Raw genomic sequence first — 72,089 nt, 5'->3', positions numbered from 1 at the left:
AATATAGTGATTCAATAATTCCATACAACACCTAATGCTCATCCCAGCAAGTGCACTCCTTAGTCCCTATCACCTATTTAAACCATTCCCCTACCAACTACCTTCTGGTAACCATCAGTTCATTCTCTGTGGTTAAGAGTCTGTTTCTTGACTTGTCTCTCTTTTCTCTCTTTTTTTAACTTGAGTTTTGTTGTTGTTGTTTCTTAAATTTCACATAAGAGTGAAGCCATATGATATTTGTCTTTCTCTGATCTATTTCACTTAGCATAATACCTTCTACCTCCATCCATATCATTGCAAATGGCAAGATTGCATTCTTTTTCTTATGATTGAATAATATTCCATTGTGTGTGTGTGTGTGTGTGTATGTATATACATATATACCACATCTCTATCCATTTATCAGTCAGTGGACACACATGCTATATTTATAGTTTGGCTATTATAGATAATGCTGCTATAAGCATTGAGGTTTATGTATCCCTCTGAATTGGTATTTTTATATTCTTTGAGTAAATATCTAGTTGTGCAATTGCTGGATCATAGGATAGTTTTATTTTTAACTCTTTGAGGAACCTCCATACTGTTTTTAAGAGTGGCTGCACCAGTTTGCATTTCCACCAATAGTGCAGTACTGTTTCTCTTTATCTACATCCTTGCCAACACTTGTCATTTCTTGTGTTTTTTATTTTAGCCATTCTGACAGGTATGAGGTGATATCTTATTGTAGTTTTGATTTGCATTTCCCTGAGGATCAGTCATGTTGTACATCATTTCATGTGCCTGTTGACCATAGGATTGTTATTTCTTTTTGATGATTTGATGCTGTTACTGTGTAATGCCCCTTTTCTCTATTAATTTTGTTTTCTCTATTAATCTTTATTTTATTTTAATCTTATATTAATGTAGCTATTCTAATCTGCTTTTAGTTAATTTTTATATGGCATCTTTCTTTTTATTCTTTTGATTTTTTAACCTATCTCCATCATTATATTTGAAATAAGTTTCTCATAGAGAAAACTGATTCTTTTATATACATTCTGACAATCTTTGACTTTCAGCTGTTGTGCTTAGACCATTTAAATTTACTATAATATTGACATTTTTAGATTTAGGTTTAAGATTTCACTATTTGTTTTCTGTTCTTTCTCTCTTCTGTTTTCTGGTTTCTCTCTTCTGTCTTCTCTGTCCCTCCCCCCAACCCCCAGTGTTATTTAAACCAGAGTAAAGATGGTTACTACTTTAAATTATTTACCATGTGGTAGAGCATTTGACTGCAAATTATTTACCATGTTTTTTAACTTTATCTCATCCTATAATTTGGTAGTGGTTTCTTTGGGGATTACAATACAAATAATCAACTTTTCTGTAGAATCAATGTTTTACATTACATAAGCAAAGTGTTGATACCTTTCCACCCATGTAGAATTCTCTTCCCACCCTCTTTATGTCACAGTTTTCTTACACATAGATATATCTTGAAAACCCCTCTAGCCAATGTTAAATTTTTAACTTTTTTAAAAAAGATTTTATTTATTTATTTGACAGACAGATCACAAGTAGGCAGAGAGGCAGGCAGAAAAAGAGAGGGGGAAACAGGCTCCCCGCTGAGCAGAGAGCCCAATGCAGGGCTCGATCCCAGGACCCTGGGATCATGACCTGAGCCAAAGGCAGAGACTTTAACCCACTGAGCCACCCAGGTGCCCCCAATTTTTAACTTTTAACAGTCAAATATATATTTAAAGAATAGAGACATGGTATTAGATATTTATCACATATTAATTTACTATTTTTGTTGCTCTTTATTTATTCTTAATATTCTAAGTTTTCTTTTTGTGTAATTTTCCTTCTGCCTGAAATCTTGCATTAGCAACTGTTTTAAAGTAATAGTTTTTCTTAGTTTTCTTTCATCTGAGAATATCTTTACTTTCTTTCAGGGAGAGAGAAAAAGAGAAAGTACTTGTTAAAAGGTGCTTAAGGTTACTAAAAATAATACTCAAAATTTATTTCCTAAGAAGAAACTGCTAAAAGGCCTCCATAGGACCCTTCTGTCATTAGAATTGCTTTAAATGTTTCAACCACATAATCTGATCTTGAAAAGCCCTATTGGTAGATGACTAATTAATGGAATTGACTGAGAAACTTCAGAACTACTTTTATTTATTTAAGAAATACCAAACTCTTCTACTACACAGTACTTTTGAAAGGTGATGGGATACAAAAGGGAATAAGAAACAGTTAATTTCCTCTAAGTTGACATACTTTTCTTGCAAAGGGCCAGATTAGTAAATATTTTAGACTTTTCAGACCATATGGTCTCTGCTACAACCATTCAACTGTGCCATGGTAGTATAGAAGCACATAGACAGTATGTATATGAATGGACATGGCTCTCTTCCAATAAAACTTTACTTACTGAAACAGGTGGCAGACTGAATTTGGGCTCCAGTTTTTCTGTTCCTTCTCTAAAACTTGGATTGTAGTGGAGGGAAAAAAGACAAAATCTTATAATGCAAATTATAATAAAATTTGTCAGAATAGTGATGGAATCATGTAGTGGGTATTATGGAAGTACAGAATATGAGTCATTTAACCTAATCTGTCAATAATAATGCTTACCAAAGTCTTCCAAGAGGAGTTGATGTCTGAGATAAGTTGTAAAATGAAAGTGAAGTTAGGTAAAGAATTATCATAGAGAAAAGGGGAGAGTTAAGGAGCATTTAATTAGGGGGAAATTACGTAAACAGAAGTATATAGGCAAATACAGAGAATTATACATAGTTTTGGATTTTTTCCAGCTTAAAAGTTTTAAGAGTGAGTTTTTCTAAGCAGGTATAGTGCTCAAGTGGAAGACAGGGTTGGAAAAGTAGGTCAGTAGGTATAGAGTGAAGGGTTTTAGGTAAAGTATCAGTGTGTTTAGATTTTCATTTTATATAAATACTTCTGGGCAGCAGGTAGAAAAAGGCTTAAAAAGAAACAAAACAAAACACTGTAGGCCATCACATCAGTAGAAGGCTGTGGAGAAATAATATCCAGAAATAAAGCAGATCAGATTCAAGAAATATTTAGAAGCCAAAATCAGTAGGATTCTTAAAGATTGAGTAGATAAGTGATTGTATTGCTTGTGAAGGTGAGAGAAAGAATTGGAAGTTAGGGGTGACCCGCAGGTTTACAACTTCATGGTACCAACAAATGACATCAAGAATACTCATAGGAAAAAATAATGTGGGGAAAATGGGAGTTTAGACAGTTTTTATTTCAGACATCTGTGGGATATCCAGATGAAGTCATTTTAGCCTGCACTTGAATATATGTAAACAGAGAGTTGAAAAGGGCATGTGAACCTAAGAGTAGCTTCTGGAGGGAAACCACAGTGTGTTATTTTCAAAGACTAGAGTAATAAAGGTAAGGATTGGTATCGATATAGGCAAGTTAATGGTTGGGGTAGAGTAGGAAGCTGATGCAAATCACATTTGGTGGCCTCCATTCTTTTATGAAATAGGAGACACAGCCATGTAAGGAGAGAGGTGAAGACTGAGCATTGGGCTTAAAGAGAGTAAAGGAGACTTGGAAAATCCCCAAAAAGGATGGGGGAAGTGAGCTGCCCTCCCAAAGCATGAACTTTGTATGTAGGTCCAGCTCATGAAGTTGTAGAGATGCTAATTTACCCAGTGAAATTAATTTCTCCAGTGATGCTGGGCCACCTGATCAGATGAGCAGGAGAGAAGATCATAGAATTGATCCAAGATCATGGAATTTCTAAGTCTATGTGGAGCCCAGGTGAAGTGGAAAACCAAGCAGAAAGCAAAAAAATAATGTGCCGCAGTCTCTGAACATTTCATTTCTCCTGTGAATTCCTGGAATTTTTCTGCTTTAGTAGCTTGTCTACAATGACAATGGACTTTATCCTGTAACTTAAGACAACCTTCAGATGATTCTTTTTTCCCTTTTGTGATTCTGAGGCAAAGCATTGCTCTGGTATTATCTTGGTGATAAATTTGTTTTTCAACCTTGACTGAGTACTAATGGACCAATATAGTTGTATATATTTAAAGTATACAATATGAAAATTAAATACACCCACACATACATTGTGGAATGATTGTCAGGATCAAGATAATTAACACATCCATCACCTCACATAGTTAACTGTGTGTGTGTGTGTGTGTGTGTGTGTGTGTGTGTATCTGTATAGTGAGATGCTTAATATTGACTGTTGTTAACATTCAAGTATAAAATAGTGTATTTTTAACTATAGTCACCATGCTGTGCATCAGATCCTCAGAACTTAGTCTTATAACTGAAAGTTTGTACCCTTTGACCTACATCTTTGCACTTCTCCCTTTTCCCCAGCCCCTGGAAACCACCATTCTATTCTGTTTCTATGAAATCATTTTTTTAAAGATTCCACATGTAATTGATACCATATAATTATCTTTCTTTAGCTTATTTCACTTAGCATAATGTCTTCTAGGTTCATTCAAGTTGTTGGAAATGACAAGATTTCCTTCTTTTTTATGACTGAATAATATTCCTGTGTGTGTGTGCATGTGTATATGCATATATATGTATACATCTCACATATATTGCATTATATGTAATAAATATTGTATATGTGTATGCACACATTTAAATACACACATACTTATCTCATATTTTTATTCATTCATTGTGGAAAGACATTTAGATTATTTCCATATCTTGGCTCTTGTGAATAATGCTATAATGAACATAGATGTGCAGATATCTCTTTAATATACTGATTTCACTTCCTTCAAATATATACCTAGGAGTTAGATTTATGGATTGTGAGATAGTTTTATTTTAAATTTATTGAGGAATTGCCATACTGATTTCCATAATGGTTGTACCAATTTGCAATCCCACCAATGGTGTGTAAGTGTTCCCTTTTTTCCACATTCTCACGAACGTTCATTATATCTTTTCTTTGAACCTTGTACATAGGTCCAGCTCATGAAGTAACTGGTCATTCTTAAAGTAGAATAGGCATTCTAACAGGTGTTAAGGTGATAGCTCATTGTGGTTTTGATTTGCATTTCCTTAATGGTTTGTGATGCTGAAAACATTTTCATAAACCTGTTGGCCATTTAAATGGGAAAATATCTGTTCAGGTCCTTTGCCTATTTTTAAATTGGATTGCTTGGGTTTTTCTATTGAATTATATGAGTTCTTTCTTTTGTTTGGATATTAACCACTTACTGGATATATGGATTGCAAATATTTTCTCTCATTCTGTAGGTTGCCTTTCCAATTTTTTGTTTCCTTTGCTGCTCAGAGGCTTTTTAGTTTATGGTAGTCCTACTTATTTTGGCTCTTGTTGCCTGTACTTTTGGTGACTTAACCAAGAAATCATTGCCAAGACCAATGTCAAGGAACTTTGTTGTTTTCTTCTAGGAGTTTTTATGCTTTCAGGTGTTATATTTAAGTCATTGAACTTTTTTGAGTTAATTTTTATGGATGGTAGAGGTAAATGTATAGTTGTATTATTTTACATGTGACTGTCCAGTTTTCTTAACACCATTTATTGAAGAGACCATTATTTCCCCCTTGTGTGTTCTTGACACCATTGTCAAAGATCATTAGTTGACTGTATATGTGTGCTTATGTCTAAACTCTTTAAAATGATCCACTAGCCTATGTTCCTGTTATTATGCCAGTACCATATTGTTTTGATTACAACAGCTTTGTAATACATTTTAAAATTAGGAAGTGTCTACATTGAAACATGTATCCTCATAAATAGAGATGACATTTTTAAATGTAGACTTCAAGTAGTTTTATTGTTATTTGGCTGAAAATTGCCATAATATCTCAACAAATCCATAGTAATTAGGAATGTAAGTGATGTCTTCTAATGTTTCTGAAACTGAAAATGTACACAACAATAATCAATGGTCCTGGCAAAATACATCACAGGATCTTCCCTCCACATGAACAAAATGAAACATAAAGAAGAAAACCAAACTCCTGATGTAGTTATACTACTATCTTCCAGTTTGACTAATTTTTCCTACCCCATCCTCTCTAATTCTTAATCCAGAAGACCAGCATCTCCTGAATGAATAGATGGAATCCCTTTTGTTCATTATACTTCAATTTAGGGTAGATCTCAGTTCCCAAATGTCATCAGGGACTGTTTCTGCATAGTTAATATATTGCATTCTAAGGAGATCATACTTAACCACAAACTATCACAAGAAAAACCAGACATAAAAGGGGGAATCTCATTTTTCTCCAAATTTTCTATATTTGTGCTTAAGGGACAAATTTATTTTGACTTTAAGGAAAATCACATAATTAGCAGTCATTTTCCTGGAGTCATCCTAAATGATGTCTGAGTTTTAGTAATGTTGGATTCAGGTTTAAATCCAAACTCCTACACTTTATTGCACACAATGTCTAAATAGAGATAATGAGATGTTTAAGTTCACTTTCCTTTTCCTTATATGTGGATAAGGTCACATAAACTCAAAGGATTATTGTCAAGATCAAATTAAATTTTGTAGGTGTTACTAGACTCCCTGCACAAATGAAGAAACCAATGTTTAAGAAACTTAAATATGCTGAACAATTATGTTCTGTAATAGCAAGTAACATTTTACCCTCAGAAAATGTATGTTTTTTGATATACTTTGATTTATAGATTTGATTTATAGGTACTTTAAAAATTGTTCATCTACCTAAACTGTTGAGTCAGGTCAGGGTAAAATTGGCATATTATCTGCCCTATAAGAATTTTTATTTGAGTTTATCACCTAGTCTCCTATTTGAGAAGTCTAATGTCTGTGAGTACTCACATACTTAGCAGAGATGATCAGTCCAGTGAGAAACCAGGAGAAATCCCAAGACTCTACTCAGTGCCACTTCTAAATTCAGTTGCTCTGAGATGACTTAAATCCATCTTTCTTCTTCTGGGCAGAGTCTCTGTAGAGACATGGTAGCTATGAGTCTATGGCCTCATCTGGTAGAAAACCATTTTCTAATGAAAGGCCTAGAGCCAAAGACCTCATTTCATTTCCCCCGAGCCTTCACAGATGGAACTTAGGATTTCTATTTCACAAAGCAAAAGGGCATGCTATCGGAACTACAGTCTCTGCTTCTCTACTCAATAAAGCAAATTCAAAATCTAATGTCCCCTGCTGCTGACCTTGTTACGGTGGCTGTGTTTTTTCATTGTGGTTGTGTCTCCCTTTGGCTGTGTTTAACTCACTGCAGGGCCAGACACTTGCATGCGTGGGAATGATGCTGACAAAGCCTAGCTCTGTTGAATGTCACAGGAGAAAAGGAATCTGCAGAGGTGCTGGGAGAGATGTTTGGCTGCCAGAGTAAGGATTTACAGACTACTATTGACCATTATGGATATTCTTTTTATGCACTGTACAGGAATAGCCATTAGAAATCTGTAGGTCTACCTTCTTTATTTCTTTTTTAAATTTTTTATTATGTAATGTTAGTTCCCATACATCATTAGTTTTTGATGTAGTGTCCCAAGATTCACTGTGTATAACACCCAGTGCTCCATGCACTACGTGCCCTCCTTAACCATCATCAGGCCACCATCAGAAAGGATGAATACTCAGCTTTGCATCAACATGGATAGGACTGGAGGAGATTATACCTTCTTTTTTTTTATATATGAGGAATCTGAGGCCCATCCGATAATGTCCTTAATTTTATACCATAACTGTCAGAGTTAGAACCAAAATCTAGATCTTACCCAAACACCTTGTTATAGACTCATTTTATTTTTTATTTACTCACATAATCCTCATTTGATTATGGGTCTGTGTTTTTTATGCAGATCTGAGTTTCTCCAACTAAAGATTCCTAGGAAATCTACATCAGGATCTCCTTATGTGCCTGTTGACAGACTTCTGAGTCTTGCTCCAGGACTATCATTTCCTTGTCTCTGAAATTGGAATGCATTTTCAGCATGCCCTCAGTGTGATTTCTGTGGAATATAGTAGTTTTTTTTTAATCTTGAAATAATTTTAGACTTATAGAAAAGTTACTGAGATAGTACAGAGTACCCATGGACACTTCATCCACCTTGCCTTAATGTTAACATCCTATTTAACCATATGGTACAACTATCAAAACCAAGAAATTAACACTGGAACACTACTGTTAGCTAACCATACATTTTATTCATATTGCATCAGTTTTTTAAATTACATTTTTAAAAATCGTAACTATACAACTTCTCCTCTATCACTTTTTTTTAAATTTTTTATTTTTTATAAACATATATCTTTAGTCCCCAGGGGTACAGGTCTGTGAATCACCAGGTTTACACACTCCTCTATCACTTTTAATTATTAAATTGTTGTATGGATTTTTAAAATTCAATTATCCAACATACAGTACATCATTAGTTTCAGATGTAGAGTTCAGTTATTCATGAGTTGCATATAATTCCAAGTACTCATCACATCAAATGCCATCCTTAATGCCCATCACCCAGTTACCCCATTCCCCTTCCAACCTCCCCTCCAGCAACCCTCAGTTTGTTCCCTATGGTTAAATCTTCCGTGGTTTGTCACCCTCTCTGATTTCTTTCCATTCCATTTTCCCTCCCTTTCCCTATGATCTTCTGCACTGTTTCTTATATTCCACATATGAATGAAACTTTATGATAATTGTCTTTCTCTGATTGACTTACTTTGCTCAGCCCAATACCTTCCAGTTCCATCTTTGTCAATATAAATGGTAAGATTTCATCCTTTCTGAGGGCTGGGTAATATTATATTGTATATATGAACCACATCTTCTTTATTCATTCATCTGTTGAAGGACATCTGGTCTCTTTCCATAGTTTGGCTATTGTGGACATTGCTGCTATAAGAATTGGGGCACAGGTGCCTCTCACTTCATTTGTATCTTTGGGGTAAATCTCTAGTAATGCAATTATTAGGTTATAAGGTAGCTTTATTTTTTTGCTTTTGGAGGAACCTCCATTCTGTTTTCCAAAGTGGCCATATCAGCTTGCATTCTCATCAACAATACAAGAAGGTTCCCTTTTCTCCACATCCTCACCAACATTTGTTGTTTCCTGACTGTTAATTTTAGCCATTCTGACTGGTGTGAGGTGGTATCTCATTGTAGTTTTGATTTGATTTGATTAGTTAGTATTTCCCTGATGTCAAGTGATGTTGAGCATTTTTGATGTCTCTGTTGGCCAATTGTAAGTCTTTTTTGGAGAAATGGCTATTCATGTCTTCTGTCCATTTCTCAACTGCATTATTTGTTTTGGGGTTGTTGAGTTTGAGAAGTTTTTTGTAGGTCTTGGATGCTAGCCCTTTATCTGACATGTCATTTGCAAATATCTTCTTCCATTGCATAAGCTGCCTTTTAGTTTTGTTGACTATTTCCTTTCCTGTGCAGTACATTAAAAAGATGGTTCACCACAGCCAAGTGGGATTTATTCCTGGTCTGCAAGGGTGGTTCAACATCCATTTATCAATCAGTATGATAGATCACATTAATTAAGAAAGAAAGGACAAGAGCCATATGTTTCTCTCTCTTGATGCAGAAAAAGCATTTGACATAATGCACCATTCTTTCTTTATTGAAACTCTCTACAGTATACGGATAGAAAAAATATATCTCCATCATAATAGCCATATACAAAAAGCTCAAAGGAAATGTCATACTCAACAGGGAAAAACTGAGAACTTTTCCCTAAGGTCAGGAACATGGCAGGGATGTCCATTCTTACAGCTGTTGTTCAACACAGTACTAGAAGTCCTAGCCTCAACAATCAGGCAACGAAAAGTTACAAAGATTATCTGAGTGAAATAAGTCAAGCAGAGAGAGTCAATTATCATATAGTTTCACTTATTTGTGGAGCATAACACATAACATGGAGGACATGGGGAGATGGAGAGGAGAAGGGAGTTGAGGGAAATTGGAAGGGGAGGTGAACCATGAGAGACTATGGACTCTGAAAAACAACCTGAGGGTCTTGAAGGGGCGGGGGGTGGGAGGTTGGGGGAACAAGGTGGTGGGTATTTAGGAGGGCATATATTGCATGGAGCCCTGGGTGTGGTGCAAAAACAATGAATACTGTTAAGCTGAAAAGAAATGAAAAAAAAAAAGGCATTTAAATTGTCAAAGAAGGAATCAAACTCTTACTCTTTGCAGATGACATGATACTTTATCTGGAAAACCCAAAGACCCCATCCCAAAATTGGTAGAACTCATACAGGAATTCAGCAACATGGCTGAATATAAAATCAATATGCAGAAACCATTGTGCATAGTTGCATTTGTATACAGTAACAATGAGACAAAAGAAAGAGAAATTAAGGAATCAATCCCATTTACAGTTGCCCAAAAACTATAAGATACCTAGGAATAAACCTAACCAAAGAGGTAAAGGATCTATAATTTAGATTCTATAGAACACTTACGAGGGAAATTGAAGAAGACACAGAAAGATGGAAAAACATTCCATGCTCATGGATTGGAAGAATAAAAATTGTTAAAATGTCTATGCTACCCAGAGCAATCTACATATTCAAGGCAATCCCTATCAAAATATCATCGACATTTTTCACAGAGCTGGAACAAATAATCCTAAAATTTATATGGAACCAGATAAGACCCTCAATAGAAGAATATTGAAAAGAAAAACCAAAGCTGTGGTGTCACAATGCCAGACTTCAAGCTCTATTACAAAGCTGTCATCATCAAGACAGTATAGTACTGGCACAAAAACAGACACATGGATGAATGGAACAGAATAGAGAACACAGGAATTGAACTCGACTTTGTGTCAACTAATCAAAAAGCAGAAAAGAATATCCACTGGAGAAAAGACCGTCTCCTTAAAAAATTGTGTTGGAAAAATTGGACAGCCACATGCAGAAGAATGAAACTGGACCATTTCCTTACACCATACACATTTATAGACTCAGAATGGATGAAGGACCTCAATGTGAGACAGGAATCCATCAAAATCCTTGAGGAGAAGACAAGAAGCAACCTCTTTGACCTTAGCCACAGCAACTTCTTCCTAGACACATTGCCAAAGGCAAGGGAAGCAAGGGCAAAAATGAATTATTGGGACTTCATCAAGATCAAAAGCTTTTGTACAGCAAAGGAAACTACATTTTATTGTTGTTCTAGGACACAATTTAGGATTTTACATTGCTTTTTATTTATTATGTATCCCAAATTATTTTGTTCCAGATTATAATCCTATCCTTCACACTATAGTAGCTGAATCCTGACTCATACGAGTCTCCCATCCATGAAAGGAAAATGAAAAATCTCATTTCCCCATCCTCAGGATCAGGAAGCATCTTCAGAGAAGGAAACCAATGTGTCCAACCAAGGTCCTGTAACGAACATACAGCTGAACCATATCCACACCTCCACAAGCTGACTCCTGACTCAGTGCTATTCTTCCCTACACCACACACCTCCATCCTTGAATTTATGCACTCTGTGCTGAAATGAATATTTTTTGTATTTAAATAGAACAGTCGGAGGAGTGAATATTTATATACAGATTCAAATAGGGCACCCAAATGGGGAGATGTGAACCTGGCATATTTAGTGGTGATAAATGGGAGACATAGTTGTGGGAAGGGAATGGACACGAATTTGTGTGAAATTCTGCACTTGGCAGAAAGGACTAGATAATTCTAAGGTTTTTTATTTATTTTATTTATTCATTTATTTATTTTTAAGATTTTATTTATTTATTTGTCAGAGACAGAGGGAGAGAGAGCGAGCGAGCACAGACAGACAAAGAGGCAGGCAGAGGCAGAGGGAGAAGCAGGCTCCCTGCCGAGCAAGGAGCCCGATGTGGGACTCGATCCCAGGACCCTGGGATCATGACCTGAGCCGAAGGCAGCTGCTTAACCAACTGAGGCACCCAGGTGTCCCAGGTTTTTTGTTTTGTTTTACAATTTAGACACTTAAGTCCTTGTCTGTCCTGAGAATGAACTGAGTAATTCTTAGGAATTTTGTTACTGCCCAGAGCCTGACATGGTTCTGGAAAAAAGAATTGTTCATGGGAGAATGAATATAATTTAAGACCCTGTTATAAACAAAGCCACCAGCTAAGTTGTATACAGGTAAGATCAAGTTTGTAGGGGAGGAAAACTTTCTTTGTTTCTAGGTTCTTTGGCCGGTCTAAAAATTAAATTGCCAAAAGATAGATAAACAAGAGAACATCAAATAAATTTAAGTTTATATGTATGAGAACCTCAAAGATATGAGGCTCAAAGAGAGTCAGGCAATTGAGGTTTATAATCGATCCTTAGCTAAAGAGAAGGGGTTATGGGCCTCGGTCTCCAAAGGGAAGGAAGGAAGACAACAGGAAGATGGGAGGAGGAAATATTTGGTAAACAAATGTTTGTCATGCCATCATGTCATTTTTTTTTCAGCTTTAAAAATAGTTTGTTTCCTCCTTTACAAACACTTGAGCCTTCTGATTATGCAAGGCACCACAAATTAAATAAAAGCGTATATTAGAATATATTTGTCTCACATGATTGAAGATAAATGGGACTGTAAAAGTGAAGAGGTGCCAACTTAGGGGGGGGGTTGGAAGGGCATGAAAGCAGGCACCAGTCCCGTGGGCACGTGCTTCCCACAGAGTCTACTGCAATAGGCAGCGACCAGCATGTGTCATCAGATGGGCTATGACCCAAAATTAGCATGTCCCAGAGAGGTGCTTTATCCGCCACTGCCCCCCCCCCCCCCCCCCCCCGCTGGGGTTTTCCATCTATGGGCACAATAGTATAGGCACAAAGCACATGCAGAGACAATGGAACAAACAGGCCTCCCTGGAACTCCCCCTCTCCACCTACCACACCCACCGCATATTCTTTGCCCTTGTCTCTGGTGATACTCTTTCTGAGCCAGGTCCCCTTTCTATATTCTTTTAGGCACCAAAGGGAGGGATAAAAAGCTCTTCCTGAGTCTCTTGGGCCTTGGTTATCTTCAGCTTGAAATAGGCCATATGCCAAAATGGCTCATTCTTGAGCAGCCTGTCCTGAACCCTAGGAGCTTCTATTCTTGTTTTAACCACTAAAACTAGATTTTTGTTCAGTAGCAAATAGTTTTTTCTTGTTACTATGCCTCAGTCACCCCTCAAATGTGAATGGGGGAGTTAGGTGATTTCTTGTGCAAAGCCATAGGTAGGATCAGCCATGGAAGGAGCTGGTGAGTTGAGCCCTATCTGTATTGTTGTACAGACTGTACAGTCTGTACTCCCCTGTCTGTTGTGTGGGTTGATAGAGGTGTGTTGGCATGAAAAAGTTACCACACTTTTCCTGTATTGTCTATGATTCCCAAGTTCTGGCTTTATCTTATATCCTTTCATCAGAATCTTAACAAAAGCCATTTCCATGGTTTTTTTTAATTCATTTATATAAAAGCATAAGTGGTAATAGAAAGTGCCCCCTGCCCCTCTTCCAGCTCTGCCTCTACTCTAGGGTTCTCTTATGAATTCCTGTGATTCTTAGGTTTCCAGGACTGGTCCTCTCTCTTAGCAGATAGAATGAAGAGGCTTCAGAAGACAAAAATTTGGCAGAATGGGCAGTCTTTTGATGAAGCCATATGAAATATTAATCTAGAGGCCAAAGTGTAAAAGTCTACATTGGCAAGTTATGGAATAAGGGGAATGGGGCTTTCATGCCCAGCAACTAACTTTGTATTTCTATACCTTGCTCCTGTATAACAAACACAGGCTTAAGAGGCTGCCCTGCAAATAGGATTTGCCTTCTAATAGGGGAAGAGACCCATCAGCTCAGATAAATACATATTTAAAGTAAAATTTCTAAAGAATATTTGGGGTTGTGCAAGGTATTGTTAATTGACCTGGACATACTCTAAATCGAACCATATGGGCCTTTATTTGTCATGATATACTTAAGTTAGACCCAGGAGTTATCTCAGAAATTTTAATTATACTTGAAATAAATGACAAATACAAATGGGTTATTGCTGTCTGGTATTACCCTCCATCTTTTCAAACCAGACTATGGTTGCGGATATTGGTAGCACCACAGTTTTCCTCCTGGAGAGTCTTTTTTTTTAAGTTTTTTTTTTTCTTTTTGAAGATTTTATTTATTTATTTGACAGAGAGAGATCACAAGTAGGCAGAGAGGCAGGCAGAGAGAGGAGGAAGCAGGCTCCCTGCTGAGCAGACAGCCCGATGTAGGGCTCGATCCCAGGACCCTGGGATCATGACCTGAGCCAAAGGCAGAGGCCTCAACCCACTGAGCCACCCAGGCGCCCCTCCTACTGGAAAGTCCTAAAACCTTGTCTTGATATTGACATACTGTTTTGTTTTGTTTTGTTTTTTTTCACTTAAATACTTATTTGGGTTATCTGGAGTAGAAAGTTGCCTTGCTAAGGATGGAGAGAACCATATGTATCTCTTCTTTTGACCTTTCCTTAAAGTGATGAGGATATTAAGTTCAAAGATGGGGAATAAATTTTTGAAGGTCACAACAGAAGTCAGTAAAAGGGCTTAAAAACCAAATCTCAGGTTCTCATGAAAATATCTTTTTCCATAAAGCAATTAATTAAACTCAGTTTCAATAGGAGACAATTTCCATTTTCTAAGGTGAGGACCCCTTTACAAGGACCAGTTCAATACTGAGTATATTGCAGCCATACTGATTTTACAGAACACTGTATGCAGTTCTCTAAGGAGAGTGTGTGTGTGTGTGTATGTGTGTGTGAATTTTTTTGTTTTGTTTTGAAGTTCTTAGACCACAGTATTTTAGAAGTATTCTGAAGGAAAGGGGAGTTTCTGTTCAGACTCAAACATATTTTGTGAGTCAGAAGAAAAAAAATTGAAGGAAAATTCTCTTCTAAAATTATAGAATGTCAAGGGGTTAAGTAAAAGGAAAGTTTATTAGAATTAGTGGATCATTGAAGACTAATGAGGCAGTCAGTCTTCCTCTTAAGAAAGAGTTAGGCTCCACTTATTTCACTAAGCATGATACGCTCTAGTTCCATCCATGTTGTGGGGGGAGGTAGGTTGGGAGAAGGAGGGTGGGGTTATGGACACTGGGGAGGGTATGTGCTTTGGTGAGTGCTGTGAAATGTGTAAACCTGGCGATTCACAGACCTGTACCCCTGGGGATAAAAATATATGTTTATAAAAAATAAAAAAATTTAATAAAAAAAAAGAAAAGAAAGAGTTAGGCTCTCAAGTCAGCATGTGAATCAAAAATAGAGTTCGGCTATAACTACCCTTGAAAATACTCTAGGCAGGTAGCATAATACCTCAGAAGTCCAACAGGACTTTTGCCAGTTTCTTCTCCAATGACAGATACCTATTTGCCTGTTTTTTGTCCAGTGACAGAACAGAATCTCTTTCTTTGAATAAATAGAGACAATGTATTCTCACAGTTGTGTTATATGGAAAAAACAACAGTATGTCTTCAGACACAAATCACCTTTAGTCCTGTATGATACTCATTTGGTGAAGTGCAGGTGAGAAAGAGACTTGCTGAGGGAAGTTACTTTTATCTCCCATCTCACACTAACTCTTGGGCGCTATGCACATAAAGGGAATGATGTGTGGAATCATGCTCTCCTGATCTCTTTCTTCTCTGTCTTGCTTTCTTTTAAAAAAAATTAACATATAATGTATCATTTGTTTCAGGAGTACAGGACTGTGAATCATCAGTCTCAAAATTCACAGCACATACCCTCCCCAGGGTCCATCACCCAGCCACCCTATCCCTCCCCTTTCCCACCCACCCCAGCAACCCTCACTTTGTTTCCTGAGATTTAGAGCCTCTTATGGTTTGTCTCCCTTCCCGATCCCATCTTGTTTCATTTTTCCCTCCCTTCCCTCCATGAACCCCCACTGTGCCTCTCAGATTTCTTATATCAGATAGATTATATGATAATTGTCTTTCTCTGGATGACTTATTTCATTTAGCATGATACCCTCTAGTTCCATCCACCTTGTTGCAAATGGCAAGTTTTGTAGGTTTTTTGATGGCTGCATAGTATTCCATTTTATATATATATATATATATATATATATATAAAATATCTATATACCACATCTTCTTAATCCATTCATCTGTTGATGGAAATCTAGGTTTTTTCCATAGTTTGGTTATTGTGGACATTGCTGCTATAAACATTCAGGTACACATGCTCCTTTGGATCACTACCTTTGTATCGTTAGGGTAAATACCCAGTAGTGCGATTGTTTGGTCAGAGGGTAGCTGTATTTTTAACTTTTTGAGGAACCTCCATATTGTTTTCTAAAGTGGTTGCACCAGCTTACATTCCCACCAACAGTGTAGGAGGGTTCCCCTTTCACTGTATCCTTGCCAATACCTGTCATTTCCTGACTGGTTAATATAGCTATTCTGATTGTTGTGAAGTGTTATCTTACTGTGGTTTTGATTTGTGTTTCCCTGATGCCGAGTAATGTTGAGCACTTTTTCATGTGTCTGTTGGCCATTTGGGTCTCTTTGAAGAAATGTCTGTTCATGTCTTCCACCCATTTCTTGACTGGATTATTCTTTGAGTGTAGAGTTTGATAAGTTCTTTTTTTTTTTTTTTTTTTTTTAAAGATTTATTTATTTATTTATTTGTCAGAGAAACCGCGAGCAAGAGCGAGCACAGGCAGACAGAGAGGCAGGCAGAGTCAGAGGGAGAAGCAGGCTCCCTGCGGAGCAAGGAGCCCGATGTGGGACTCGATCCCAGGACGCTGGGATCATGACCTGAGCCGAAGGCAGCTGCTTAACCAACTGAGCCACCCAGGCGTCCCGAGTTTGATAAGTTCTTTATAGATTTTGGATACTAACTCTTTATCAGATATGTCATTTGCAAATATCTTCTCCCATTCTGTCTGTTGTCTTTTGGTTTTGTTGACGGTTTTCTTTCCTGCGCAAAAACTTTTTTTATCTTGGTGACGTCCCAATAGTTCATTTTTGCCCTTGCTTCCCTTGTCTTTGGCAATGTGTCTAGGAAGAAGTTGCTGTGGCTGAGGTGAAAGAAGTTGCTGCCAATGTTCTTCTCAAGGATTTTGATGGATTCCTGTTTCACATTGAGGTCATTCATCCATTTTGAGTGTATTTTTGTGTGTGGTGTAAGGAAATGGTCCAGTTTCATTCTTCTGCATGTGGATGTCCAGATTTCCTCAACACCATTTGTTGAAGAGACTCTTTCTTTCCATTAAACATTCTTTCCTGCTTTATCAAAGATTAGTTGAGCATAGAGTTGAGGGTCCATCTTTGGGCTCTCTATTCTGTTCCATTGATGTATGTGTCTGTTTTTGTGTCAGTACCATACTGTCTTGATGGTTGCAGCTTTGTAATAGAGTTTGAAGTCTGGCATTGTGATGGCACCAACTATGGCTTTCTTTTTCAACATTCCTCTGGCTATTTGGGGTCTTTCCTGGTTCCATATAAGTTTTAGGATTATTTGCTCCATTTCTTTGAAAAAAGTTGATGGTATTTGATAGGGATTGCATTAAGCATGTTGATTGCTCTAGGTAGCATAGACATTTTCACAATATTTGTTTTTCCAGTCCATGAGTATGGAATGTTTTTCCATTTCTTTGTGTCTTCCTCAATTTCTTTCATGAGTACTCTATAGTTCTCTGAGTACAGATTCTTTGACTCTTTGGTTAGATTTATTTCTAGATATCTTATGGTTTGGGGTGCAATTGTAAATGGGATCAGTTCCTTAATTTCTCTTTCTTCTGTCTTGCTGTTGCTTATAGAAATGCAACTAATTTCCATGCGTTGATTTTATATCCTGACACTTTACTGAATTTCTGTATGAGTTCTAGCAGTTTTGGAGTGGAGTCTTTTGGGTTTTCCACATAAAGTATCATATCATCTGCAAAGAGTGAGAGTTTGACTTCTTCTTTGCCAATTGGAATTTTTTAAATTTCTTTTTGTTGTCTGATTGCTGAGGCTAGGACTTCTAGTACCATGTTGAATAGCAGTGGTGATGGTGGACAGCACTGCCATGTTCCTGACCTTAGAGGAAAAGCTCCATTTTTCCTTATTGAGAATGATATTTACCATGGGTTTTTCATAATGGCTTTGATGATATTGAGGTATACATCCTCTATGTGTATACTATGAAGAGTTTTGATCAAGAAAGGATGCTGTACTTTGTCAAAATTTTTTTCAGCATCTATTGAGAGAATCATATGTTTCTTGTTCTTTCTTTGATTCATGTATTGTATTGATTGATTTGTGGATGTTGAACCAACCTTGCAGCCCAGAAATAAATTCCACTTGGTCATGGTGAATAATCCTTTTAATGTACCATTGGATCCTATTGGCTGGTGTTTTGGTGAGAATTTTTGCACCCATATTCATCAGAGATACTGGTCTGTAATTCTCCTTTTTGATGGGGTCTTTGTCTGGTTTGGGAATCAAGGTAATGCTGGCCTCATAAAATGAGTTTGGAAGTTAGTGGTCTTCCCCACTTTTCCAGAAGCAGTCTAACTGAATTTGCTTAAATGTAGGTAACACAGAAAAACATAAAATCTGGGTTTTTGACTTAAGACTTAAAATTCAGTCTGATTTTTCTCAACACAACAACTTTTATCCCTTTTCTTTCTTTATTCCACACACATTTATTTCATGCCTGTATATACCAGAGTCTGTAGAAGGCACTGAAGTGAACCAGATAGAGTCCTATCCTTATGGAGGTTTTAGAATTAATGGGAAAGAAAGAAAGTAAAAACAACACAATTTCTGATACATTTATACTGCAAAGAGCATATAGAATTCCAGAGTAATATGAAATCCTATAATAGCCAATCACATTAAGGTCAGTTTCAGATGAGCAGAACTCCTGCTACTTAATACCTGTGAGACCTTAGGCACATCACTTAAATGTTTCAACTTCTGTTTTCTCAACAACTGCATTCGTAGGTTGTTGTCAGAATTCAACTGAATAGGGTATGTAGGAATACCTGGTAAACTATTATTGGAATATAAGTTATTTGTGCTGTTTTTGACTACCTATTTTGTTTCTGTATTTGTGCTGTTCTGTACCAAAACTGTCTGAGAGGTAGAAGATATGGATTTGCCTTTTTCTCCTTGGGAAATTAGATTGGGTGAGAGGAATACAAAAGAGATAATATTGTAGGACTCAAATAATACATGTTACATGCATTCAAATAAGGGAGAAATTCATCAAGGTGGCTGGGAATATACGGCAGTCTTCAAATAGTTAACTTGATTTTGTGAATTTATCTAGAGAGGAGAATGGGCAATTTGGAGTATTACAGAAGGGGATATGGGGAGGACCATGGGTTGGCTCAGTGGGTTAAGCCTCTGCCTTCGGCTCAGGGTCCTGGGACTGAGCCCTGCATTGGGCTCTCTGTTCAGCAGGGATCCTGCTTCCCGCCCCCATCCCCCACCTGTCTCTCTGCATGCTTGTGATCTCTCTCTCTCTCTCTCTGTGTCAAATAAATGAAATCTTTTTTAAAGGGGGAGGATATGGGATGTAATGGGTACAGTTATAAAGGATGCTATTACATTAGACTAACCTATCATGGGTATGGTGTGGAAGACATCAAAGTCAACTGAGGAAACCACTGTGGGCCCAGAGTGACTGGGTTTCTACTTCATTGGTATTTCTCCCTGCAACTCTAAAACAACAAATGTCACTAATAGAATGTCCCTGTTAGTAAATACATATGAGAATGTTTTCTTACTGACTTCCAGCCATTAGTTCTGAAACCAATTCTTGGGATACTCTTGCCTTTGAAGATAGGTTCCATGTATGCTTCTCCTCTCATATCTCAAGTTTGTTTGTTCTCTTGTGAATTACCATACTATTCCATAATTCTGCAATTTGAAAGCAGGTGGAAACAGTTTTTTAGATTCTTTTGTAAGTTCTATAAACCATTTAATTATTTTTTATAGTAAAAAGTCCTCCTTTTTTTTAAAAAAAAATTTTATTTCAGTGTTCCAAAATTTGTTGTTTATGCACCACACCCAGTGCTCTATGCAATACATGCCCTCCATAATACCCACCACCAGGCTCACCCAATCTCCCACCTCCCTTTCCCTTTCCAAAACCCTCAGTTTATTTCTTAGAGTCCACAGTCTTTCCCTCTGATTCTCCCAACTCACTTCTCCACCCCGTCTCCCAGTATCTTCTGTGTTATTCCTTATGCTCCACAAGTTAGTGAAACCGTATGATAATTGACTCTCTCTGCTTGATTTATTTCACTCAAAAAAGTCCTCCTTTCTGATCATCAAAGTTCTTCACTGGTTAAAGCAGAATTTTGGTAGTCACTAAAGTAGAACTTTATAGTCCTCACACAGTCTGTGAAGGTGTTCAACAATCATAACTATTATTTCTCATGGTATACATTTTCTGGGCCACATAATTATATGTTGCCTTAGATTGTATCTACAAGATTCTACTAACCTTGTACAGATATACATACATATGCCTGTATGTTCGAAGATATTTCAGGGCTAAATCTTACATGACCTTTGTATCTCCCACTTAAAATATTTAACAGAGCCAGGCATATAATTTTTTATTTTGGATTACTTAAAAATTTGATGGTCAATTTATTCATGTTTCTTAGTTGATTAGATAGCTGACAAACATAAAGCGTTAAGTAAATACCAGCTTAAAAAAAAAATGAGGTTGGTGAGATGACATGAAGGGGCTCAGCATGTTATGACCTCAGATACCTTCACATTGGGCTATAGGAAAACAGAGACTATTTTTGGCAATGCACATTGTGCCTGCTCTGAAATAAGACACTCTACATTTGAATCCCAGCTCCATCACTTAGTACCTGTGATGCTGAGTGTTTCAAAATGTGAACAATAATGGTACCTACATCAAGGACTCATGAGTCTTAAATGAAACAATGCATATAAAGTAATTTGCAGAGTCTTGGAATATTCTTAATACCCATTAAATATTAATTTTCATTATCTTCAAGAGTCTCATATATGGAACTACTTTATTTTTAAAGCTTAATTTGGTAGGGGGATTTTCCAACTCATTATTTTTATAAGGAATCATTAATTCATAAAGGTCTAATTCAGGTATTTTTCCATGAAAATCATTACAGTGGTCTGTGGTCTTAATTATTACCTGACCAACCCACTTCAGCTAAATTAGAGAACTGCATGGAAATCACTGAAAGTTCTCAATACCATATTGACATTAACAAATTATAGGAAATGGCCTAGAATTCCATGCTTTTGGGTAGCTGTGTCTACCTTACCAATTAAAGACTTAGTGGTCCCTTGCATATTGTAGAGTGAATCAAGAGATCGTACTTCCGGGACACCTGGGCTCAGTTGGTTAAGCAGCTGCCTTCAGCTCAGGTCATGATCCCGGCATCCTGGGATCGAGTCCCACATCGGGCTCCTTGCTTGGCAGGGAGCCTGCTTCTCCCTCCCTCTGCCTGCCCCTCTGTCTGCCTGTGCTTGCTCTAGCTCCTCTCTCTCTGAGAAATAAATAAAATCTTTAAAAAAAAAAAAAAAGAGAGATCAGACTTCCTTCTAGAATTCCAAGATCTAATCAATATTTGCTGAACAAATCACCCATCACCTGAGTCCTAAGTCTGAACTGGTTCCTTTCTTTCAAATTGTACTTCATCGATGCCTAAGTGTCAAGACTTCCCATATGAAAATCCTTAGAATAATCAGCTTGGAGAAAACTTGTCTTTTTCTTTTATTTAAAGAACAAGAAGTATCTAATTGAAAGAGGTTTGAGGCCAGCAACTGGACATGAAAAGTAAATAGTCTATATTCCAATGGGCCCCTTTGATAGCAGCTGTATTTACTCGGGGATTTGGTTGTTATTTGTTCACTAAGGGTTATTGCAGGCATCCCATCACTCAGATATCCTATCCAAATATAGTACTTTCTTTCATACCATGGGAACTCTACCTAAAAATTTATCCTGAATCCTACCACTTGTCTCCATCTGGATAGTCACCTCATCTAGGCCACCATTTTCTCTTGCCTTAATATACCACACCCATCTCTTGTCCAATTGACCCCAAATAGTGCATTCTCTACACAGTAACCAGAATGATTCATGATTAAAAAAATTAAAACTAACAGTAATAAAAATAAATAAAAAGAGAGATAGTAATGGCTGTCTCTAATAGAGTAGTTACTGTGTACCAGATTGTATTTTTTAAAAAACTGCTTTATTGTGATAAAATTCACATATCACAAAAATAATTTAATTTTTTTTGTGTTGAAACTTTTTTGTTATGCTATTCACCATACAGTACATCATTAGTTTTTGATATAGTGATCCATGATTCATTGTTTGCATATACAAAATGCACTTTAAAATATACGGGTCGTTGGATTTTAGTATATCCACAGAGTTCAATCATCACTGTTAATTTTACAGTATATCTCATCCTATAAAGAAAACCCCATATTCTTTAGTATTTCTGTCTCTACCCCTCAGTGTCTGTCAACCACACATGTCTATGGATTTGCCTAGATTTTGCTGGATATAGAATTCTTGATTTATATTCTTTTTCTTTGAGTATTTTATTTTATTTTTACTCTGATCCTTTTCTTTTTTAAAAGTATTTTCTTTATTTTTTAAATTTCTTTTCAGTGTTTCAGAATTCATTGTTTATGCACCGCACCCAGTGCTCCATGCAGTACATGCCCTCCATAATACCCACCACCAGGCTCACTCAACCTCCCATCCCTGCCCCTCCAAAACCCTCAGCTTGTTTTTCAGAGTCCACAGTCTCTCATGGTTTGTCTCCCCTCCAATTTCCCCCAACTCACTTCTCTCCATCTCCCCATGTCCACCGTGTTATTTCTTATGCTCCACAAATTAGCAAAACCATATGATAATTGACTTTCTCTGCTTGACTTATTTCACTCAGCGTAATCTCTTCCAGTCCTGTCCATGTTGATACAAAAGTTGGGTATTCATCCTTTCTGGTGGAGGCATATTATACCATAGTATATATGGACCACATCTTCTTTATTCATTCATCTGTTGAAGGGCATCTTGGTTCTTTCCACAGTTTGGCGACTGTGGACAATGCCACTATGAACACTGGAGTACAGATGGCCCTTCTTTGGGGTAAATACCCAGTAGTGCAATTGCAGGGTCATAGGGAAGCTCTATTTTTTAATTTCTTAAGGAATCTCCACACTGTTTTCCAAAGTGGCTGCACCAACTTGTATTTCCACCAACAGTGTAAGAGGGTTCCCCTTTTTCCACATCCTCTCCAACACATGTTGTTTACTGTCTTGTTAATTTTGGCATTTTAAATATGTCACAATTCTGTATTTTGGCCTCCAAGATTTCTGATGCAAAATATGCTCTTAATCTTATTGAGACTGTTTTGTATGTGAAGAAAATTTTTCTCATGTGGCTTTTCAGATTATATCTTTGCCTTTGATTCTGATATGTGTTTGAATGTGATATGTCTGGATGTAGAACTGTTTGAGTTATGCTCCTCAGAGTTAACTAAAATTCATAGATGTATAGATTAATATTTTTCATCAAATTTGAGAAGTTTTTGGCCATTATTTCCTAAATTATTCTTTCTTTCCCTTTCACTGTAGATATATATCAAGGAGAAATGAAAACATATGTCCACACAAAACATTTCACACAAATGTTCCTAGCAGCATTATTCATAACAGTAAAAAAGTGAAACAACACAAATGTCCTTTAACTAATGAGTGGAAAAACAGACGTGATACATCCATAAAGCGGAATGTGAACTATTACTCTGCTTCAATAAAGAACGAAATACTAGTAAAAGCTATAATATGCATGAACCTAGAAAATATTTTCAGTTGAGAGAAGCCAGATAGAAAGTCCCCATATTACAATTCCAAATCTATATATGAAATGTTATGTATAATCTTTAGCATCTAACAGCAATTATCCCTTTTCAGAAGAGCTCCTCATAGAAGAAGAATAAACCATCTTTACAGGAATCACTCACTTGCCATTTACCATGTGACTGATGCAGATAGAGGTATCAGTCACACGTTGCAGGAACCTGTGAAATGCATAGATAGCAACTCATCAGTGAAATGTATGGAGAGGGACTAACGCATAATAAGGAGCATCTGAAAAGATTCAGTGGTATAAGGTGTTGGGAATTAGGCACAGTTCAAGTCCGGACTTCATTCCTTATAAAATTACTGATCTTGGTTAGAAAGTTAACCAGTCTATGACATTTTATTTTTATTTGTGAGATGAATATATTTATGGAATGCTGGAAAATGACCAGGATAATTGAGATAGCTCATGTACTATTCTTGACACATAGCACATATTCAATGCAACTTCATGGGCGAATTTTGGTGCTAGGAGAGATAACATCAGAGTAAGAATTCTCAGAATGGCTTGCTGAAGGAGCCAGATAGTCCAGCTAATTATTGTTGTAAAAGATAGTATGTGTTAAAGGTCAGATGAATGGCACAAATGATATGTATTATTGTAAAAACCATGTAGTTGACATAATTACCATCAGAATAGGGTCTGAATACTCTAGGTCTACCACTTAATAACTATGAGAGTTCAACCAATTTTTTTTTTTCTAATCTGGGGAAAAGGAAATTAAACACCCTCTTTTTTAGTGTTCTTGAAATTACATCAGTAAGAATATTTGAAAAGCACCTAGCAAAATGCCTTGTGTATAATAAATTCATTACAGGGATTTCTTGGTGAAAAAGGAATATTTCAGATACAAATAGCCAGAAAAGGATTATTTAGGTGATTGAACTGTTGTAACCCCTGACCAATAGTTAAACAGTTAGATTTTCATTAAGTACAGGGCATTCAAGATCTGACAACTTATTAAAGCTCCCACACTATCTGCTCCTCACCTCAGCACTAGAATTGCTCTGGTTGTTGTGTCTTTCTGGGTTTATTCCCAGTGGAGGCAGAGTGAAATTGTGAAGAGGGAGGTCATTCAGTGATGGTTTCAATCAGAGGTATTCAAAGTGGAATGCCTGCATACTGAATAGCAACACAAGGATATGGGTCAGTGTGTTGGTGGTGTGTGTGTGGAGGGGGGAGGAGTTAGAACTTTTAGTTATATCTACTTTAATATATTGATTCAAATACTTAAAATTTTTGCATATATTTATAATATATGTTATATGGAGTCTGTATAGATTCATAAATAAATATACTGAGATTGCACAGTCAAATATCTTACTAAAGAGAGTGTGTAATCAAACTTTGGGAACACTAATCTAGATATCCACCTGATAACTCTCCTAGTGATTCATGTTTTTGCTTCCATCCCACTGATAGTAACAGGGTAAGTACATTAATATGTAAGGAAAGGGAAGGAAACCCTCTCTCCTAGTTTTATGGAGGTAAGCAAGACTCTGAAAACCAGAAAGACCTAATCAAATAAAGGAAGGAATGAAACAAGGAGCCAGTCTTCCGTGGAAGTCTTATTTTCCTTGATGATGGGGATGGGTGGAGACAGAAGGTAAGAATATGTACCTTGGTGTGGTCACAGGGTATGGAAGGGTCATAACTAGTTTTTTGTTTGTATCTTTTTCTACTAAATAACCCTGGCAGAACTTAATTATACAAAGGCTCTCTAAATCTGGTCTGAGAAGCTAGTGCTAAGAAAATTCATTACCTTTTCTCATTCCAGGGTTCTTTCTCAAGACTCTTGATGTTTCTCAGCTGATTGCTTCAAAAATGTAATTTTATTGAGTGACAAATGATCAACCCACTTAGTTCATGTGGCCCTTGCTGCCTGAAGGAAGTGGAGTTTTCTCGGTGGAATCACCTTGAGACTCACTGAAGTGTCAGTGAAATCATTCTTGCCAAGCAGTGTTTCTTTTCCTTCTCCTGCCAAGGAAGGGGAGGCTGGAGGTCTGGCTGGGGAATCTGTCTCCAGTGAGAATTCTCTGCATTTTAAGTAAACAGAATCCCAGGAGTCACTCAGTCTATTAACTTTCATGGAAACACTTAGATGGCTTAGATCAGTCATTCATTGAAGACACAGTCTTGATTTTATGCTTAAAAGATACACAGATAGTAACATGCTTGGGCAGCAGAAAGGTCGTTTTTTTATTGATGTTAAGGAAAGAGATTTAAAAGAAGAGAAAAAGGAGTAGTGTGTTTTACAAATTCCATTATTAAGAGGAAGTATTGCCCCTAAGCAAAAGTTGTGTTCATTTGAAATGTAAATGAAAAAAAAAATTAAATGAACTTCCACTATCATTCACTCTGAGTCCTTCCAGCTTCCCTTATGTAAAATCAAATGGGTTTTGGCAGGGTCATAGGGAAGTTTTATTTTTAATTTCTTGAGGAATCTCCACACTGTTCTCCAAAGAGGCTGCACCAACTTGCATTCCTACTAACAGTGTAAGAGGGTTCCCCTTTCTCCACATCCTCTCCAACACATGTTATTTCCTGTTTTGTTAATTTTGGCCATTCTAACTGGTGTAAGGTGATATCTCAATGTGGATTTAATTTGAATCTCCCTGAGGGCTAATGATGATGAACATTTTTTCATGTGTCTGATAGCCATTTGTATGTCTTGATGGGAGATACAGATGTCGTGACAAGAAGGTCCATCTGTACCCCAATGTTTATAGCAGCAATGGCCACGGTCACCAAACTATGGAAAGAACCAAGATGCCCTTCAACGGACGAATGGATAAGGAAGATGTGGGTCCATATACACTATGGAGTATTATGCCTCCATCAGAAAGGATGAATACCCAACTTTGGTATCAACATGGACGGGACTGGAAGAGATTATGCTGAGTGAAATAAGTCAAGCAGAGAGAGTCAATTATCATATGGTTTCACCTATTGTGGAGCATAACAAATATCATGGAGGACAAGGGGCATTAGAGAGGAGAAGGGAGTTGGGGTAAATTGGAAGGGGAGGTGATTCATGAGAGACTATGGACTCTGAAAAACAATCTGAGGGGTTTGAAGTGGCGGGGGGGTGGGAGGTTGGGGTACCAGGTGGTGGGTATTATAGAGGGCACGGATTGCATGGAGCACTGGGTGTGGTGAAAAAATAATGAATACTGTTTTTCTGAAAATAAATAAATTGAAAAAATTAAAAAAAATCAAATGGGTTTTTATACTGAGAAGCTGTTCAGCTCACAGCAGGCTATTCTTTTCCCACACACTGACAGTTGTCCTGCTTCAGAATCCTCTTGGGATTACTGTCCAAAAGAAGTCCCATTCTGCTTGGTATCTCCAGGGCCAGATCATTGGATGGGCACATCTGCACCTTCAAGAGTCACATCAGCATTCCATCAGTTAATGAGAATCTCCGAGTGCCTCTCTCTGAGGGAACCAAGCATGCAGAAGTTCAAAAGGTCAGCAAAGAGAATGCTCTAATGAGGGACAGATAGTTACAAAGCAATGGCTTCTGGAGCCATGGTTTCAGAGAAACTGGCAAGTGATTCACATGAAAAGCGGCAGGTTAGACTGGACAGTGATAGAAATGTGAGGGAAAAGGTAGCATAATGAAGAAGAAGGAATAGCAGATTGTAAATCTGGAAATTGGGTACCAACCTAGATTCAGCATTAACCATCTGTGAAAATCTGTGTAACTTATTCTAGGCTTTGCTCCCTGGTTTTCCTGTCTATAACATAGGTGGTTTGGATTAGCTGACTTCAAGGCTTCTTCTGACTTCAGTACTGTTTTGGGCAGGTAAGACTATGCATTCCCATTTCCATTTGGCTATGTGTCTACGTTATTGTCCAAGATCTTCTATTCTAGGTTTCCATATACTTTGAGTTTATATAAAGATTTCTGTCTTCAGAATAACCTTACTTTATCTCAGCACCCTTATTTATAATCTGTGGCCTATAAAACAGATACATGTAAGGTAAATAGAGCAGTTATTATCCGAGATCTGGATGTCCATGAATTTACACAGGGCTTCAAGGCAAGGGATTAAGCAAGAAGTACTGTCATGGGAAAAGGAGGTGATTATTAAGATATCTGATATTGGGAGTGTCCTTCAAGCCCCTTGAAATATACAGACTGGTGGTGATGCTTGTCCTGCCTGAAAGCAGAGGGCACAGATAGGTTATTATTTTAGGGTGCCTGCAGTACCAATTTCCATGTTGTAGAATGCAGGTACTGCTAGTTGCTGTGAGATTTTAATTCTCTGGACACCTGTTGTTTTCCTGAGCCATTCCCACAGTTGTCTTTCCAGCCAACTTTTCAACATAATGCAATGATGGAGTCTAAATCCCCGCTTGAATCTTTGCTGTGTTACCTGCCAGCTCTTTAACCTTGCACCACTCTGGTCCTCTAGAATAGAAATCATAATAACAGCAAATGTATAGGGTTTCCTAAGGAGAAACCGAAATCATACACTTACCTATTTCAGGACCTGATACATAGTAAGAACATAATAAAAAATAGTTATTATTCTCATATATTTCAGAGCCAACCTTAGGTGCCACCTTCTCAATTAAGATACTTTTTATTACTTTGACTGATAGAGATCTATTTATTCTCCAATGATAGCAGTTAATATTTTTACAGCCTAATTTAGCTCTTGCCTACTCACTGTCTTGGAATAGTCTCTAATGGCAAAACTTTCCGATCATTTAGTATGTTCTCTAGTGACAGAGGAGGGGCCTGAGACAAGTTAAGTACCTTAGTCAAAGTGAAGTAGCTAATCAATGGCTTATTTCTTACTTTCCGGCTCCAAGGCCACTCTCTCCCTCATCTCAGGACACTCCTCCATTGCTTGAAATGAGGTCTGGTTCAATTTTCTCATAGGTGGCACTAAGAAGAGAACACTTTCCTGGGAGTTGATAGTCCAGGCTTGAGGGATGTCACAGCCAGATTTCTTGACTCAGTTCTTGTGGAAATTGGGGTCTGGCAATTTCTCTCTCAGAGTCTCCACTTCCCCAGCTTTAAAATGAGATAGTAGTGGTAGTAGCCAATTAGAGCTTGGATGGTTGGACAGAAACTGGCCCCATCCTGGTGCTGTGACCAGTTGTTCAGCTTTACCCTCTCTGAAGCTGAACTGTGAGGGCCAAATGAAATAGTGCTTCTAAGCAGTGTGGCACAATACAGACTGTGGTTGTGTTTTTTTGTTGCTGATGTTGTTACTGCTAATAACAATATCATCATCTCTATTAGCTTTGACAGCACAGTGGGAAAGAGCATAGGCTCTACTTGGATTTTAAAAGCAACTGCATTTCTTAGTGCCTATGTGATCTTGGGCAAATGACTTTGTCCTTCTGATTCTTAGGGGATAATGATAATGCCTACTTTAAAAGGTTGATGTGAGGATTAAGTGAGGTATTATTAAGTATTTTGTACATTGTCTAGCATGTAAGTATTCAAATATTAGCTGACATAAGTAGTAATGATAATATATATTCAGTTGTAACTTCTGCTAATCCCTAGTTATGAGCTGAAACTTGGGAAAGAAATCAAACTTATGCCGTGAAACTTGGTAAAGACATCTGTGGGTAGGCGTGGAGTAAATATCCTCATATGCAGCCTTCCAGACATCTGTCTACAGCCAGTGCAGTGGCCTTTGAAAGAAAACAAATGGGCTGTGGCAAGCTTTTGGACTTCTTTCCTAGGACCTGTATCTTGGCACTGATGTGTGAATTTCCACAGACCAGCTGGCTAAGTCATGGCCAGCTGACTTTCTCTCCACCCCAATCCTCATGTTAGCAAATGGAGGAAAACACAAGAGGGTATTCTAGAACAGGTGTAATGAAGCCTGAGACCCTGTAGTCAGTAATGAAATGCAACATTGATGAAGATGTTCTGTAGGGAGTAAGGGAGACAGGGAAGTAATGTTCAGTAGGAAACAGTGTTCGTTGCAAAAGTACTTCCTTTTCATTAAAAGGGACCTCTGATTAAATGTGAGTATCATCACAGAATCCTAAACTCAGGGGAAGGAGAATGTGGGGGCACTTCCATTGGGTCAAAGGACATGCTCTTTTTATAAACTACATCATGGACTTAAGAGTCAGGCGTAACTGGGTTAAAATCTCGGTTCTGCTACTAATTAGCTGTCTGATTTGGGACAAATGTTTTCTGCTCTCCATTTTTCTCATCTATAAATGGGAGATACTTTGGTTGTTTCTACCTTACCATTGGTGAGAGATTTTTGAAAGATTATGGTAAAGCATTTAGTTCAATGTATGGCATTTAGTAATTACTCAAATATTAATTAAAGGTGAGGTTATCCTTTTTTTTTTTTTTAAACCCTCCGTAACAACAAGGCTAAAAACATCCCCTTTATCTTTCCTGAATCTTAGTTTCCACTTACACACAATAAGAAACTTAAACACAAATCAGCAATATCTTCCAAAGATCTCCACATAAGGAGACAGAGATGGAAGAAACAGGCTGTTCTCTGAAATCTCAGTTTCAAAGGTTAGAGACATGATGAAAATATCATATTCTTCTTTGATGATATATTAGTTTTTCAAAATCTGTATTTTAGTTCTGTTATGCATAACTCTTTGGAAGTAATACATTTCCCAGACTTAGAAAAAGGACATTGAAATATAGGAGATGCCTCTGCAGTTTTATGACATCAAGTAGTCATGTGATCTGCGGCAGATGTTAGCTTTCCTCACCAGTAAAATAGAAGACCTTAATTAGATGATTTAAAAGTTCCACAAGAGGTTTGAAATTTTTAGTGTAGAATTCTAAAATTTTTTTAGTAATGATTTTATTTATTTATTTGACAAATAGCACAAGTGGGCAGAGCAGCTGGGAGAGGGAGAGGCACGCACTCAGCTGAGCAGGGAGCCTGATGCGGGGCTCAGTCCTAGGACCCTGAGATCATGACCTGATCCAAAGGTAGATGCTTAACCATCTGAGCCACCCAAGTGCCCCAGGATTCTAAACTTTATTTTCTGTCATTTACTCTGAGTTTACCTGATTAGAGTCTTAGATTTGTATTAGTCAGCTCAGGCTTCCGTAACAAAATACCGTAGGCTGGGTGGCTTAAACAACTGGGATTTATTTCTCAGAGTTCTGCAAGCTGAAAAGTCCTAGATCAAGGTGATGACTGACTGAGCTCCTGGTGGGGCCGTTTTCTTGGCTTGCACATACATGCCTGTCTTCATGCTGTGACTTCCTCCTGGCCAAGAGAGAGCCAGAGCAAGCTCTCTGGTGCCTCTTTTTCTAAGGGCACTAATCCCATCATCAGGGTCCCACTCTAATGATCCCCTTTAAACTGAGTTACCTCCCCAGGTCCCCTCTCCAACTGAGGATTTGGGCTTCAAAATTGAAGGTTGGGCATAGTTTGGGCTTTAGCACAGTGAATGGGGAAGATTACTTTTGAGGTATTCTTGGGTTTATTCATGTAATACAAAGTTACTGAGTACTTAACAAATGCCAGATACTGTTTGAGTCACTAGGAATATAATACTGAACAAAAGAGGCAAACTTTATACTCTCATGGTAAAGTTGACACTCCAGTTAGTTTGATGTATAAGCTATATGTTCATCTTTTCTGTAAACATTCTGATATAATTCATAGGGAATTGAATGGTGACTTCCCAAGGAGCATGGTGATAGACTACACATTTCTTTCTACTTTATTAAATCAGAGTTTTAATTCTTTTTTTTTTTTAAGATTTTATTTATTTATTTATTTGACAGAGAGAAATCACAAGTAGATGGAGAGAGAGACAGGCAGAGAGAGAGAGAGAGAGGGAAGTAGGCTCCCTGCTGAGCAGAGAGCCCGATGCGGGACTCGATCCCAGGACCCTGAGACCATGACCTGAGCGGAAGGCAGCAGCTTAACCCACTGAGCCACCCAGGTGCCCCAGAGTTTTAATTCTTAGGGTTGCTGGGTTGTTCTTTCTTTAGAGGGGTCAATATCCTTAATTTATACTTGAGCTTCATGGGCATTCACAAACATGATATTAATACTGATTATAAGCATTAGAGTTACAGGCAGAAAATTTGGGTCAGAAAAATTTTTAATCAGAGAATGTGGCTTTGTTGTTTACTAGTAGGTGATCTTAGTCAAGTCACTTTAATTTCTCTGGTTTTAGGTTTCTGTGGTTCAGTTTTCATTTTAAAAGCTGTGACTTTAGATCATTGATCTTTATTGGGAGAACCTGCTATAGTAAATTCATAAATGAAAATGTTTACTATGCTTTTTTGTGTAACTAAAATAATTATTGGATATGAAAGCATTTTAAAGATAGTTTTATCTGATTACTAAGCAAAATGAAAATGTTACAGGTGGACCCTCCTTTTACAATTGTGATTATCTAATAGTGCAAAAAAAAGACCCCAAAACTCAGTGTTGCAATACAATTATTTGCTATGTTCGCAAATTCTATGGGTCAGAAATTTAGACATGGTGTATCAAACGTGGCTTGTCTCTGCTGCCTTGATATCTGAAAAACTCCAAGGGAGGACTTGAAGGCTGGGAGCTGTGATCACTTGTAGATTTGTTTTCTCCTATGTGCTAGTGGTTGATACTAGCTGTTTGTTGGGTATTAAATTTCCATTCCATGTGGACCTCTTTGCATGGGCTGGTTTGGACTTCTTCAAGGGACAGTGGCTGGATTCTCCAGGGCCAATATTCTAAATAAAGAGTTCATGTGGAAATTGCTTTTTAAAGATGTAGTCTCAGAAATTATATAGAATTATTGTCGGCCTCAAAGATACAGATGCAGTGAAAAGAAGGGACACCTATACCCCACATTTCATAGCAGCAATGTCCACAAGAGCCAAAATATAGAAGGAGCTGAGTTGTCCTATGAATGGATAAAGAAGACATGGTTCATATATACAGTGGAATATGACTCAGCCATCAGAGAGGATGATACCTACCATTTACATCAACATGGATGGAACTGGAGGGGATTATGCTAAGTGAAATAAGTCAGAGAAAGACAATTAATGGTTTCACTCTTATGTGTAATAGAAGAAATGGTGCAGAGGATCATGGGGAGGAGAGGGACAACTGAATAGGAAGAAATCAAAGAAGGAGACAAACTATGAGAGACTTTTGTTTCTGGGAAAGAAATTGAGGGTTGCTAGAGGGGGAATATGTGGGGGAATGGGGTAACTGGGTGATGGGCATTAGGGAGGGCACGTAATGTGATGAGCACAGAGTGTTAGATGTAACTGATGAATCATTGAACACTCCCTCAGAAGGTTATGATGTACTACTACATGTTGGTTAATTGAATTTAAATAAATAAGGAATCACTGTCAGCACACTTTGTTGGCTAGAGTTGTCACAAGACAGTCAAGATCCAAGGGGAGGAGAAATATACTCTATCATCTGGTGGGTGAAATCAAGGTTGTAGAAGAACATACGGGATCTGAAATAATTCATATCCTTCCCACCTATGTGCCAAATACATTAACCTTTCTATCAGTACTCTATCACTAAATCTCATCCCATTGTTTCTTCTCATCATCCAAAGCAAGTACAAGAGTAGGTAAGGTTCCTTGGATGTAACTTGTCCATACTGCTTCTACAGACAGTTTCTCTTAGTTCAAAGTGTGGTCTATAGAGACAGTTGTATTCCCCACAACACCCAACATACAATGGTGGAACTGGCATTGGACAGACACTTTGATTTAAAAATGAGAAGATGGAAGGCACAAATCAGTCAGTGGTCCATAGAATTTCTGTCATTTAGTGAGGCATGTTTTGTTGGTTCTTTGATTGGTTCTCAGGATTGCTGTCTGGGAATGATTCTCTATGGCTGATGGACCTGCCCTCTGAGTGAGTCATCCTTTTCATTTCCATAAGAATTGTCTAACAGTATTTCTCTCAAAACAATTATTTCATAAGTGTTATACATTTGTTACTGATCTTATTGGGGTTAAACTCCATCAAATAAAAGCCATAACCACTAATACCTTTGAGATAAGCCCTTATCTGCCTCAGACTTCTTGTTAGGCTATAAATGGAAAATACCTTAAGATTATTAGAAATCTCACATTTAAACAGAGAGGATCACTGCAGTATACCCTTAAGATCTTTAAATGGACTTTTCTAAAAATTTGAGGTAAAATTGGTGTATGACATTACATATGTTTAAGGTTTAAAATATTATGCTTGACATATAAATTCATTGCAAAGTGATCACCTCCAAAAGTCTTACTACTATTGACCACTGTACCCTTGACCCTTATTGTCACTTTCCCCAGACCCCTTCCTGATGGTAACTACCAATCTATTCTTTGTACCAATGGGTTTGTTGTGTTGTTTTGTTGAGATTTTTTTAAGATCCCATATAGGAGAGAAGTCCTGCTATTTCTGTCTTTCTCTTCTGGCTTATTTTATTTAACATAAAACCCTCAAGGTCCATCCATGTTGTCATAAGTGGCAACATTTCACTGTTTTTTATGCTTGAGTATTCTGTTCTGTATATATGCCACATCATCTTTATCTCTTCATCTGTTGAGGGAGACATTTCTTCCCCCATATCTTGGCTATTGTAAATAATGTTGCTGTGAATATCAGGATGTAGACATCTTTTCAAATTAGAATTTTTGCATTCTTCAGATAAATACTCGGAAGTGGAATAGCTGTATCATGTGGTAGTTCTGTTCTTAACTTTTTCAGGAATGCCCATACTGTTTCCCACAGTAGCTATACCAATTTGCATTCCTACCAGCTGTGTGCAGGGTTCTATTTTATCCACATCCTCTCCAATGCTTGTTATTTCTTCTCTTTTTGATAATAGCCAGTATAACTGGTGTGAGGTGATAGCCCATTGTGGTTTTGATTTGCATTTCCCTGATAATTCATTATGTTGAATACCTTTTCTTTTTTTTTTTAATTAAATTTTATTTTTTCATGTTCCAAGATTCATTGTTTATGCACCACACCCAGTGCTGCATGCAATATGTGCCCTCCTTAATACCTACCTTTTCATGTGCCTGTTGGTATCTGTATGGCTTTTTTTTTTTTTCTTGTTTTGTTTTGTTTAAAGACCAGGAAGGAAGATTTTTTTTTTTTAAGATTTTATTTATTTATTAGAGAGAGAGAGATCACAAGTAGGCAGAGCAGCAGGCAGAGAGAGGGCAGGGGAATCAGGATCCCCATGGAGCAGAGATCCTGATGCAGGCCTCTATCCCAGGATACTGAGATCATGACCTGAGCTGAAGGCCTCTGTATGTCTTTAAAAAAATTTTTTTTAAGTCTATTCATATCCTTTGCCCAGTTTTTAATTAGGTTGTTTTTGCTGTTAGGTTTTATGAGATTTTATGTATTTTGGATAGTAACTCCTTGCTGGATATATGATTTGTAAACACCTATTTACATTCAGTCAGTTACCTTTTATTTTGGCAATGTTTTTCTTTGGTGTATAGAAGCTCTTCGGTTTCATGTAGTTCCATTTGCTTTTGTTTTGTTTCTTTGTCTTTGGAGTCAGATCCACAGAAACATAACTAAACCAATGCCAAGAAATTACCACCTGTGTTTTCTTCCAGGAGTTTTATGGTTTCAGGTCATACATTCAACTCTTTAATCCATTTTGAGTTAATTCTTGTGTATGGTTTAAGTTAGTAGCCTAGTTTCATTTTTTGCATGTGGCTCTCTAGTTTTCATAATACCATATATTGAAGAAACTGTCTTTTCTCCATTGTATGTTCCTGGCTCCTTTATCATAAATTGAGTATAAATGTATGCATTGTTTTTTTGGTGGGGGGCAGTCAATTCTGTTCCACTTATCTTTGTGTCCATTTTTATCCTAGTACCATACTGTTTGGATTACTACAGCTTTGATATATAGCTGGAGGTTATAGAATATGATACCTCCAAGCTTGTTCTTTTTTTCTCATGATCACTGTAGTTATTTGGTATCTTTGTTTCCATACACATTTTTGAGTCATTTGCTTTAGTTTTTGATAAATGTCATTGAAATTTTGATAGAGATTACATTGAATTTCTAGACTGCTTTGGGGCAGTAATATTGATTCTTCCAATTGATAAGTATGGAATATCTTCCCATTTATTAGTGTCATCTTCAATTTCCTTCATCCATGTCTTAATGTTGTCAGTGTAGAGATCTTCCACTTCCTTGGTTAAATTCATTCCTAGGTATTTTATTGTTTTTGATGCAATTGTAAATGAGATTGTTATAATTTCTCTTTCTATTAGCTTGTTGTTAGCATATAGAAATGCCGTTATTTCTGTAGACTTATTTTGTATCCTGCAACTTTACAGAAATAATTTACTTTTTTTTTTTTAGTGGAGTCTTTAGGGTTTTTACATAAAGTATCACACTGTCTTCTAGTAGTGACCAATTAACTTTCTTTCTGATATAGATATTTTATTTCTTTTTTCTTGCCTAATTGGTGTGGCCAGGACATTAAATACCATGTTAAATAAAAGTAGCAAGAGTGGGCTTTTTAGTCTTACTCATGATACTAGAGAAAAAGCTTGCATCTTTTCACCATTGAGTATGATGTCCACTGTGGATATATCATATACAGCCTTTACTATGTTTATGTGCTTTTCCTCTATTCCCACTTTGTTGAGAATTTTTTTTATCATAAATGGATGTTGAATTTTGGCAAATAATTTTTTTGCATCTATTGAGATGATCATATGATTTTTTTCTTTCATTTTGTTAATGTGGTACATCACATAGATTTGTAGATGTTGAATCATCCTTGTGTCATTGGAATAAATCCCACTTGATCATGGTGTATGATCCTTCTAATGTATAGTTGAATTTGGTTTGCTAGTATTTTGTTGAGTATTTTTGCATCCGTGTTCTTCAGGGCTATTGATCTGTAGTTACCTTTTCTTGCAGTATTGTGTGGTTTTGGTATCAGGGTAATGCCAGCCTTTTAAAATGAGTTTTGGAAGAATTTCCTTCAGTTTTTTGGAAGAGTCTGAGAATAGGTATTAACTCACCTTCAAATATTTGATAGATTTCACGAGTGAAGCTGTCTAGTCCTGGACTTCCATTTGGAGGTTTTTGATTACTGATTTTTTCTCCTTATTAGTAATCAGTATACTCAGATTTTCTATTTCCTTATGACTCAGTCATGGAAGATTATATGTTTCTAGGAATTTGTCCATTTCTATTAGTTTATCTAATTTATTGGCATCTATTGTTTGAGGTAGTCTGTTATGACCCTTTGTATTTATGTGGTATTAATTATAATTTCTCTTTCAATTCTGATTTTGATCCCTCTCTCATTTTTTCTTGGTTATCCTGCTAAGCATTTGTAAATTTGTTTACCTTTTCAAAGAATGAGATTTCAGTTTCATTGATCTTTTAAAAATATTTTGAGTTTCTATTTCATTTCCTCTCCAATCTTTATTATTTCCTTCCCTCAACTAACTTTAAGCTCCATTTGTTCTTCTTTCTTGAGTTCCTTTAGGTGTAAAGTGTTTGATTGTTTGAGATTTTTGTTGTTTCTTGAGGTAGGTGTGTATTGCTATGAACTTTCCTATGAACTTTGGCTGCATTACATATATTTTGGTATGGCATGCTACTATTTTCATTTGTCTCTATATTTTTTGGTTTCTTACTTGGTTTCTTTGGTGACCCACTGGTTGTCTAGTAGCATCTGCACAGTTTTGGTTTTTTCCTGCTTTCTTTTTGTATCTGATTTCTAGTTTCATATCATTGTGGTCAGAAAAGGTGCTTAAAATGATTTTAGTCTTAAATTCATTGGAACTTGTTTTGTGGCCTAACATGACATCTATCCTGGAAAAGTTCCATGTACACATGTGAATGAACTATTAAATTCATCTGATCTGATGTGTTGTTTAAGATTGATGTTTCCTTATTGATATTCTGTCTGGTTGATCTATCCATTGACATATGAGGAGTATAAAGTCCCATACTATTATGGTATTGCTGTCAGTGCCTCTCTTTAGGGAAATTCATAGTTGTTTTACATATTTTCATGATCCTGTGTTGGGTGCGTACATAGCCAGAGGAATGTTGAGGTGGGGATGAGGTGACTGGATGATGGACATTGGGGAGGGTATGTATTATTGTGAGCACACAATAAGTCTGATGAATCACAGACCTATATCCCTGAAACAAATAATACATTATATGTTAATAATAATAAAAAAAGAAAGTAATGTTTATTGTTATTATTTTTAGTATACTATTTATGCTTTTTGTAATTTTTAAAATTAAGTTCAATTTGGTTAACATATATTTAATTATTAAGTGTGACTGTTGCCATTTCATTAGTTTTCTGGCTGTTTCCATGGTTCCTCTCTGTTACTTTCTTTTCTTTTTTCTTTTTTTTGGATTTTATTTTATTTTTTTTCAGTGTTCCAAAATTCATTGTTTATGCACTACACCCAGTGCTCCATGCAATACGTGCCCTCCATAATACCCACCACCAGACTCACCCAACCGCCCCCCCCCCAAAACCCTCAGTTTGTTTCTTAGAGTCCACAGTCTCTCATGGTTTGTCTCCCCCTCCAACTTCCCCCAACTCACTCCTCTTCTCCATTTCCCAATGTCTTCCATGTTATTCCTTATGCTCCACAAGTAAGTGAAACCATATGATAATTGACTCTCTCTGCTTGACTTATTTCACTCAGCATAATCTCTTCTAGTCCCATCCATGTTGTTACAAAAGTTGGGTATTCATCCTTTCTGATGGAGGCATAATACTCCATAGTATATGTGGACCATCTCTTCTTTATCCATTCGTCCACTGAAGGGCATCTTGGTTCTTTCCACAGTTTGGCACTTGTGGCCATTGCCACTATGAACATTGGGGTACAGATGGCCCTTTTTTTCACTATATCTGTATCTTTGAGGTAAATACCCAGTAGTGCAATTGCAGGGTCATAATGTAGCTCTATTTTTAATTTCTTAAGGAATCTCCACACTGTTTTCCAAAGTGGCTGCACAAAGATGCATTCCCACTATCAGTGTAAAAGGGTTCCCTTTTCTCCATATCCTCTCCAACACTTGTTGTTCACTGTCTGGTTGACTTTGGCCATTCTACTGGTGTAAGGTGGTATGTCAATGTGGCTTTGTTTAGTGTTGTGTTTTGATTCTTTTCTCATTTTCATTTATTTACTATGAGTTTTTGCTTTGTGGTTAGCATGAGGTTCACATATAACACCCTATGTTTATAAGTTGTTTAAGCTGATAACAACTTAAATTTGAATATATCCAAAACCTTACATTTTTATTTACCCATCCATGTTTTATATTTCTGCTGTTACATTTTATATGTTTTTATTTTATGTATATCTCTCAACTAATTACTGTAGTTTTTGTTAATTTTACTACTTAATGTGGTTGATGTATGAGTGATTGATCTATCACTTTAACTCATATTTACCTTTTCCAGTGAGATTTTTACTTTTGTATGTTTATTATTAATTAGTCCATTTCTTTCAGCTCAGAGAAGTCTCTTTAACGTTTCTTGTATGTTGAAGAACTCCTTCAGCTATTGCTTTCTGCTGTCTCCTGCAATTCTGAATTATAACTTTGCCAAGTAGAGAATTCTTGGTTGGGGGGTTTCTTTCTTTGTTTCCTTTCCTTTCCTTTCCTTTCCTTTCCATTCCATTCCATTCCATCCCATTTCATTCCATTCCATTCCTTTTTCTTTCTTTTCATCCCCTCCTTTTGGCACTTTGAATATGTCATGCTACTCTCTGCTCATCTGTAGTTTCTGCTGAGAAATCTGATAGCTTTATGAAATTTCTCTTGTAAGTATGAAGTTGTTTTTTACAAGCTGCTTTTAAGATGCTCTATTTATTGATGAGAACTGGATGTTATATGCAACTGGTAAGTTATTGAACACTTCTACATCTGAAACTAATGATGTACTAAATGTTGGCTAATTGAATTTAAATAAAAAAATAAAATACTCTCTTTATCTTTAACTTTTGACATTTTAATTATAATTTGTCTTGGTATGGATTTCTTTGGGTTCATTTTATTTAGGACTCTCTTTCCTTCCCAGACCTGAATGTCTTTTTCCTTCCCCAAATTATGGAAATTTTTAGCCATTTTGTCTTCAGATAAGTTTTCTGGTCCTTTTTCTCTCTGTTCTTTTGGCACATGCAAATGTTATTCAGCTTTATGTTGACCAAGATTTCCCTTAAGGAATCTGTACTTCATCTTATTTATTTTTATCTTTTTATTGCTCTGTCTGGATGATTTCCATTGCTTTGTCTTCCAGCTTGCTAATCTGTTCTTCAACTTGTATGCTATTGAAACCCTCTGGTGTATTTTTCAGTTTAGTTGTATTCTTCACCTATATAACTGCTGTTTGAAACTTTATTATATTTTCTGTATCATTCTTGAAGATCTCACTGTATTCATTGATTCTTCCCCCATGTTAATGAGCATTTTTATGACCATTACTCTGAACTGTCAATGAGGCAGATTGCTTATCTCCATTTCATTAGTGGCTTCCTAAGGTTTTGTCTTGTTCTTTGTTTTGGAACATATTCCAAATATGTTCCTCTGTCTCCTCATTTTTCCTGACTCTTTTTGTATCTGCCTATTAAATGAAGCAGGTGTCTCTCCCAGTCTTGAAGAAGATGGGGCGTCTGTTTGTCCAGGGGTCTCAGTATGATAACTTGCCAAACTCTGTCACTCCTAATGTTTTAGTTTTATGGGGCCCCGAAATGCAAACCCTATGGATGGGCATTCACAGATATCCCTGTGTGGATGTGCACACTATCTCATTTGGCAGAGTAGGAGCCATGATGGAGGAGTGCCAGCCCAGGGCACACCTTAGCATTGGGTCTAGAAGGGAAGGGGCTATGGTAGGTAAGCACTGGGTTGGGGTGAGTCCCCATCTGTGTCTTGTGCAGCAGGGTCTATGGTGGATAATTACTGGATTAAACTGTAGGGCAGCGTTGCAGGGAAATATGAGACAGGGTGGCACTAGTAAGGAAAACTGAGAGCACCAAAAATGGCACCTGGCAGCATCAGGCTAGCAAGGAAGGAGAAAGGAGAGTTCAAAACAAAGACACAAAAAATGCAAACACACAAACACACACAAAACCAAAAACCAAAACCAACAACACAAAAACAAGTATCTCCTCCCCCAACAGCATATATGAGCTTCTCTGTTTCTAGGGCTGTCTCCAAAAGACCTCTGTATACCCCATAAGACTAGTCAATGAATCTTCCTCACACAGCACCCAGGCACTTCTCAAACTACTGCCCCAACTGTAGGGATTCATAGTGAGTGAATCTGTGCACAAGCTCTTTAAGAGAAGGCTGTTGGTTTTCTATAGCTCTCCTGATCCCCAGATGTGAGCCTCACTGGATTTGGGTTCATTTTATTTAGGACTGGATTTCAAAGTCAGTCATTTGGGGGAGCCCTTTCCAGTGCAGGCCTCATGGGCTGTGGTGTCCATTATGGTCTTTGAACCTCTTCTCCGTGTGGACCTGCACACTTGTGATATCCCTCCCTCTTAGGGGTCCTGGGATAGGTGGCAGGGGTTCAGTAAAAACCACTTGTCTGCCCCCTTTACCCATCTGGATTTGGCCTTTTTTTCTTCTTTCTTTATTCTTTCCTCCTTTCTTCCTTCCTTCATTGTGGAGGATCTACTCTGCTAGTCTTTAAGTCTTTTTAAAGAGAAGATTGTTTTATGTATATTTGTAACTGGTGTGTCCATAGAAGGTGAGCATAGATTCTTCCACACTGCCATCTTCCTTAAATGGGCTTTTATCTGTTTGAGATACCACCTTATTTATGATGATGATGATATCTTAAAGAGTTTTAAAGTCACATGCTTGACTTTATACCATGTTTTCTTAACAATACCCCAGATATGATTTCTGCAACAAAGCCATTTATTAATTTTAGCCTCTTTTACCATCTGGAGAGGCTGGGAATGAGAAACGCTGTTATTTTCAAACCCAGAAAATCCTGGCTCCTTTATATTCACTAGTCCTTCCTTTAACATTTTTCTATTTTCTTACATTTACTCTAGGCTGCTGTAGCAGCCTGTAGTACCAGGCGGCACCTTCAGCAATCTGCCCGGAAATCTCCATGGCTCAATTATCCAAACCATTGAATACATTTCTATTTCCATGTTATCATAAGAGATAGTGTTTCCAAACTTCCCACCACTACATAACAAGTGTCTTCTTTCTTCCAGCTTGCAGTAACACTTTTCTCCCTTTCCTTTAAATCTTCTACTTAGAATCTTCTCGAGGGCTGTCAAGGTTCTGCTGATACTTATTAAGATGCTTTAAGTTTTCATACTCTTCTATGTGTTTTTGCTAGTCTTTGTCTACCACCAAGTCCTGAAGTCACCCTGCTGGTTTTAGGTATTTTTGTGATGATAGTGACCTACTTTCCAGGTATGAAAATTTATTTCAGCTGTTTAATGCTACATAACAAATTACTATGAAACTTAGGATAAATATATATTTATTTTGTTCATGGATTCTCCAAGTAAGGAATTCAGACAGGTGTAGCGTGATGGTTTGTCTTCCCTTCATGTTGTCTGGGTTTCATTTAGAAGATTCTTTCTGAGGACTAGAATCATGGGAAGACTTGTTAACCCACAGGTATGGTGGTTAATGAAGGGTGTGGACTAAGGCCTCAATAACTTTGTGTATAGCCCTCTTCAGTCATATCGTGTGGGTAAATATGGGTCTCTTTAGAGCATGGCATTTGGTTTCTCAGAGCAAGCATCCCCAAAACAGGAATCCAGGTGGAGCTGAATCATTTTTAAGACCTAGCCCTGGAGGGGCGCCTGGGTGGCTCAGTGGATTAAGCCACTGCCTTCGGCTCAGGTCATGATCTCAGGGTCCTGAGATCGAGTCCCGCATCGGACTCTCTGCTCAGCAGGGAGCCTGCTTCCCTCTCTCTCTCTCTCTCTCTGCCTGTCTCTCTGCCTACTTGTGATCTCTCTCTGTCAAATACAGAAATAAAATCTTTTAAAAAAAAAAAAAAAAAAAAAAAATACCTAGCCCTGGAAATCACATGGCATCATTTCACTCTACTGGGTGGAAAATTCGCAAACCTTCCCAGGTTTAAGGGGAAGGAAAATAGACTACAATTCTTGATGAAAAATTGTAAGGTTCTAGAGAGACATAGAAAGCTGAAAATATTACAGTAGCCTTTTAAATTTTTATTTATTTATTTTTATTTTTTTAAATTTTACTTTTTCAGTGTTCTAAGATTCATTGTTTATGCACCATACCCAGTGCTCCATGCATTACATGCCCTCCTTAATACCTACCACCAGGTGTACCCATTCCCCCACCCCCTATCCTCCCAAACCCTCAGTTTGTTTACCCCAATTCTCTTTTCCTTTCTCAATTATAATTTTCCACATTATATATTATTGACTTTATTTGAACATTACTGGTTTTAAGAAAAAACAAGAGGGGTGCCTGGGCGGCTCAGTGGGGTTAAGCCTCTGCCTTCGGCTCAGGTCGTGATCCCAGGACCCTGGGATCTAGCCCTGCATTGGGCCCTCTGCTCAGTGGGGAGCCTGCTTCCTCCTCTCTTTCTGCCTGCCTTTCTGCCTACTTGTGATCTTTGTCTAATAAGTAAATAAAATCTTAAAAAAAAAAAAAACACAAGAAAAAAAAAAAAAAAGAAAACTTTCACATGCATGTGGCAAAATGGGAATAAGACCAAAAAAAAAAAAAGTCTGAAAAATTAAAAGGCTCCTCTCCTTTTTCCTAATCAGAGTATGCACTTCTGTTTATTATAGAGTAAGTAAATTTAATCACTGTAAATTTTTGTGAGTAAATTTTTCAAGAATATCTTCTGCATATACCAACACACACATATAAAAAGTGTTGTATTCTATTAAGTCTACATGTATTTTGAGTTATAAAATCCTCTCTCATTGATCTATACTGGCAAGGTTAGAAATAAATACTCAAACTTGATGGGGTTTTTCTCTTGAAAGGTTTTATGAATCTTTTTCTTCAAAACATCTGTTAAAAAGAATGGTTTGCTTAAGCTAAAATACATCTGTATTTTAAATCACACACTGATGACAGGAGATAGAACAGAGAGTGACCTCATGCTAGGATCTAGAGTGGCTATTTATGAGGAAAACATTTGGTACTTGACGGCCAAAAGTCTGTTTGATTTTGTTTTCTCATGTTTCATGTTCATAAGAGCTTGGTAGGGCAGAAAACAAACTAATGGGTATTTTTACTTGTTAGGTATAATAATCTCAGAACATTTCAAAATTTAAAGACTACAGAATGAAGAGGAAATGCTTTTTGGGTTTCTGATGAATGGCATGTAGTAGAAAGGATCCCAAGTTAGGATTTTAAGAAATTTTGTGTCTGGTCTTGATCTTTCTACTGCAAAGCTTGGTGACTTGAATAAGTTTCCTTTTCTGGTCCTTCTGTTGATTTATTCATTTGTAACTTGAAGAGATTGGAATTGAACCTTGCTACTCCAGGAGTAGTCCATGAAACAGCAACATCCATATCACCTGGGAACTTTCTATAATTGTGGGCCTTTTTCCAGACCTACTGCTTCAGATTCTGCATTTTAACAAAATCCTCAGGTGCTTCGCATTAACTTTTGGACAGTGTTGGACTAATCTCTATGGTACCTTTTTCTTTGAACTTTTCAGACTAAAAGGACTTGAGAGAAAAACAAGAAACAAAAGCGAAACAGCTTCAGTGATATTGATACTTTATTCTTAGAAAAAAGAAGTATGACCCATATATGTGATATATATATCTCTACTGATACAGTCAAAAGATTCCTTTTTGTTAGTTGAAAATTATAGACAAAAAAATGCCAACAGATACAAGATTGCTTATTGTATTTAGTGATCTTCTAGCTTGTTATAGTTTCTAGCGATATTCTTTTCTGCTTCCTGGATCTTCTCATTAGTCACCTTCTCAAGGTTACTTTCAAGAATTATATTTGAAACAAGCTAGGAAAAGTTTCTTAAAAAACTAAAAAGTGACCCACCAAGGGTCATGCTGCAAGGCATTGCTGATATTGCCAGCAATAATGGATGACAAGAGTACTCCAGGAAAGATCCCCAAAATACGTAAACGATTTAGTTAAATGAAACCTAGAACAGTAAGTGGTGTTCAGGTGATTTATTACATGGTTGAATAAATAAGGGAAAGAGAGTTGCTTTTTTATTTTGTTGCAACATTTCTCCCTCATTGTAGCTCAGTACTTGGACACAACAGGGTCCTAATAGTAATGAATTTATTCTTTTTTTATCTTTCCAGCAAATATTTGTGGCACACCTATTAGGTATCAGGCATTGTCCTGTGAAAAGAACAGGAAATTAATTCTTTTATTTTTAATAGCTTTAGTGAGAGATAAGTCACATAATATATGATTTACACATTTAAGGTATACAATTCAATGGTTTTGAGTATATTTGCCAATATCTGCAACTATCACCAGTCAATTTTATAATATTCTGTCACCACGAAAGAAATCCCATACCAGTTCAATATTGTCCGCTGTCTCCTTCCCCTTCTAGCCTGAAGCAGTCACTCCTCTACTTTCTCTTTAATAGATTTTTCCACCCTGACATTTCATATGGATAGAATCAAATTATGACTCTTTTGTGATTGACTGTTTTACTTAGCATAATGTTTTCATGGTCCAACTATGTTATAGTGTGTATCAGTACTTCTTTTTTTTTTTTTTTTTGGTGGCCCCAAATATTTGGACATATCACATTTCACTTAATCCATTCCTCAGATGATGGGCATTTGAGTTGTTGCCACCTTTTGGCTACCATGAATAATACTGCTATAAACATGTGCACAAGTTGGGACATAGGTTTTCATTTCTCTTAGGTACATAACTAGTTGTAGAACTGTTAGGTCATACAGTGATATGTTTAATCATTTAAAGAACTATCAGACTGTTTTCCAAAGTGGTGGCATGAAACTTAACTCTTGGTGAATGTAAAGAAATAGAGTCAAGTTAGAGACAGGCAATGCGTGGGATGTTTGACACCATGTAATCTGTTTCTCATCACTCCATCCATTTTGGTCTTCCCACCTCCATCTGGATAGTCTCCTTAGAACATCTCTTTCAAAATGTTATTTCCCTGCTCAAGAAGCTACCATGAAAACCTCCTGACTGGTAGTATTGAACTCTCAAGGCTATGATAACTGAGACCCCCATATTATAGCATAAGCAAAGCACAGTGATTTGAACACAGAATTTGACATTACAAAGAGGTTTTATTTTTTTAATTTTTTTTAAAAGATTTTATTTATTTTACAGAGTGAGACACAGTGAGAGAGGGAACACAAGCAGGGGAAGTGGGAGAGGGAGAAGCAGGCTTCCCGTGGAGCAGGGAGTCCAATGCAGGGCTTGATCCCATGACTTTGGGATCATGACCTGAGCCAAAGGCAAGCGCTTAACGACTGAGCCACCCAGGCACCCAAGACTTAGGTTTTAATTCAACTTTGGGACTTTATTAGCTTTATGCCCTTGTCTATATAATTAATTTATCTCTGCCACAGTTGACTCTTAGTTAATAGATTGTATAGATTTTCATAGAGGATGGTTAGTATAGTTTCTGGCACATTATAATTACTCAGTAGGTAGTGATTGATATAATACTGATATAAAATAACAAGTTGTAGTTCCATATACTAGCTGTAAACATTTGGAAAATGAAATTTAAATATAAAGTATGCAATAGGATAAAAGATACCTGTGAAATTTATAGATAAATTTAACAAAAAGATATGAGACCTCACTACTAAAATATTCCTTAGCGATTTAAAGAAGACCTAAACTGAGAGAGATAACATGTTAATGAACTGGAAGTTTGAATGCTGTTTTGATTAAACACATTGTCAAGCAAAATATCAACTTCTTTTATGGAAACTTTTTTTTTTTTAAAGATTTTATTTATTTACTTGACAGAGATCAGAAGTAGGCAGAGAGACAGGCAGAGAGAGAGAGGAGGAAACAGGCTCCCCACTGAGCAGAGAGCGTGATGTGGGGCTCAATCCCAAGACCCTGAGATCATGACCTGAGCCAAAGGCAGAGGCTTAACCCACTGAGCCACCCAGGCGCCCCATGGAAACAGTTTTTAAAAATTTATATGAAAATGCTCATTTTTTTTCTTAAATTCCACATGTGAGCAAAGCCATAGGGTATTTGTCTTTGGCTGACTGAGTTCACCTGGATTATACTCTCTAGCTCCATCCACATTATTGCAAATAGCAAGATTTCATTCTTTTTTATGGCTGAGTAATATTGACAAATGAACATGATCGGGGGAGGGGAAAAACCAAGAAACAGACTCTTAACTATAAAGAACAAACTGATTGTTACCAGAGCAGAGGTAAGTGAGGGGGTGGGTGAAATAGGTGATGGGGATTAAGGTGGGTGTTTGTGAGGAGTACCAGGTGTTGTACTGGTAGTGTTGAATCACTATGTCATACATCTGAAATTAATATTACACTGTATGTTAACTCACTGGAATTTAAATAAATATATGAAAAAAATATATGAAAATGCAGAGAGTTTGTGACATTCAAAGTCATCTTGAAAAAGAACAAAGTCAGATGAGTTATAATCCTTGATATCAAGACCTCCTATAAACCACAGTAATCAAAACAGTATTAGCATAAGGATATAAAAGTTGATCAATGGGACAAAGTAGAGGTAAGAAAGCAATCCATACACATATAGTCAATTTCAATAAAAGCTCAAAGCCAATTCAATGAGAAAAGACAAGTCTTTTTAAAAAATGGTGCTAGAATAACTGGATAGACACATGGAAGAAATAAGTCTCAACTGCAGCTAATTATTTTAGATAAATTACAGATCTCATCATAAAAATTAAAACTAAGTGCTGTGAAGTGTGTAAACCTGGCAATTCACAGACCTGTACCCCTGGGGATAAAAATATATTATATGTTTATGAAAAATAAAAGAAATTATAAAAAAAAAATCTAAAACTAAAACTTTTGGGGGACACCTGGCTGGCTTAGTAGGTAGAACATGCAACTCTTGATCTTGGGGTTATGGGTTCAAATTCCACACTGAGTGTGGAGATCATTTAAATTTTTTTTTTAAGATTTTATTTATTTATTTGACAGAGATTACAAATAGGCAGAGAGGCAGGCAGAGAGAGAGGAGGAAGCAGGCTCTCCACTGAGCAGAGAGCCCAATGCAGGGCTGGATTCCAGGACCCTGAGACCATGACCTGAGCCAAGGGCAGAGGCTTTAGCCCACTGAACCACCCAGGAGCCGCCCCCACACCCCCGTGCCTTTTTTTTTAAACTGAAGCTTTTAAAAATAATCATAGAAGAATATATTAATGTTCTTGAGGTAAGCAAAATATCTTAGGCCAGGAAAAGACTAAACCACAAAAAAGTGACCAAACCAACCAAACAAAACCATACTTCTTTCCATTGAAAGAAGAAAAAACTTTAGTTATAATATGGGAGAAAATATTTGCAATATATATTTGACAAAGAACTTGATCTAGGATAAATAACAAACCAATAATAAAAGGATAAACAGGATTTTTTTATTATGCAAAATTTTGGATGCTTTCTTACAAGAAAGAATATGTGAGTAGTGAAGGTGAACTTGAGAAAGTGCATAATATTATTAGTTACTCATTGTGGCAACAAAATGTTGAGGACGTGGCATTACTGGAACTCTTTGTTTAGTGTGTATATTAAAAGAGCATCTACTTTAGAAAACGGTTTGGTAGTTTCTCATAAAGTTAAACATGTAACTATGTCTATTGACCCAGAAATTCCACCTTCTCAGTATTTACCCAAGAGAAAGAAAAATAGGTTTCTACAAAAAAGGCTTGAACAAGAATGTTTATAGCAAGTTTACTAATAAATGGCCGAAAAGCTTTACTAACAATAGCAAAATGACCAACATCAGGACAATGGATGAGCAAACTGTGGTTTAATCATATAATGGAATATTCCTCACCTACATAAGTAAGAAACTACTGATAGGTGAAACAATATGGATGAATCTCAAAAAGTATGTTGGGTGTGGTGCAAAAATAATGAATACTGTTATGCTGAAAATAAAAAGTAAATAAAAAAAAAAGTATGTTGAGCAGACCAGTAAGAACCAAATCAGATCACACTGTAAGATTTTATTTATATGGAGTTCTAGTGTATTGTGATAGGAAAGAGAATCATATGGAAGGTGGAATGGCTGGAAGAGGACATAAGAGAATTTTCCAGGGTAATGGGGATGTCCTCTGTCTTAACTGCAGTGTTGGTTACATGGGTGTATATATTTGCCAAACTCACGGAATCATAAGCTTAAATCTGTACGTTTCCTTCATGTAAATTTTACCTCAAATAGATTTAAATCTGCCCTTGGAAATTTATTAGCTTTTTGTATTTGGCAACATAATTTGTTTTCCTGTGCATGAATGTCTTAAGTGGATTGTTATAGGATTTAAAGAGAGAAGTATACGTTAAATATCTAATTATTTGGGGCATGTTATAGGCACTGAAGAAGGTGCATCATATCATTAATGCAGCTAAGACCCTAATTACTTAAATATTTGCTAGAATCAAATAATAAGCTTAACAATTTTTGCACAAAACCCTTGTATTACTTCCACTATTTGCTTCTGGGCATCTTCTGCCTTGGAACCTAAGAAGTTAATCATTGATAATTAAGGCAGCACTTGCTGCCTACCAAGTGCTAATTAATATGATCTTGAACAAACCCCTTTACTTTTTTCAGATGTAGTTTTCTCATCTTGTTTGTCATGTTTAGCTGTAGATGATAATCACCTGGTGAGATTTTAAAATTACACTGATGGTGTGTCCCCATCTATAGGGATGCTTATCTAAGTGACCTAGTATGGGGCCTAGGTATGAATATATATTTTTTGAAAGATATCCAGAGATTTGAATGTGGTGTCAGAATTGAATATTACTCAACCTGGTGGTTTCCAGCTCAAACTGGAGTCTACAAGCTGGGAACCTTCAAGTGTTTGTTTAAGCCACATCTTCTTGTTGTTGATGATGCTTAGTCAGGGCCTAGAATTTCCAGCTGAATGCCAACACTGTGCTTTCTATTGCTTTGTAACCAACCTTTTTACATATTTTCCTCATCTGCCTGGGACTTTAAAATATTAGACTTTTTATTTATGGTCTTATTTGTAGTCTTTGGTTCTAAATATATTTAGCATCAACTGCAAGGAAAGGGTTTTTATTTTTCTACTATAGCCATTGTTATTTTTGTTGTCCTCTTCTGTGAATGGAAGTCAGATCTCATCTGCAAAGGCAGACTGAACTGTGATAGTGAATTTTGAATACAATCTCTCATCCTGCATTACTCAGTTGCAACAAGTTGGCTAGAAAATTGCTCCATACAGCTATTGTGTCTATTGCTGTATCAGCAAAGCAAGGTAAAGAAAAATCTGATATAATTCCTTCTGAAAATGCAGAGATTCACTTTTTTTTAAAAACTGGAAATTGCACAACAGATGAAAAAATACTTTCATTCTTTTCTTTCGATGTATAATAAGGTATTCAACTGGAGTGGGATGATGAGGTCACTAACTGCATTACAAACAGCTTGATCAGGTTGGCTGATTCTTTCAAGGATAATGACTTAGTAGAATTCATAAAGAGAGAAAAGAATGGGATATTGGGATTGCTCCTGAAGCCCCTTTCCATTCAAAGGAGCAGGGCTAATGCCACCCACCAGTGATAAATGATTTGCTATTGTCCAATTTTCCTGAATGGCTACCAGTATAATCTATAGCTCAGAAACTCAGAAGTCTGTATAGATGGGACATTCTTTGCTCTTATGTGGGGGAAAATAAAAGCATAAATCCTGTGATGTTGGAAGTAAATGATATCTCACCCCAGACATCTTGGTCCATTCAGTAATGTGACATGCTTCCTCTCTACTTAATTTTGATAAACATTTTGAGGCTTTTTATAGAAAAACCCTCATTCTTCTTCCTAGTCTATGTTACTTCTTGTGTTTGGCAAATAAAGCATACCAGATCTTTCACACCAGGTTCTAGTAAAGATGAAAAGATATCTTAGAACGTATATGACTCTGAGTTGAGTTGGTTTTTAAAGTCCCTTCCAGCCACCTGATATTAAGCATTTGCAGAGATATTTATAGATGGGCTTCTTGTTGAATAGCCCTGATATTAGTGGCAATCACTACTTTGTAGGTATCATTTTTCATTTTTGGACAGGTTTTGGAACTTCCACTTATCAGTCTTCCTCGGTTCTCTAAAACAGCATAAAAAAGTCCAAACACTCTTCAATATGATAGACCTTTTAAGTATTAGTCAAAATGTAAATGTTTTCAAAGTCCTTCTATTAGAATAAATAATCTTCAGTTTCTTCAGGCATCACCACATGCCATGATTTTGTGCCCTGTCATCATCTTGGTCACCCTTCAGTTTCTCAAAAGACCTGGTGAGGCATTTTTTATTTTATTTTATTTTTTATTTTTTTATTATGTTAGTCACCATACAGTATGACATTAGTCTTTGAGTAGTGTTCCACGATTCATTGTTTGCTTATAACACCCAGTGCTCCATGCAATACATGCCCTCCTTAATACCCATCACTGGGCTAACCCATTCCCCTACCCTCTTCCCCTCTAAAACTCTCAATTTGTTTCTCAGAGTCCATAGTCTCTTATGGTTTGTTCCCCCCCTGATTTCCCCCCTTCATTCTTCTCTTCCTCCTCCTAATATCCTTCATGTTACATGAATAAGTGATATGATAATTGACTTTCTCTGCTTGACTTATTTCACTCAGCATAATCTCTTCCAGTCCCAACCATGTTGATGCAAATGGTGGGTATTCATCCTTTCTGGTGGCTGGGTAATATGTCATTGTATGGAAGTCCAAGATGGGCCACATTTTCTTTATCCATTCATCTGTTGAAGGGCATCTCGGCTCTTTCCACAGTTTGGCTATTGTGGATATTGCTGCTATAAACATTGGGGTGCATCTGTGGCCCTTCTTTTCGCTACATCTGTATCTTCCGGGTAAATACCCAGTGGTGCAATTCCTGGGTCATAGGATATTTCTATTTTTAATTTTTTGAGGAATCTCCACACTGTTTTCTAAAGTGGCTGCACCAACTTCCATCCCCACCAGCAGTGTAAGAGGGTTCCCCTTTCTCCACAACCTCTCCAACATTTGTTGTTCTTGCCTTATCCATTTTTGCCATTCTAACTGGTGTAAGGTGGTATTTCAGTGTCATTCTGATTTGAATTTCCCTGATGGCTAATGATGGTGAACATTTTTTCCTGTTTTTTCTGTTAGCCATTTGTATGTCTTCTTTTGAGAATTTCAGACTCTCCTCAATGTGTCACCTGGAAATCAAAAATGGAGTGAGATTTTCATCTACTTGTTTCTGGCCACTAGTGTTTATTGCCCCTAGTAAGTCTTTCTTGAAGGAGGGTAGGGAAAAAATAAATGGCTGTTCTGTTTAACACAGCCTTAGAGTGCATTAAAAAAAAATTTTTTTTTTAAGCCTCACTTTTCCTGTTCAGTGAACTCAGTCTCTGTGGCTGGTTAATTCTGTCACTTGAGTGTGATTCAAAGGAAGTCAGACCAAGTACCAGGCTGTCCCACAGTCACCATCCACAGCCCTCTTCCCTGCAGTCACCAGCTTATAGACTCTTTGTTGTAAGAGATGAAGACACGCTTTCACCCATTCCCCAAAGGGCAAACTTGAGGCCATAGGGAAAAAAATAAGCTGGTTTTAGAAATTTTGGTAATAGTTCTGGAACTTTTTAAATAGAGCTTCCAAAGTTGTAAAGATTAAGTTGAGAGTGTTCTTACCCATATCAATATTCAGTTATTAAGCATCATATTATTTAAGGACGGCAAGCATGTTAATACATTTTTGGACTGGTAGTACTGTTAAGCCTTTGAGTGTTGTTTAAGTGTTAGAATTTACTTTTCTTCCCCATTGAACTTAATTAGGTATGCATAGTTACTTTCTTTAACTGTCATATGACTTGCGGATGTGCATTTAAATTCTCACTGTATTGTAAGCACATGGAAGAACGTTTTTTGCTGATTGAATTTTGTTATTTTTAGTACAACAAAATATAACGTTTAGTATAATGTGGAGATGGGTGGAGTTTAAGAAACACAGGTTGTCATTGTGAAATCATATTCTAAACTAGAAAATAATGATCTAAGATCTCAGGATGTTAGGTTGTTCTAGCCATCTGTCATTTTGCTAGGAGGTCCTCATTGTGTTCAAACCCATAATAATATTTCTAAGCTTGTGATACTGTCTTTGATTTCTTCACTTTTCACTTGACATTTTGGAAAGAGTCACATATATGGTTAATGGTTGCTCATTCTCTGGAACCCAGATAGTGTGGCAAATACTATGCATACTCTACTCACCTTTCTACCCATGGCACATTCATCCATTAACTATAGTACTCCTTCTTTACAAGTGTAATGTCATGTGGCATTACAGGCAGGTATTACTAGTTGGTAGTTGGCATGGGAATGGGTTCACATTCAGGCTCTACCTCTTTTTCTGCAAAATTCCTCTGTGCCTCAGTTTCCTCATTCACAAAATGGAGATAACAGTACTGACTCCATAGAAATGTTGTTAGGATTTAATAAGGCAATATGAAGGACTTTGGAACAGTGTCTACACATAGTTCTTAATAAATGGTAGCTCTCAAGTGAACTCCTTTGCCCTTTCCTTTATCCAGCACCACATTCAGGTATACAACTAAAAGCTTACTCAACAGGGCACCTACATGGCTTAGTCAGTTAAGTGTCTGCCTTTGGCTCAGGTCATGATCCCAGGGTCCTGGGATTGTGCCCCATGTTGGGCTTCCTGCTCAACAGAGCCTCTGCTTCTCTGTCTCCTTTTGCCCCTCTGTTCATGTGCTCACTCTCTCTCTCAAAATATAAATAAAATATTTAAAATAAATAAATGAAACCTTACTTAACAACCCAAAGCTGCATATGGGCATTTGGAGTGATGTATTTGATAATTAAAGATGTTCAAGTGTGTATGTGTATGTTTGTGTCTCAATCAATCCCTATGTGCACTTGGGTATACGGATTAAGAAGTATAGTGCTTTATGTTTTTATAACTTTGCACTTTATTTAGAATTTGAGTAGGACCATTTAGTATACACATCACTAAAATATTCTTTCCAAAATGGACACCAACCTGGCTAATGATAGTACTCAGCCATTTACCTGAATTCCTTCTATTTTTAATTCTATTTAAAGAAATGCAGAAAAATTACCAACTGTTTTAAGGAATCAGGAGTTGGTCATGCTGACCTTTCTGTTGGCATTTGGTTAGGTCTTCCTGTTTCTGTTCCTATGTCGGTCTTGGACATATTTGTGTGCTTCATTTCTACATTTGTTTCAGACAGCTTTGCTGAAATGCTGTCGATACTCTTTTGGATGAGAGGAAATATGCAAGGTGAGGGGTGTGTGTGTGTGTGTTTTGTTGGGAGTATATTTATGTCTTCATGGACACATGATTTGTACATAATAAGAAATATCAGGCAATTGTGTATATATGTGATGGTTGTGCATGGAGGAAGTATATAACTATTTGTGTCTGTATCTTCAAGTTTGCATATGTGCACCTTAAGAGTATAAGGAAAAGCCACTCCTCATGTTGAAATATCTTTTTTAAGCTCTGCCTGAATGTTATCTTTTATTTTCTTTCTCTCTATACCTCCCACTTTCCTAGTCTTTGTCCATTTTCCTTCATCTCAAGTTTTACCCTCTCAGATGGCATCACCACTCAATAATCTATCCCTTTCCATCTTTCTGTTAGAAGTGAGAACCACTTTGTATTTTACCTACAAAGAGTGTCACATGATGGATCTTGTTTCTCAGTGGTTCTATGTGATATGGCTCATGTGTTTACCCAGGACATGTATAACTTCAGGTTTTCTTAGGTAAACTGTGACTGAAACCTTCACTGTCAACTCTTCTCTGCTGCTCATTGACAAAATATTCCCTCTCCGTCAGTTCCAGTAAGGCAGGGCGGATATTTTAATTATGCACCCCCCCCACTCTGTAACTTACGGACTTCAAATTCCTTTGAAGGAATTCAAATTCAAAGGAATTTGAAGTCCGTAAGTTACAGAGTCAGAATTAAAGCCCAGTGCTTTTTTCATCAAGTCATTTCTATAGAGGGTTGGAAAGAAAAGAGTTTCCAGATCAGATATATGTGGAGGGGTCTATGAATAAAAACATCAAAATAATATTTCACATTCTAGACTTTTCCTAACCCCCAACACTGTTGAGTCTTGACCCATCACAGGTCTTAGTGATGATCTGTTGATGGAGTGACTGTTATCTCAAAGCTTGAGGGGGATGTGTGTTCTGTTCTTTTTTAGTGGCATTTCTTGGAGAATTCAGTTCTAGGTAAAGCGGCCTTCCTTGCTTCATACTTGGTACCCAAGGTGACAATTTGCCTGGGCAAAATTAATAGTAATATTAATAATCATGGCAGGTCATGAAAAAAATGTCAGTATTACTAAATATTCATGCTTTCTGCACTCCTTAGGTTCTGTTTACAGTTCTAATAATTAAGCATCTCAGAGCTCCATTAGAGAAACAACAACTGAGTTTATTAATGATAACAACTATGAATATGAATATATACAAGATACTATTTACATAATGTGAATAAGGGAATTAATTACAAACCTAGAGAGGGAGAGGGTTCTGACCTGTCTGTGAACTCTAAACCTACAACATTCATAGAAGAAAGTTTTTTCTTTTTTTCTGGCAATGACACTGACCTACCAGGTATCTGTAGAAAGAGTACTACAACTTGGAAATCTGGAGTATATAGGCTTAAATATAATTACTTTACATCTGGCTCACAGAGTCTCTCATATTTAAAGATAGTGCTTGACAGCTGTAAAGCCTGTTGCATTCTACATTTTCCCCCTGTAGATAGTACCCTTTAAGACTTAAAACCACAAAGGGGAGAGAAGTTGGATTTTACTTTTGAGGGAGTATAGGTACACATGCGAATGGATACCTTTGAAAATATCTCAGCCTCACAAACAGTTCTTCTGCAATGGGGATGAATCCACCTTCTACTGAGTTAGAGAAATGTATCTCAGACATGGTATCTAAAATTGGTATCTACTCTTTTCATGCTTTTGAGCCTGGGGAGGATACCTGACACTAGCTCAGCTATTCAGATCTTAGGCAGGAATCAGACATGGAAAAGAGAATGGGAATTGAGAATCAGTCTTTCCTAGCAGCTAGACTGATGGAAACTTGGGTTATTTTTCCATCAGAAAATGAGGGAGAAGGGAGAGAAAGACTGACAGAAAAGAGAAGTAAATTCACCAAAAACGGCAATAATGAAAGAATAATTGAGGTCCCTTCCTAAATCTGCAGTGCTTCTTTTTTTTTCTTTTTTATTATGTTATGTTAGTCACCATACTACTAGTACATCATTGGTTTTTGATACAGTATTCCATGATTCATTGTTTGCATAATATCTCTGGTGTCCCTGCCCTTGGCTTCCATGAAATACCTGTGGGTCCTTGAGACAAACCAATCGTTTTATTGCCTTTACTTAGAGCAGCTTGCAGTTAAGACAAATAGTTTGCCTAAGTCAGAAAGCTGGAGAGTGGCACAGAGTGACTGAGAACTTCAATTCTGTAATCACCTCTCTACAGTTTTCTCTGTAGCTCTGCAGCTGCTGCATACATTCCCGAGCCTTCTTCTGCTATGCAATACTGATCCAGCCCTGTCATGAGGGTGGAGCCTACTGGAAGGTTTTCAGATCTCCGAGTTTGGGATGAGAGCATTCTGCTTTGCTTCTAGCTTGTACAGATGTACTCTATCAGGATGCTCTTTGATTCATTAAAATTCTACAAGAAGGAAATGCAGCCAGCTGCCATTCTCCTTGCTCATCATCTTCCCTGGTGTCAGTCGCACCTCATTGCGTTTGGCAACGCTCTTGACATGAGTGACATTAGCCAGAGCACAAATCAGGTAGCATCTGCTGAGGAGTGAAGAAAAAAATCACAAACACATTTATTAAAGGGAAAACAAAATCAGGGTGACATCCAGGTTGTCTTTTTTATAGTCTGTTTCTGGGTTTGTGTTTAAGATAGATGACTCCATTTTTTTGTGTGTGTGTGTGTTCCAATTTAACTGTTTCCAAGGCTGTCTCCAACCTTCATCTCGGGGGGATTCAAAGCATTGACTAGGTGAACAGAGGTTATAACTAGAATAAACACACGGTCTAATTTGTCCAGGATCATCTCAATTTATAGCTATTGTTGGAAAAGGACCCCTTTCCCTCTGAGACACACACTGATTTGGGTGATAAATTATTTGGTCATCCTGGTGGGAGTCTCCATTCAATAAATCAAGGATGTTTCCTGAGCCCCTATTGTGGATGATCAAAGTGGTGTGACTGTGTGTGTATGTGTAAATAAATGTAAGTATTTCATGGCGTCTGCCCTTAATGAACTTCCTTACAGTTCAGAGTTACAATAATAGCAAAATAGAACTGGAACTCCAGGAGATGAAATCTTCTTAATAGTGGAACCAGAAAGTGCAGCCAATTTGTTCTTAGTTTACTGTTCTTGTGGGAGTCATTGTATGGGTCAAGGACAGAGAGTCTAGAGACATAGAACTTGGACTCATATCTCAACTCTGCCATTTACCAGCTGTATGAGTATGAGACGATTAACTCTCCCACACCTCCAGTTTCTGAACTATGCGAGTGGATGAAACCAGCATCTTCTTTCTTGTTGGGGTGTTGAGGATTGTGTTATGTGAAGAAGGTGGTTAATAGTACCTAGTGGAAACTAAAAACATAGTAAAGATGAGCTAAGACATGATTCGTAGCAACAGGTCCTTACTGGGCTGAAAATCTTTGGAATCATCCCTTGTCTCTTTCATTCAAACTGTGTGATATATTAAGTAGGGCTAATCATAGAATCTCAGTATTTTATTCAGCCCCAAATCCCTACCACTCAATGGTGAATGGTGGGTAGGTAAATAACATTCCTCAGAATCATTCATCGTATTCCTTCTCGACATTTTCAAATAGAGTTGTGACAGCAAGGCAAACTGTGTGCTGTGGGCTTAGGAGAACAGATGGTGTCGGAAAAATCTAGCATGTGATGGAAAGACATGGTGTATTCCTATCCAGCATAGGGAGGAGCAGGAACAGTATGTACTGAATAATTCCTCCTTCCAGGTGGTGGAGGTGGGAAGAGAAGGGAGATAGTAGGGCACCAACAGCAAACTCCTTCATGGAAAAGGTCTAGCCTGCTGCTTCTCTAGGATTCCTCCCAGACCTAGAAAGGGACTAAATTTTCTAAATACAATTTTAGCATGTTTCTTGAAAATGTACTGGGAACTCTTTCTATGTATTGGTTGAAAATTTGAAACATTTGGGACCTTGATGAAACCCCTCAAAGAAATAACCCAGTATAAAGCCAAACATTCACTTATTTAAATTATTATTTATTATAATTTAAATTGATGACTAACATTTATTGAACCCTTTATGTCAGAACTGAGCTAAAAAGCTTTACATGCTGTATCCTATTAAATGTCTACCACTGCACTGACACAGGTGCTATAGGTCCCATTTTGCTTATAAGGAAACTGGTTCAAAGATGCCTAAGGGTCACAAAGCCACTAGGAGAAGAGGCCTTTTACTTAGGTCATTCTGAATCCAAATTTTATACTTCTGATTACTATGCTGTATGTGCTATGATAAACTTGCCTTAAAAATAATGGATTATAGAGCTAGGTAACCCCAATATCTTGGACAATCATTATGTTCAAGGATGGAATAATAATGAGTAGAAGAAAAGGAGTTAAAGTACTGAGGGCAAGAAGGACAATTCTGATTTGCTTGAATCTTCTTGTTTTCTCTCTGAATTATTTAGGCCTTGGACTTAGAGTTGGGTGTCTGTTCTTGTTTCAAAGGAAAGATCTTTTATTTTTCCTCTGAAAGACATTGCAAGATTTGAGCAATACTAAACTGCAAGAAAAATCTTCCTCAGTATGAACGTGAGGTCTAACTGGTTGACAGGAGAGATAGGACTTGGAATATAAGATCTTTCTGCTATAATGGGTAAGATACCTGTTTCTTATTTTTTCTTTATTCTTTAGTACTATAAATATTTAAGGTATGACTTTTATACTCCAGGCTCTGTGCAGGCATGTGGAAGACAGAAAGGCAAGGAAGACAGACACAGTGGCTATGATTATTAAGTTTATTATCTTGGTTTTTTCCTAGGAAACAAAAAGATTATGAAATCCTGCCATATTCAGTATGTAGTGTATTAATTACATTTGGCCAGTCATCCATCTATATTTAAAATTCAGTTGCTTTCCTATCTCTATAAATGCATTTGCATTTGCATGCTATCTCAGAATAAAGCAATGGAGACATCAGTAATATAGTGTTTAATAGCTGATTGCCTTGATTCAGAAAGATGAGAGGGTCATAGCTTTGCTGAATAACACTGAATCGTTGTTAAATTTCTCCAAGCTTATTTACTAATTTAGAAAATGACCCTCTGCCCTCCTTTCACCACAGGCAAGCTACACATACAGAATCATTTTTCATATGACGATGCATCTGTCCCAGGGCTGAACAAGTACCTGGAGCCAGAGGACTCTGAAGAACTGGTTTTAAAGAGTAATTTTTGTCTCCTCCCTTTCTACTTTCAAGTGAGTCACCTCGTCTTCAGTCAAGTGACAATACCATTCTGGGTTATGTCTACCTTGATAATGGCCTAATGTTAGGATCTAGTGAGATGGATTGCAAAGTACCCTATGAATTCAAGGGCTTCGAGGTAAGTGGACTTTATATCTGAGACACTGACCAGATAGGCATGAAACAATTTCAAACTGTGTGGTTGTGTATACCTTGCCATATCAGATGATATCTTTGTGGGTTGTATGGGTCAAGAAGATGGTGACATTATGGTTCTTTCAATTCAGATTCTACTTTGACAAAATGCCTTCTATGATATAATTTCTGGTGAGTGACCAAGTAGAGATGCGTGCATAGTCATCTATCAATGCATGAAAGAGTCCAGGCAGTCAAATGAGTTGGCTCTCAAACTTCTATTCCCCTCCCTATTTAGGAGAGATGGCCATAGCTCCTGGCAACATGTCCCTAAATATGCCTCCAGATTACAGAGTATGTTCAGCAGGGAGTTGTTCCCTTGTCAACAATGAACATTAGTATAGCAGTTGGACTGGAAGGAAAAGCTTTTGTCTATTAGGAAGCCTGCAGAGCTTGGTTGCTAGGCAACTCAGTCTGGAGGCAGCAACCAATGTGTAGTGTGAGGGAATCCAGGGAGGTGGGCCTGGAAAATAGGGGGAGGCAAATCTTTACTCAGAGTCAGGAGAAGAAAAGGCACTGCCTACTACCCAGGTAAAGAGGAGGTGTGTACAATGAATTAAATTGTGCGTTTTAGCGTTGAAGTGCTAGGTGCCAACATGACACTATGTTATCATCTGGAAAACTACGTGACCTTGAGTAGTGACTTTCTCCAGCCTCAGATTGTCTGGCAAAAGTAACCAGATATTGCTAACTTCTCCCCATCCTCACCACTATAGATACCGCGCACACACATACCTCCTTGAATCAGAGAAACAGGATTCTGATCTCATATGTACTGTATTTGCGGAAAAGGATATATTACTAAAAATCCTGGAATAAATGGTGTTTGGGTTTCTTTAAGCTTAAGGTTCTAAATAAAATGACTGTTTCCTACTCTTAAACATAACTAAATATTTACACAGGGCAGAATATGCCAGAATACAGATAAGGGGGAAGTTCTCTTTCATATAGCCAAGCTCTTAGAGCTCCACTATCCCAAAATACACTACTCACTAGGCTGCCAGCAGATTCGAAAGACGCAAGATTAGATACTTTAGGGGGAGTTAAGGCATGAACTATTCCTGAGCCACTTGGGAGATGTGACATATCAACTAAACATTCACAAAATCTGAGCTTAAGCATGACAGTGATTTGAACTCAAAGAAATGAGGCACCTCCCAGTGAAGGGATATCCTGGGCTGAGAATTGGACTGATGTGGGCACATGCAGGCCCATGAGGGTTGAGGTATCACAGAGAAAAGGCAGCAGTTTTTAAGATTTGCAGATACGCAGATAGAGATCTGAAGCAGGACTGCTTCACTTATTTTAGCTGTTAATCTTTGACATGTTACCTACATTTTTTGAGGCACAGTTTACTCACCAGTATATGGGAACTTGGAATAGTATTTACTTCTAAGAGATGCTGTGAATGTTAAATGAAAGAATGCATTAAAAACCACTTAGCAGAGGGCCTCATATAATGTAAATAATGATTCGAAGCTGGTAAGTTTATCCATGTAGTTTCTTGGATCAGTGCTATAGAGTGAATCTGGGTGATACCGTGGTTTAAATAAACAACACAGCTTAGGGGCAGGATGTTGGCATGGGAATGTGCTATAGTAGCTGTTGGGAGACCAGCCTTCTGTGGGGGTCTAAGTCACCACCAAGCAATTAGAGTCCAGATGTACAATTGTGAAGCTCAGATGTTGCACAAAAAGAGTGGCGATAAGGCCAAGAGTGCCTTCTCAAGTACCATAGAGCTCCATTCCTGACAGAGTTCAGGAAAACAGCTCCAAATCCAGATGCTTTCAGTCTGAAATCATTTTTTGGAGATAACACTTTCAGTACTTACAGAGATTTTTGTGTTCTGGGATCTGGGATTCCTAAGCTAGGAGTGGTTTGCTTTCCAAAAGACCAATTTGCAGATTCTTTCCTACTATTTAGGACTTGCTCTAAACTTTTCCTCTCTGGGCTACCATTTCTTCACTTAATAACAAGAAAGATTGGCTTGGGTATCTTCAAATCTGCTCTAGCTTGTCTTCAATATTTTCCCAGAACTTTTCTTAAGTCTTGCAGCTTTTTATTCCTTCATTAAACAATTTTACTGAGTGCCTGCTAGGTGGCAGGCTCTGTCATGGGCACGGAAGGCTCATGCAGTAGTAAATAAACAATCCAGAAAAATTTTTGTTGTCATGGAGCTTACAATGGCAGGAGATGGACTCTAATCAGGGGGACAGAAATGTCTCAGAGTAGCGATAAATGCTGTGAAGTACACTAAAATGAAGAGGAACTGTATCATTATCAATTACAGTGTAAAAACCATTGAAAATGTACTGTCTTATAGCAACAATGATTTGTTGACCCTCATGAATCTGTAGGTTGACTGGACTCAACCAAGTTATTCTCCTCTTCCATGTACAACAGCCAAAGTTACTCATGCAACCACATTCCACCTGGGAGGTCATTTGGAGCTGGAACACCCAAGATGAACTTTTATTCTCCAGGGTCTCTTTAACTTGTCATTATTTTGCATTCCTCCCAACCTTTTAAAAAATGACAGCTGGGGTAGCAGGTGGTGGGTATTATAGAGAGCACGGATTGCATGGAGCACTGGGTGTGGTGCAAAAATAATGAATACTGTTATTAAATAAAAATAAAAAATAAATTTAAAAAAATGACAGCTGGATATTAAGTACACAAACCCCAATATGCAAGTGTTCCTCAAGCATTTGTGGCTGTCATGTTTTCAGTGTCCCATTGGCCAAATCAAGTCCAATGGGCAAGCCCAGAGTTAGTGTGAGGGGGAATTACACAAGTGCATGAAAACAGGGCCATGGTTCATCATAGTCATCAGTGATAGGGGAAGATGACTACCATATATTGGAAGACAGGTGGCACCTCTCAGAAACAGTGCTATTTGAACTGAAACATGAAAGCTGTAAGATCAGAGAGAAGAGGGCAGTTACAAAGGTGCTGAGGTAAGAAAAGCTTGGAGCTTTTGAGGATCTAAGATTAGGCCTGTATGGCTGACATTTTGTGAGTAAGGGGAAGGAGTGTTTAGAAGACCAAGCTAGTGAGGTTGGGCAGAGGCAGATCATAATGCTTATAAGCAATAGGAATTTGGATTTCATTCCACATGCAGTGAGAAGTCATTAATATGTTTAAGATACAGAGTCATCTGGTCTGATTTACATTTATAAGAAGTCAGACTTCTCAAAAAAAAATATATTAAGAAAATTGGTCCAGTCTTTTCAATAAGTCAGAAATGTAAAAAAGGGACTGTGCTATATTAAGAGTATAATTAAAGTGTGATCCTGGAATAGGGAAAATAGCTGTAAAAACATTCAGGATTATTAGAGAAATTTTTAAATTATTTAAATATAGAGGTGTTATTATAGAACCAAGTTAAAAATAGGTACACTATTTTTCATTTTGATTAAAAAACAAAGCATACCCTCTTTGGTGAGTGCTGTGAAGTGTGTAAACCTGGCGATTCACAGACCTGTACCCCTGGGGATAAAAATATACTATATTTTTATAAAAAATAAAAAATAAAAAAAAAACAAAACAAAAACACAACAAAGCATACATGTAATACATACATGCATAGAAAAAGATCCACAGACAAATATATAGTAAGGTGTGTTAACTTTGGTGGTGATCCCTGAATGTAAGATTATGATGGCTTTATTTGCCTGAAAGTAATGGAAGATACAGAGACAAAAGTGGAAACTGGGAGTCCAGGTAGAAAACTATTAGACACCAGAGATAATGGTCACTTTTAAAGGCTGATTACAGTGGAGTTGGTAAGAAGTTGATATACTGGAGATACAATTAGGGAGCAGAGGGGTTAGGACTTCCTGATGAATTGGCTGTTTGAGAAGAGGTAAAAAGTAATAGAAAAGTGACTCTGGTTTGGTTGGAGAAGTGGATGGAAGTGGTGACACTTTCTGAGAGGAAGAAAGAAGCAAGTATGGTTTGGGTGCCCTTCTCAGAGAAATGGTAGGAGATGACTGGGTACCCTGTCATGGGTCATCTGTAAGGAGAGGTGCCATTCTGAATTCCTGATCTATTTGGATGAATTCCATTCAGCCCTCAGTGTTCTGTTCAGGCCAAACCTTGTTAAGAAGAGGCTGAATGAATAATAACGTGTCTTGAAAAGTCACCTGAGGTGCTAGGCAGAATATAAATAACCTAGCACTGGATGCTCTGTGGAATAATGGTTGCTTTCTTAAGCCTTTCCATTTTATAAGTTTGGTGCCAACACTTGAGATGGTTCAGTAAAGCACAACGCAAATGCTTGCAGCTAAAAATCAGATCATTAAAAAACAGAGGAGTAAAATTACTATACCAAAGAAGTGAAATCCGACATTTGGGAGAAAAATTATCAACACAAATAATCATTGCTCAGAAGAGGGTTTTGTTAGACAGCAATTAGTTAGTTACCTGAAATCCCCAGTTAATCTAAATTCATCTGTGTGGTCATAATATTATAGTGATCACTTACAACTTTGTGGGATTGCCTGGAAGACTTCACTCTCTGTGCTGAAGCTAAGCAAAGCAGTGTGGCCCTTTGTTCATTGTAGAAAGAAAACATTTGGTTAAATGTGAAGAAGAATTTCCCAAATAGTAAGTCAAGACTTGAATAGGTGACTCTTTTCTACCCATGGACACTATTTCCTAACTTTATGAATTTATGGCCAAGCACTTAAGGCAAAAATAATCAGACTCTTGAAAGGGAACTCCACCCATTTTTTTTTTTTTTTTAAATCTGGCCCATAACCAATCTAACCAGATGCATCACAGCTGACTCAATCCAGATGGTTCTTTGAAACAGCCAAACTGAGCATTTCAGACGTGCCACAAATTTGGATACTAGATACCTCAGACCCTTCACTAAATAGGAAATCTGAGAGGCCAATTACAGAAACTCAGAGACCACAAGAATTAACAGGGTAGGGGTAAAATGTGAAGTGATGAGCAGGTGTGGATTTTAGTGAAAACAACAAAAAAAACAACAAAAAAAACCACAACCAAAGAAACAACATCCCCCCCTTGCAAAATCAGCCTTCAGTGAAGTTCAGGTCTTTAACATAGTTCCTTCATTAATGTTTACCCATCTTTTATTTAAATTTTTAAAAATTTACACTGTGTGAATAACAAAATCTCTCAGGATACATGCTTTCAGTGTTGTAATTTAAGAAGCAATTTCCCAATGCAAAGAAAATGTGTAAAAGTCTTGGTTATCTTAACGGCTTATAGGAAATATTTGGGTGTATAACCAAAGATTTGTTTTCCTTAGCAAAGCTACACTATTACAGCTGAATTATAACAGCTCTAAATATTTGCTCTAAAAAAGTACCCATATAAAATCATAATTTCCCTAACTATCCCACTTAGAAAATGCCTAACTGGGTCTGAGAGACCACATTCTATCATTAAGAAATACAGGCTTGGAAGGGGAGGTGAACCATGAGAGACTATGGACTCTGAAAAACAATCTGAGGGTTTTGAAGGGGCAGGGGGTGGGAGGTTGGGGGAACCAGGTGGTGGGTATTGGAGAGGGCACGGATTGCATGGAGCACTGGGTGTGGTGCAAAAACAATGAATACTGTTACGCTGAAAAAAAAAAAACAACCTTGAAAAGAGAAAGACAAAAACAAAAACAAAAACAAAACAACAACAACAACAAAGAAATACAGGCTTGAAGACAGATATATAACTGGAATTCACAGTATTACCTATCTTTTCCAGTTTTTGGATCAGGTCAAGTGGCCTATTGATAATAAGATCTTAGTAGCTTTGAAAAATGTCCCAATTAGTGAGTTTAAACCCCCTAAGACATGGGGCAAATAAAATAGATGGACACTAGGCTAAGGAAATGAGCACAAGTCAGATTACCCAATAGAGCTCAAGGTCTTTATAGCTGGTTTCCATGATGAGAGGAAGACCCAGAAATTGGCAGAATGGATTGAAGGTTGTAAATAATCCAGAAAGGCACCCTTCAGATGCTGTGTGAAGAAGCCGAAGATAGACCACAGCCACTCTGCTTGATCTCTCCTTGTTGGTAGACGTTCTCTTCCTATAAGAGGAAAGAGCAATGCCTGAGACAAAATCACTTGGGTCACAAAAACTCTTCTGACTAAATCAGACAGCACTTGGGTCATATTCTGACTTTATTAGTTATTCTTTGATTTTTGTACCTGGTACTTCATTTCTCTAGGTATCAGTGGTCTCATACTTCATTTCTCTAGGTATCAATGGTCATATTCTGACTTTATTAGTTATTCTTTGATTTTTGTACCTGGTACTTCATTTCTCTAGGTATCAATGGTCTAGGATCTTAGAATCCTATAAAAGGATTGGTTATGAGGATTAAGCAAGATATTGGTATATAAAGTATTTGTACAATGTTTGATATCTTAGAAGTCTCAAAGTTAACTACTTTTGATACAACAGTGGAAATAAAGACAGTAAATGAATCAAAATTAAGGGAAAAATAAAATAATACTGATTTTTTTCAGTTATAGTAACCAGGTTTCTAAGAATGCAATGTTTCTTTCAGGTATGGTAGGGAATCAAATTGTATGAAAGTCCGTTACTACTAGCAGGGGTGTGCCTCTCTGAACATTTATAGCTGTGATTTCTTTTTAATAGCTGTTGATATTTTTTCACTAGGCCAGATTGATGATAAATAGTTGTCCTAAAGTTTGTAGAGGCCTACAGAGATAAGTTCCACAGTGGATTCAACTTTAGCACCCTGACTTTCTGACTCTGTTTAATCACTTTTGGTTAAGGACTACCATCTCCAAGCTGGTAGTACAAAGAGGGCACAACTATAATCTGCCCCGGAGCAGAATGCCACAGCTGTCCACTATAGCTGTTTTTATTTAACCCATAACAGCCACAACTCTGTTTTGCATTCTTCTCTGCACATAATATGTTTGCCATGTTTCTTTATCTTTTTTTAAAAAGTTAATTAATTTTTTTCAGTGTTCCAAACTTCATTGTTTATGCCATATTTATCTTTATTCTTTCTAATAGCCCTCTAATAGGTCAATCAAGTTTTAATAAGCCAGACATATTGAAAACAATAGTGCAGCTATCAGAAGGCAATGTTGAACATGTTATAGATCTGATAACAGATAACAGATATTATACATGTACTTGTATAACACTCATTGTACTGATGGGTGTACTTATAGTCTGAACACCAGAGCTTCAGTAATTATTACTGAATTCTGGTGTTCAGACTATAAGTACAGTTTTCTTTCTATTCTGCCTGAATGTTTTGACCAGAGGAGTTGGGATACAAAGCATGATAGGAGTGTGATAGGGCTAATCAGGGAAAATACCTGGGTGGAAATGAGTCTCAAAGGCCGTGATAGACAAGGGATGCACCAGGAGGGCATTTGAAACTCAGCTAAGCCACACATATCCTAGTTTGAGGATGAAAACTTGCACCTTGCATTTTGGGGAGAAAATCCTAAATCTCTTATTTGAAATCCTTTTTATCCTTATGATGGTAATGTTCCTTTCTAGCATGGAATACTTTCCTATGCAGTAGGTGGTCAGGCGGCAGTGCCTAATTTGATCTTTCACTGAATATATTCCCTTAAATACAGTATCTCAGTTGACATTTATTAAATGCCTGGTTGACACCAGACATCAAAGAATTGGGGAACAAACCTTACGTGTCACCGATTCATTTAGCAATCAAAGATAACAGCTGGGTAAATAATGACCAGAGTAGATTTATTTTCAGGATGAATGGCCAGTTGCTATGTAAACTGCAATTCCTGAATTTTTGTCTTCATCAGCCTTCCAGAACACTCCAGAACCACTTGTTTGAGGCCTTTCAGAGACTGGCCTTTAAATTCTTCTTTCTGCTTAATGATCAGTCCTTTTGGATGCCAGAATTCACTTTCCTCTTTCATATCTTTTCTCCTCTACTGTGCATTTGGTTTTTCTTTTTCTCCTAGCTAGTGTAGCATCTGTTACTTGATAAATCCCGGGATGTTCAGGATACCTATAGAAAAGAGAATTGTCAGTAGTAGGATCCTGTCCTCACCTTCTTCTCAGTCTTAACAGCATCATTCCAAGAGCTAGGAGAGTGACAGCTTCTCTAGAATATCAGGCAAGATCTTAGAAAACCATGCTCTTTGCTCCACTGTTATTTGTCCTCTGAATTGAACATGTGGCTGGGAGACTCATTTTCTTAAACCTCTACTCCCTTACCTTATAGTGTAGGCCTTCCTCTCTATTAGTATTTTATAGAAGATTGGGTCAGTTGGTGACAAGTGAAGTTCATTGTATCCCATCTTGATCATAAAGGATGATTACTATTTAGGAGAAGAAAAACAAATGCCTGTAAAGAAGACAGATAGCAAAAATATAAAGCGTCCGGGACTGATGGAGTCTATGGTGAAGAGAGGACAGCATACCTTGCCTAAAATCATTCTCATTCTCTCATCATCATCTTTTTTTTTTTTTTTTTTTTTTTTTTTTTTTTTTTTTTTTTTTTTTGAAGGACTGCTCTTTCAGACCACACCAAATATCTATGAGCCAGACTGGGCTTGGGCCTCTAAGCCGTCTCCTATTTATGTGCATTTGATAGTCCAGAACAACTCACAGAGAGATAATAATGATTAGTTCTCTTACGCAAGAGAATAAGAGAATTCAGCTCAGGCACTTAAAAGGCCTGGGTTTGAGCTCTAAGTCTTCCCTTGCCTCCTTTATCTACAATTCCAGAGCTCTTTTCATTGTGCTGTGTCCATCTCTGTACTCCTTCCTCTCTAATTCACCTTTTCTAAGTGACCAGTGCCCTGTCCTTCCCCCAGTCATGCAGGGATACTTCAGTGAATCAAAGTCTGGGGAGAGCTTGTCTGGAATCCCTGTACTTTCTTCTTTTTATTCCGACTTCTTTTTATTCCTACTCTGACATTCTAGAATGGCTGTTAATGCATTTGCCTCTCAGTGAGTGATTCTAGATGAATAAACATATATGCTTGGAATTTCAGTCATCACATTGCAGGAGATCCTATGTCAGCTTTTCTGAGTGAACAATACCTAGCATATATGTTATCTGATAATCACCTAAAAATTAAGTCCAAGTTCCCTAAACCTTTCTCATTTAGAAACTAAAAATAATAAATGTAGAGGACAAACTTTGCAGATTTGTGAACTTTGGATTAATTATAAGCTCAGTACTTTAAAGCTGTGTGACTTTGGATAAGTGCTTTCAAACCTCTGTTACCTCATCCATAAAACTGGTAGCAACAATAGCTATTTATGTTTGGTTTTTTTTTTAAGATTTTTTATTTATTTATCAGAGAGAGAGAGAGAGAGAGAGGGAGAGAGAGCGAGCACAGGCAGACAGAGTGGCAGGCAGAGGCAGAGGGAGAAGCAGGCTCCCTGCTGAGCAAGGAGCCCAATGTGGGACTCGATCCCAGGACACAGGGATCATGACCTGAGCAGAAGGCAGCTGCTTAACCAACCGAGCCACCCAGGCGTCCCTAGCTAATTTATAGTTTTGAGGATGAAATAAGATAATGCATGTAAGGCACTGATGGAAGGAAGTCTTCAGTGGGTTTTAATAATAAAGCTCAGGTGGAATGTGGCAGGGGGACAATGTAAGGGCAGGTCTGTCAAACTACAAAATGTGCCATCTTTCTTTCATTCCTTTGCTTTCCCTCAAGCCAAGCAATTAGAGACACAAGCCCTTTGCTGTCAACCACAGTTCACACATAGTGCCTACATGACTCATTGTTTTCTCTCTGACCCAATAATATAAACATGATATAAACAATATAAACAATATATATAAACATTTCCTATAAACATCCATGTCATGGCAAATGGCAAGATTTCATTTCTTTTGATGGCTGCATAGTATTCCATTGTATAAATATACCACATCTTCTTTATCCATTCATCTGTTGATGGACATCTAGGTTCTTTCCATAGTTTGACTATTGTGGACATTGCTGCTATAAACATGCGGGTGCACGTGTCCCTTCAGATCACTACATTTGTATCTTTAGGGTAAATACCCAGTAGTGCGATTGCTGGGTCATAGGGTAGCTCTATTTTCAACTTTTTGAGGAATGTTCCTCAAAAAGGAGGAACAATGTTCCCAATGTTTATAGGAAAGAGGCAGGTTACATTTGGTGAGTGCTATTTATTTCTGAACCCTGGGATTTCAAAGGCTAGGAAACTAAACCTATCCAGGTAACTTTCTCATTGGTGTGGTTTCATTTTTTTTTTTTTAAGTTAAAATCATGGTTTCTTTTTACTTACCCCTTTAGCTTATTCACACATGTTCTGAAAGGCAAATTGCTTGCCCTGGTTTGGGGGAGAATACACTCTGTTAAATACAGATCTTCCAGAATTCCAAAGGAAAGAACGAATGTGATTGAATTATAAAGTTATAAGAAAAGTTAGAGAACACATAAGCTGATGCTGTGGTGGGAACAGCTGAGAAGCTGTAGGATGAGTATTGATCAAAGGAGAGTCAAGTTTTCAGCAGAATAATATGAAAGGAATAGTTTGGATAGTCTCTTCAGTGAATGGTGTTGGGAAAACAAATGGTGTTGGGGAAACACAAGCCACTGCTGAAGAATAAAAGTGGACCCTGTCTTACACCATATGCAAAAATTAGCTCAAAATGGATAAAAGGCTTGAATTTATGAAGGAAGAAAACATGGGCAGTAAACTCCTTGAGATAGGTCTTGGTGATGATTTTTTTTTTTTAATCTGACACCAAAAGCAAAAACAAACAAGTGGGACTACATCAAACTAAAAAGCTTATGCACAGCAAAGACAACAAGATGAAATGGCAACTGAATGGGAGAAAATAATTGTAAATCATGTATCTGATAAGGGGACTAATATCCAAAATATACCAAAAAATCATACAATAGCAAAACAACAAACAAAACCAACAATCCAGTTAAAAAATAGGAGGAGGATCTGAATATACATTTTTTCCAAAGAAGACCTATAGATGGCCAACAGGTACATGAAAATATGTTCAACATCATTAATCATCAGGAAAATACAAATCAAAACCACAATGAGATACTACCTCACGCCAGTCAGAATGGCTAAAATTAACAAGTCAGGAAATGACAGATGCTGGTGAGGATGCGGAAAAGGGGGAACCTTCCTACACTGTTGGTGGGAATGCAAGCTGGTGCAGCCACTCTGAAAAACAGCATGGAGGTCCCTCAAAAAGTTGAAAATAGAGCTACCCTATGACCCAGCAATCACACTACTGGGTATTTACCCTAAAGATACAAATGTAGTGATCTGAAGGGACACGTGCACCTGCATGTTTATAGCAGGAATGTCCACAATAGTCAAACTATGGAAAGAAGAAGTTCATCAACAGATGAATGGATAAAGAAGATGTGGTATATTTATACAATGGAATACTATGCAGCCATCAAAAGAAATGAAATCTTGCCATTTGCCATGACATGGATGGAACTAGAGGGTATTATGCTGGGTGAAATAAGTCAATCAGAGAAAGACAATTATCATATGTTCTCCCTGATATGAGGAAGTTGAGAGCCAAGGTGGGGGGTTTCGGGGGTAGGGAAGGAAAAAATGAAACAAGATGGGATTGGGAGGTAGACAAACCATAAGGACTCTTGGTTGCTGGGGACAGGTGGGTAGGGAAAGGGTGGTTGGTTATGGATACTGGGGAAGGTATGTGCTATGGTGAGTGCTGTGAAGTGTATAAACCTGGTGATTCACAGACCTGTACCCCTGGGGCTAATAATACATTATATGTTAATAAAATACATTATTATATTTTAATAAAAAATTAAAAATTAAAAAAACCCACAAATAGGATATCATCACCTCATACCTTTTTAAATGGCTACTATCAATAAGACCAGAAATAACAAGAGTTGGCAAGGATGTGGAGAAAAAGGAACCCTCGTGCACTGCTGGTGGGAATGTAAATTGGTACAACCACTACAGAAAACATTATGGAGGTTCCTTTAAAAATTAGAACTATCCTATGATCTAGCAATCCCACTTCTGGATGTTTATCCAGAGAAATGAAAATACTAATTTGAAAAGTACATACGTGCCCATTTTCTTTGTAGCATCATTCACAATAGGCAAGATGTGGAAACAAACTTAGTGTCTACTGACGGATAAATAGATAAGGAAGTCTTGCCATTTGTAACAACATGGATTCACCTTAAGAGCATTATGCTAAGTATGATAAGTCAGGAAAAAAAAATACTATATGATCTCTCAGGTGTAGAATCTCAAAACAAAACTAAACCCAAGCTGACATGCA

The 72,089-nt window shown here is 37.3% G+C and overlaps 1 long non-coding RNA gene across 1 annotated transcript; it reads left to right on the top strand.

The window, feature by feature from the left end:
- Positions 1–39,921: 39,921 nt before the first annotated feature.
- Positions 39,922–52,666, top strand: LOC116585639. Its single transcript, XR_004283738.1, has 3 exons — positions 39,922–39,995; positions 41,023–41,029; positions 52,656–52,666. It is a non-coding gene; the product is annotated as an uncharacterized LOC116585639 (long non-coding RNA).
- Positions 52,667–72,089: the final 19,423 nt, after the last annotated feature.

The sequence above is a fragment of the Mustela erminea genome, chromosome 3 (genome assembly GCF_009829155.1).
Source record: "Mustela erminea isolate mMusErm1 chromosome 3, mMusErm1.Pri, whole genome shotgun sequence".
Classification (NCBI taxonomy): domain Eukaryota; kingdom Metazoa; phylum Chordata; class Mammalia; order Carnivora; family Mustelidae; genus Mustela; species Mustela erminea.
The sequence above is the reverse complement of the archived record's forward strand: the minus strand, read 5'-3'. Positions and strand labels throughout refer to the sequence as shown.